The following is a 72,089-nucleotide window of genomic DNA, read 5'->3' as shown; positions in this document are numbered from 1 at the left end:
CTGGACAACATAGTGAATGCCCCCTAGAGAACTTGGAAATATAGAGAATAAAAGTTTACTTCAGCTAACAGTAACAGAAGACTAGATAAGTCATTCCACCACTCCAGCAAAAGGTATCTTCCTTTTTTTAGACATTAAACAAACTTTTTAATTGACAAAGAAAAATGGTATATGTTTATCATGCACAACATGTTGTTTTGAAATATGTACACTTTATAGAATCAACTTCCTTTTAATAAATAACAAAATGTAAAGAATTGCTAGGTTAAGAGTATTGAAAAGAATCAAGAGATTTTAGCTCTCTGTATGGCACCTCTTTCTCTAGAAGCATTTGTTATCAAAAAGTAGCTATTCATGGATTGAGTCACAATTGTGACAACATGCCAGAGCTATAGGGGAACTGATTAAAGGAATCCTTGTTTCTAGTGCTCCTGAAAAGGAAACGAAAAAACTTTTCCAGAGGAAGATAATACTATCTTTTCCCTTAAAATATTTTTCAGATAACTTCATCACTTGTGTCTTCAGTCAGTAACATAGTATGATATACTACTGGAATATTTTCAGTAATTATAGCAGAATGGGCAGGGAAGGAGTATGGAGAAGCACACATCAGATTTAAAGTCTTCCTCTTAGACGTGAAACACATCACTTCCACTCACACTACATCACCTAAGGTAAATCTCATAACCGCACTTGAGCTTGATAGATTTAGGAAACACAATTTCTCCAATAAAATAGAAACCCAGAAACTGATAAGCGGTCATGCAATTTTTCAGGGCCTGCCAAATATTTATTTTCCTCTTCCTTCTCAATGCAAATCACACTCAACCTCTCCCCAAAGGACATATCTAAAATTTCTATCCAATCACTGTTCTCAAAGTTCAGGATCTCCGAGTGACGCAGAGCAGCCTCTACATTGGGTCTAGACCTGACTTTTGATCTGGAGATTTGATAACTAGAGACAAAGTATCTGCTCTTTACATTCCGAAAAGGCAATGGGAAGGGATAATACCTGTACACTATCTTCTCCGGAAAGAGCAGCAATAGGAAAATCACTAGTAAATAACAGTTCCAAAGTTGTGCAGAGCATATTTGCTAAGGGGCTCGTATTCAGGGTGAGATGTGCTGTCCTCTCTGGCATGACCTTCCCAGCCCATTGTTCTCTGTGCCCCTTTGCTCAGCTCTCTGAGGGGTCCTCCTGTTGTCCATTATCGTCCTTGACCACAGCTTGAGAGAGCATAGAAGAAAATGTCTTCCTTGGGAGCTGAGCAGCTTTCTTAGCCAGCTGCCTTCTAGTAGAAGTATGGGTGCCTATATGGCTTTTTAAGTGTCACCTACAGCCTCTTTTAGTCCAAGTGATGGCCCTTTACACACCAAATTCTCTCAAAAATCTAGATAGTTTATTGCCTATTTTATTCCAGTCAATTTCCTTGTTCCATGTCCCACACCTAATATACGTGCATGTGTATCGTGTTTATGAGACAGAGATAGGAGAATTACATATTTAGTCTCTTTTTCTTCAGCCATTTTATCAACTAAAAGAATTTACTGGGAAAACCTTAATCGCTTCAGAAATTTTAACAATGAATATAACAACCATGCTCTTATTTGAACCTCATCTTAATGCTAAGATTTAATGAGCCTCCACATTTATTTTTATTTTATTTATTTAAACTCCTCCCTTTTTTCTTAGTCTAGCTGAGGGTTTCTCTATTGTTTCAAAAAATGAACTCTTATTTTTGTTGATTTTTTTCTGTAGTTTTTCTAGTCTTTATTTCTGCCTGATCTTTATTATTTCCTTCCTTCTGCTAACTTTGGATTTAGTCTGTTCTTCTTTTCCTAGTTCCTTGAGATGTAAAGTTAGGTTGTATTCCAAAAATTCCTCTAGGCTTCTGAGTCAGTGGATGATGAAGCGAAAAAAAAAAAAAATTCTTCAATTTTGTCTTTTAATGATTAGGTTTGAGAAACAGTTCTCTTTTCAATCCTACAAGTACTTGAATTTACATTACACTATTCTTTTCCATTCTTGCTTGCAAATCAGCCAGTTTTTTTCTGATTTTGTCTCTCTTAAGATCTCTGTATCCACTTCACAGATGAAGAAAAATAACTATCCAGGCCGGGCGCAGTGGCTCATGCCTGTAGTCCCAGCACTTTGGGAGGTCAAGGCGGGCAGATCACTTGAGGTCATGAGTTGGAGACCAGCCTAACCAACATGGGAAGACCCCTGTCTCTACTAAAAATTAAAATAAATTAGCTGGGTGAGGTGATGGGCACCTATAATCCCAGCTACTCAGAAGGCTGAGGCATGAGAATCACTTGAACCTGGAAGGCGGAGGTTGCAGTGAGCTGAGATTGCCCCACTCCATTCCAGCCTGGGCGACACAGTGAGACTCCATCTCAAAAAAAAAAAAAAAAGAGACCAGGCCCGGTGGCTCACCCCTGTAATCTCAGCACTTTGGGAGGCCAAGGCAGGTAGATCACCTGAGGCCAGGAGTTCGAGACCAGCCTGGCCAACATGGTGAAACCCCATCTCTACTAAAAATACAAAAATTAGCCAGGTGTGTTGGCACATGCCTGTAATCCCAGCTACTCAGGAGGCTGAGGCAGGAGAATCATTTGAAACCCAGAGGCAGAGGCTGCAGTAAGCTGAGATCGCATCTGTGCACTCCAGTCTGGGCGATACAGTGAGACCGTGACTCAAAAAAAAAAAAAAAAAGAAAGAAAGAAAGAAAGAAAGAAAAGAAAAGAAAGAAAGACAAAGAAGAAAAAGAACTCTCCAGCCACTCCAGAAGGCCCCCAGAGTGTCCAGGACCAACCACAGCTCTCTCCCTCCATGAGGAATTACTCTTACAGCTTTTAGAGGACTCACTTCCTTACATTATTTCTATATTGTTTTGTTATCCTAATTTACATCCCTAGATACTTTAGTTTAGCCTTCTCATTTCTTAATATTGATATCTTTAACTTCCTTTCAATCTATCTTTTTTCTTCTCTTCTAACTCATTTGTTGGAAGAGCCTACTCATGTGAGCTGTAGTTTCCCATTGCTTGGCTTTTGCTAAGTGAGTTCTCATGCTTCAGGGCAACATGTTGCCTTTGTCTGCATATTGGCAGCTGGATCCAGAGTCTTGATCAGAATCAGTTTGATCCCTTTGGCAAGGTTAGAGTGGTGGTGTGTTCATTCATCATGAAGCACATTATGTCTTTCTCTTTCTTGATGTTAGCAGGCTTTGATGCTCAATGCCTAGGATGCTTTAATTTACTGGAGTTTACAAATGGTAATATTTTAATTCTGTCATTTTGTCTTCACTTATTGGCTGTAATAATTTTGTAAAACAACACTTCCGCTCATCTACTACTTCATTACCCAGGGATAGGGGCTATATAGAAAAGGCAGGATAAATGATTGATATTCTCTTGTTGATAGCCATTATGGATCCTCAGGTTTAAACATATTTGATAGTTTTTAACCCATTGAAAGCTGTATCTTTATTAAGGCTCAAATTCTCCTACCCTTGGTAAATACAAGCCTCTTTGAATTGACTCTTGTGTCCTTTTGACACAAACCTAGTAGCTTTTTATAGCTTCTTTGCTATCTAGTATGTCAAAATGTTCCAGTTGCATTGTGTATGCTTCCTGTCCACAGTCAATTTTCCAAGAACCCCTCTTTTTAAAAAATGGAAATGATCTTTGAGACCATAGTCTGGATGCTGTGAATGTGTATTCATAGTGGACTGGTCATTGTTTCTTGACCTCTTTATGGATAGAGCTAGAAATTGCACACACAAACACACACACACACTCCTTTTTCTTTTCCTAAACATGTCTTTGCAGCATGCACCTTCTTTTCTCTTTGTTAGATCATGGGATTCATCACAATACGTTTTTACTGCTTCTTTTTATTTTCCCAAATTTTAGAAGAAAGATTGGTTAGTTAGCTTTACTAACTTTTTTTTCAAGCTCACAGAATTTTCTCTTCTCTTGTTTTTATGAGATTTTAAAAATAGCACCTTGTTTTGGGAGTTTTTTCTTGTTTTCCTGCCTCACTATAATCTTGACCTATTTTTTCCTGTGGGATTTTTTTCTAGATACTAACTTTTGACTTGAAATTGCACTGTCAAGAAAATAACTTACACGAAGTATGATTTTATAAGCAAAGATGCTCATTACTGTGTTATTTAACTAGAAAAAGTTTAAATGATTTTGTTATTATATCTAAAAAGGGGGAAATTGTTAATTTGTGTTCAACACCAGAGAAATAATTAGACAAATTATTGCTGGTATTAAAGCCTTACCTGGGAAAAATTTGGAATTATTTATCCCTGTGTCAAATCTTAAGGACATGGCTCATTGGATCAAACAAGGAAACCACCCACGTTGCTATATAAACATAAATTAGTATTACTGAATAGTAGTTTGGGAAAAATATTTTCTAATAAAGGATTAATGTTGCAGGTTACCTAGTACCTAGTTCTTCCTTACCTCCTACTATTGGCATGGAAATATTAGATCTCCTTGAAATAGACTGGTTGCTATTTATCTTAACCTTTAACATATCAGACCCAGATTTCTTTATACTGACAGTTCAACAAGTGAAATTAAATAATTAAGTTGACTTAATCTGATTAACATTTTTTTCTTTCCACATATCTTCAATAGCTTTACTTTAATGAGCTCTCTTTAGAAGCCCCCTGACATTTCTGGTGTCAGACATTACTGACAACTGAATATATCATGAGTAGGTCTCATAGGGAAAATGTAGAAACTGTTCTTCCCTTCTTTCAGGCTTTGGGGAAAGAGTAAAAAATAATAAATTCTGACATACTAAACAAGACAGCATATAAAATAGAATATTCACAAATCATTTGGTCACATTATTTTTTAAATCTCATATAGTCAAGACAAATTTTAAACTAAGAAGTACTAGTTGGGATTTGCAGGGATTGTGGCGAACGGGAGGCAGGACTAGATTGCAGCTCTGGACAGAGCAGCATGTGGAGGTTTGTAATGTGAATTTTAGCTCCAGATCAACTGCAAGAACAAACCAGTAATCCTGAGAGGACCCACAGACCCTCTGAAGGAAGATGACTGCTCGTGCAGGACCTGGAAGACACCCCAATACTTTGAGTACCCCAACTACAGAAGTGGGAAAGGGAGACCCTCCTCTCCTGAAAACACACCCCTGCTGGAGAAGCTGAACTCTGTTTGTGGGAGAAGTTTCTGACTTTACCTGGTACTGAGTCAAGTTAAAAAGCCAAGCCCAGGGAAATATAGGAGTAGAGGAAGCAGCAGAAAGGCCCTGGGAGCTTGCTGGATCCCCGAGCAGCCCATTCCTGCCTGGTACCACAGGGATCCATCGGGAGGGTGGCCAGGGGAGCAGGGGGTAAAACTCCACAGGGAGAAGGAATTCTCTAGCTGGCCTTTGTAACAATTTGAACTGGGTAAGAAGCCTCCTGGCCAGAACTTGAGGGAGGGTGTGAATCTGGCATGCAGACTTCACAGGAAGGGGAAGAACTAAAGCCCCTTTCTTTCGCAGCTGGGAGGCAGAAAGCCTCAGGAAAGTTTTCAAGCTCTTCCTTGCCCTCCACCTGGAAGCAGACTGTTGGGGGAGGCACGGTGGGAGTAAGACCAGCCCTTATGTCTTTGCATGGGAGCTGGGTGAGGCCTGTGACTGCCAGCTTTCCCCCACTTCCCTGATAATCTGTATGACTTAGCAGAGGCAGCCATAATCCTCCTAGGTACACAACTCCAGTGACCTGGGAATCTCACCCACATCTCCCACAGCAGCTGCAGCAAGACCTACCCAAGGGGAGTCTGAGCTCAGACACACCTAGCCCCACCCCCACCTGATGGTCCTTCCCTATCCACCCCGGTAGCAGAAGACAAAGGGCATTTAATCTTGGGAGTTCTAGGGCCCTGCCCACCATTGGTGCCTCTCCACACTACTACAGCTGATGCTCTCTGGAAAGCACCACCTCCTGGCAGGAGGCCAACCAGCACAAAAATAGAGCATTAAACCACCAAAGCTAAGGACTCTCACGGAGTCCATTGTATCCTCTGCCACCTCCACCAGAATGGGTGCTCATATCCATGGTTGAGAGACCCATAGACAGTTCAAATCACAGGACTCTGTGCAGACAACACCCAGTACCAGCCCAGAGCCAGTTAGACTCGCTGGGTGGCTAGACTCAGAAAAGAGACAACAATTATTGCAGTTTGACTGACAGGAAGCCACATCCATAGGAAAAGGGGGAGAGTACTACATCAAGGGAACACTCTGTTGGGGGGGAAAAAAAACCTGAACAACAGCCTTCAGCCCTAGACTTTCCCACTGACAGAGTCTACCCAAATGAGAAGGAACCAGAAAACCAACCCTTGTAATATGACAAAATAAAGCTCTTCAACATCCCCAAAAAATCACACTAGTTCACCAGCAATGAATCCAAACGAAGATGAATTTCCTGATTTATCTGAAAAAGAATTCAGGAGGTTAGTTATTAAGCTAATCATGGAGGCACCAGAGAAAGGAAAACCCAATGCAAGGAAATCCAAAAAATGATACAATAAATTAAGGGAGAAATACTTGAGAAAATAGCTAGTTTAAAGAAAAAAACAATCAAAACTTCAAGAAACATTGGACACACTTCTAGAAATGCAAAATGCTCTAGAAAGTGTCAGCAATAGAATTGAACAAGTAGAAGAAAGAAATTCAGAGCTCAAAGACAAGGACTTCGAATTAACCCAATCCAACAAAGACAAAGAAAAAAGAATGAGAAAATATGAACAAAGCCTCCAAGAAGATTGGGATTATGGTAAATGACCAAACCTAAGAACAATCGGTGCTCCTGAGGAAGAAGGCAATTCTAAAAGCTTGGAAAACATATTTGGTGAATAAACGAGGAAAACTTCCCCAGCCTGGTTAGAAACCTAGACATGCAAATACAAGAAGCATGAAGAACACCTGGGAAATACATCGCAAAAAGATCTTCACCGCTAGGCACATTGTCATCAGGTTACACAAAGTTAAAACGAAGGAAAGAATCTTAAGAGCTGTGAGACAGAAGCACCAGGTAACCTATGAAGAAAACCTATCAGATTAATGGCAGATTTCTCAGCAGAAACCCTACAGGCTAGAAGGGATTGGGCCCTATCTTCAGCCTCCTTAAACAAAACAATTGTCAGCCAAGAATTCTGTATCAGCAAAATTAAGTATCATGTATGAAGGAAAGATACAGTTGTTTTCAAACAAATACTAACAGAATTCACCACTATCAAGCCACCACTACAAGAACTGCTAAAAGGAGCTCTAAATCTTGAAACAAATCCTGGAAACACATCAAAATGGAACCTCAATAAAGCATAAATCACACAGAACCTATAAGACAAAAATATAAGTTAAAAAGCAAAAACAAAAAAATTCAAAATTCGCAAACAACAAAGAGCATGTTGAATGCAACTGTACCTCACAATTCAATAGTAACATTGATTATAAATGGCCTAAATGCTCCACTTAAAACATGTAGAACCAGTTGGTGTGGTGGCTCATGCCTGTAATCCCAGCACTTTGGGAGGTCAAGGTGGGTGGATCGCCTCAGGTCGGGAGTTCAAGATCAGCCTGGTCAACATGGTGAAAGCCCTTCTCTACTAAAAATATAGAAATTAGCCAGGCATGGTGGCAGGTGCCTGTAATCCCAGTTACTCAGGAGGCTGAAGCAGGAGAATTGCTTGAACCCGGGAGGCAGAGGTTGCAGTGAGCCAAGACCACACCATTGCACTCCAGTCTGGGCAACAAGAGCGAAACTCTATCTCAAAAAAAAAAAAAAAAGATACAGAACCACAGTGGATAAGAACTCACCAACGAACTATCTGCAGCCTTCAGGAGACTCACCTAACACATAAGGATTCACACAAACTTAAAGTAAAGGGGTGGAAAAAGGCATTTCATGCAAATGGACACCCAAAGTGTTCAGGGGTAGATATTCTTATATCAGACAAAACAAACTTTAAAACAACAGCCATTAAAAGAGACAAAGAGAGATAATATAATGGTAAAGGCCTTATCCAACAGGAAAATATCACAATCCTAAACATATATACATCTAACACTGGAGCTCCTAAATTTATGAAATAATTACTAATATACTTAAGAAATGAGATAGACAGCAACACAGTAATAGTGGAGTACTTCAGTTCTCCACTGACAGCAACAGATGGCTCATCAAGCCAGAAAGTCAACAAAGAAACAATGGATTTAACTATACCTTTGAACAAATGGACTTAACAGATATATATAGAGCATTTCATCCAACAACTGCAGAATACACATTCTATTCAGCAGGGCATGGAACTCTCTCCAAGATAGACCATGTGATAGGCCACAAAACAAGCCTCAATAAATTTAAGAAAATTGAAATTATATCAAGCACTCTCTCAGACCACAGTGGAAAAAAAAAAAACAGAAACAACTGCAAAAGGGACCTTCAAAACCATGCAAATACATGGAAATTAAATAACCTGGTCCTGAATGAGCATTGGGTCAAAAACAAAATCAAGAAAGAAATAAAAAATTCTTTAACTGAATGACAATAATGACATAGCCTATCAAAACCTCTGGGATACAGATAAGAGGAAAGTTCACAGCCCTAAAGGCCTACATCAAAAGGTCTGAAAGAGCACAAACAGACAATCTAAGGTCGCACCTCAAGGAACTAGAGAAACAAGAACAAACCAAACCCAAACCCAATACAAGAAAAAAATAACCAAGATCAGAGCAGAACTAAGTGAAATTGAAACAAAAAAATATGAAAGATAAATTTAAAGCCTGGTTCTTTGAAAAGATAAATAAAATTGATAGATCATTAGCAAGATTGACCAACACAAGAAGAGAGAAAATCCAAATAACCTCACTAAGAAACAAAACAGGAGATACTACAACTGACACCACAGAAATACAAACGATCATTCAAGGATACTATGAACACCTGTATACGCACAAACTAGAAAACCTGGAAAAGATGGATAACTTCCTGTAAAAACACAACCTTCCTAGCTTAAATCAGGAAGAATTAGATATCCTGAACAGACAATAACAAGCAGTGAGATTGAAATGCTAATTTAAAAATTACCAACAACAAAAAAAAGTCCAGGACCAGACAGATTCACAGCAGAATTCTATCAGACATTCAAAGAAGAATTGGTACCAATCCTTTTGACACTATTCCACAAGAAAGAGGAAAAAAAAACCCTCTCTAATTCATTCTATGATGTCAGCGTCACCCTAGTACCAAAACGAGGAAAGAACATAACCAAAAAAGAAAACCAGAGACCAATATCCTTGATGAACATTTACGCTAAAATCCTTAACAAAATACTAGCTAAGTGAATCCAACAACATATCAAAAAGATAATCCACCATGATCAAGTGGGCTTCATACCAGGGATGCAGGGATGGTTCAAAAATACACAAGTCAATAAGTGTGATACACCATATAAGCAGAATTAAAAACAAAAACCACATGATTAACTCAATAAGATGCAGAAAAAGCATTCAACAAAATCCAGGATCCCTTTATGATTAAAACTCTCAGCAAAATTGGCCTAGAAGGGACATACTTTAATATAATAAAAGCCATCTATGGCAAACTACAGCCAATATAATACTGAATGGGGAAAAGTTGAAAGCATTGTCTCTGAGAATGGGAACAACACAAGGAGACCCACTCTCACCACTCCTCTTCAACATAGTATGGAAGTCCCAGCCAGAGCAATCAGACAAGAGAAAGAAATTAAGGACATCCAAATCGGTAAAGAGGAAGTCAAAATGTCATTGTTTGCTGACAATATGATCATTTACCTTGAAAACCTGAAAGACTCCTCCAGAAAGCTCCTAGAACTGATAAAAGAATTCAGCAATGTTTCCAGATACAAGATTAATGTACACAAATCAGTAGCTCTTTTGTACACCAACAGAGATCAAGTGGAGAATCAAATCAAGAACTCAAACCCTTTTACAATAGCTGCAAAAAAAAAAAAAAAAAAAAAACCTTAGGAATATACTAAACAAGGAGGCTAAATACCTCTACAAGGAAAACTACAAAACACTGCTGAAAGAAATAATAGATGACATGAACAAATGGAAACACATCCCATGCTCAAGGATGGTTAGAATTAATATTGTGAAAATGATTATACTGCCAAAAGCAATCTACAACTTCAGTACAATCCCCATCAAAATACAACCATCACTCTTCACAAAATTAGAGAAAAAAATTCTAAAATTCATATGGAACCAAAAAAGAGCCTGCATAGCTAAAGCAAGACTAAGCAAAAAGAACAAATCTGGAGGCATCACACTACCTGATTTCAAACTATACTATAGGTCATAGTCACCAAAACAGCATGGTACTGGTATAAAAACAGGCACATAGACCAATGGAGCAGAATAGAGAACCCAGGAATAAACCCAAGTACTTACAGCCAACTGATCTTTGACAAAGCAAACAAAATCATAAAGTGGGGAAAGGGCACCCTTTTTAACAAATGGTGCTGGGATAATTGGCTAACCACATGTAGGAGAATGAAACTGGATCCTCATCTCTCACCTTATACAAAAATCAACTCAAGATGGATTAAGGACTTAAATCTAAAACCTGAAACCATAAAAATTCTAGAAAATAACTTTAGAAAAACCCTTCTAGACATTGGCTTAGGCAATGATTTCATGACCAAGAACCCAAAAGCAAATGCAATAAAAGCAAACAAATAGCTGGGACCTGATTAAACTAAAGAGCTTTTGCACAGCAAAAGGAACAGTCAGCAGAGTAAACAGACAACCCACAGAGTGGGAGAAAATCTTCACAATGCATACATCTGACAAAGGACTAATATCCAGAATCTACAACAAGCTCAAACAAATCAGTAAGAAAAAAAACAATCCCACCAAAAAGTGGACTAAGGACATGAATAGAGAATTCTCAAAAGAAGATGTGCAAATGGCTGACAAACATTTGAATAAATACTCAACAGCACTAATGATCAGGGAAACGCAAATCAAAACCACATTGCAATACCACATCACTCCTGAAAGAATGGCCATAATCAAAAAATCAATAAACTAGATGTTGGCATGGATGCAGTAAACAGGGAACACTTCTCCACTGCTGGTGGGAATGTCAACTAGTATAGCCACTATGGAAAGCGGTGTGGAGATTTCCTAAAGATCTAAAAGTAGAACTACCATTGGATCCAGCAATCCCACTACTGGGTATCTACTCAGAGGAAAAGAAGTCATCATTCGAAAAAGATACTTGCACACACGTTTATAGCAGCACAATTTACAATTGCAAAATCGCGGAACCAACCCAAATGCCCATCAATCAATGAGTGGATAAAGAAACTGCAGTATATATATAATATATAATATATATATTATATATATGATATAATGCTATGCAGCCATAAAAAGAAATTAACAGCATTTGCAGTGACCTGGATGAGACTGGATACTGTTACCCTAAGTGAAGTAACTCAGGAATGGAAAACCAAACATGGTATGTTTTTACGGATATGTGAGAACTAAGCCATGAGGATGCAAAGGTATAAGAATGATACAATGGACTTTGGGGACTTGGGGGAAAGAGTGGGAGGGGGACAAGGGATAAAAGACTACAAATATGGTGCAGTGCATACTGCTTCAGTGATGGGTGCACAAAAATCTCACAAATAACCACTAAAGAACTGACTCATGTAACCAAATACCACCTGTACCCCAATAAAGTATAGAGAAAGAAAAATTTTTTAAACAAAGAAGTACTAGTGGAAGTGTTTATTAAGCTAGATAAGAAAACAATAATGCAAATAGATTTGGGGATATAAATGTTCATGCCATGACTTCAGAAATAGAAGTTGTAAAGTAAAAACCTCTATTCATTTCTGGGAAGCCTATTACCACTACTGTCCTGGTATATAGATTGGCAAACATCTTTATTCTCAGACCTAAAGTGTTTAGAATATAAGGGACAATGATTACTAAATCAAGCATCCAAAGAATCCAAGTGTATCTTATTGAGTGAATGAGAGTTTTAAAACACATCCATTTTAAGGAGGAAATGGGAATTGAATCAAAATAGAGAGAAACAAGCTCTTATTGCATGAGGACAGAGCTCCATAATTATTCTCTGAACTTTTTTTCTTAACTGAAATTGATGAGCTCACCAAATATTATCACTGCCAAGAATATTTTCTTATGTAATTGGAAAGAAGATCTGAGGCTGAGAAATGAAAAAAAAGTTATTTTCTAGAATCTATTTCTAGAAACATTTTTGATAACCCAAAGGAAAAGTAGCAGATTGGACTTTTTGCTTTAGACTCCTTATTTCTTCTTTAAGAGAATTACATTTACTCCAAGGAATCCAGCAGAGCAAACAAGATTCCACACCTCTGTGTAGTTTAGGTTACATGGAATTTTTTTTTTTAATGGAGTCTCACTCTGTCGCCAAGCTGGAGCACAGGACTGATATCAGCACTAGGATTTCACATTGTTATTAATATGACAAGCTTCCTATATTCCAGTCTTACCTGCTGGGCCCTGGCAAGGAGGACCCCTGGATGTTTTTGTTTGTTTGTTTTTGTTTTTGTTTTTGTTTTTTTTGAGATAGAGTCTCGCTCTGTCACCCAGGCTGGAGTTCCAGTGGCGCTATCGCAGCTCACTGCAACCTCTGTCTCCCGGGTTCAAGCAGTTCTCCTGCCTCAGCCTTCCGAGTAGCTGGGACTGTAGGTGCGCATCACCACGCCCAGCTAATTTTTGTATTTTTAGTAGAGATGGGGTTTCACCATGCTGGCCAGGATAGTCTTGATCTCTTGACCTGGTGATCCACCTGCCTCAGCCTCCCGAAGTGCTGGGATTATAGGCGTGAGCCACTGTGTCCGGCCTATTATTTTGGTGCTGTGCTAAGACCTACAGTAGGCAAGCTTGGTACATCTCAACTAAGATATTGTATTGCTGATATTGTTTGGCTGTGTCCTGCCCAAATCTCATCTTGAATTGTAGTTCCCATAATCCCCAACATTTTGTGGGAGGGACCTGGTGGGAAGTGATTCGATCATAGGAGCGGTTTCACCCATGCTGTTCTTGTGATAGTGAGTGAGTTCTCACGAGATCTGATAAGCACCTGGCATTTCCCCTGCTTATACTTCTTCCTGCCACATTGTGAAGGAGGTGCTTTGCTTCTCCTTCGCCTTCTGCCTTGATTGTAAGTTTCCTGAGGCCTCCCCAGCTGTGGTGAACTGTGAGTCAATTAAACCTCTTTCCTTTATAAATTACCCACTCTCGAGTATTTCTTCATAGCAGCATGAGAATGGACTAGTACAATGGCTGACCCCTTTTATGATGGAAAGGGCTATAGATTTTTATAAATTGTGAACTTAAGCCTTCAGAAAGGAAAAAATCTAGAGAAAAACTCACATTATCAACCTAAATAAGAAGAGTTGTTAGTTGATGTAGATATTAGAGATGTTCTGTGGAATGATTCATAATATTAAAACATTTTTTACCATTTCATTGGACTCCCTAAATTGGAGAAGTAGAAAGATTCTTTAATGAAAAGATCATTAAATTTAGGAAATGGGGCCAAGGATGGAAAATTAGGTTCATCTGCTATGACAGACCAAATAAACTGGAAGTGGATGACGTGACAGCTCTTTGGGGAAAGCTTATGGGGCTATGTTCCCATTAGCTGGGAAAGAGTATTGGCATGGGCCTGCCATGATGGGAGGAAAGAGTGGGAACTGGTGAGACCAAGGTCTGCCCTCCCTCTGTGCCTTTGGCCATGAAGATTAACCAACAAGAATGCAAACTGTTCTCTCCAGGAAAATGGCTGGAGTTTTGTAAGACTCCTGATCCATGAGGGTTCTACTGGGACGCAGAAAGGCATAATATCAGGAAGTATGCAGAAGTTTTCAAGAAAACAAGTTTTCAAGTTCATGTATTCCTCCTCTCCTTCTTCTCCCTGTGCCAGTGCATAATCTTAGAGGAACAAATATCATTGATATGTAGTTGAAGCAGATGCCTATTGATTTACCATGGGCTTATGCCCCAATAAACTCATCATTAAGTTGAAAATACTGTACATCAAAAGTGCATTCAGTACATTTAACCTACCAAACATCACAGCTTAGCCCAGCCTTCCTTAAACGTGCCCAGAACACTTACATTAGCCTACACTTGGGCAAAATCATCTCACACAAATTCTATTTTATAATGAAGTATTGAATATCTCATGTAATTTACTGAATACTGTACTGAAAGTGAAAAACAGAATGGTTGTGTGTTTGCTTGAAGTACCATTCCTGCTAAATGCATATCTGTTTCACACCATCATAAAGTGGGAAAGTCATTAAGTCAAACCAGTGTAAGTCTGGGGCTATCTGTATTTAAAAGAATGAATGGGGGCTCTGAAGAAGGGAAATTACAGGACTGTCTCTGGGATGCGCCTCCAGTTAGAGGGTGGATAGAGCAGGAGATTCCAAAAAGGGAGCCTGAGGAAAAGTTGCCAATTACATAGAAGGAAATCAAGGAGAGGAGTATAAAAAACCAACTCAGAAGAAGTGATGTAGAGAAATAAAGTTAGAGTGGAAGGAAGGGCAAAGTCAGAAGACCGACTCTAGTTCCTTCAGATACAAGGTACAAAAGATCGTTAATATTTGTGCAGAAATGGTTCCAGTTGAAAGAGAGAGAAGTAAGCTGAAGGTGGAGATCTAATCAGTGTTTGTGAGAAGGCCAAAAAGATATGGGATTCAGAGCCCAAATGAAAGAGTAGAGGCATTGCACTTTTTTAATTTTAATTTTAATTTTGAGTTCAGGATACATGTGCCAGATGTGCAGGTTTGTCACATAGGTAAACATGGGCATTGCACTTTTATAAAAATGATCTTTCTCCCTCTAGAGAGAAGGACATAGATTTAAATGCAGGTAGATTTCTGGACTTGGAAGTGTAAAGATGAAGAGACTCCTCGCTGATGATTGCTACATTTAAATGAAATAGGAGGCAAAATCAAGAGTAGGGATGAAAGTATAGGAAGGAGAAATGAGAAGTTTAAGGAGAAAGGAAAAGGCAGAAAATAGTTCACTTAAAGAGTGAGAAAAACAACTTACAAGACAAATGCAGGCAAGGTGAGCTGTCAGTCAGGGTTGGGTGGCCCCTTGGAGTTTTATACGATTTCTTTAAAGGGAAGCCACGAGTCTGCCTGGCTGCATCACTCTCCTCCCGCAATGTTCAGCTGTCTGTCTGTAAGCACTGAAACGTGCGTGGATGGTTGAGTCATCACAGACTGGGGTTTTACCAGGCCAAAAAACATGACAGAAGGAGAGAAAATAAGGTTTTAAATTTTAATAATAAGTTATTAAATGTCTAATAGAACAGGAGGTCAGTAGACCACAGTGGTGAGGAAAAGAAGAGAATGATTGCTGTGAGCCATGTCTGTATGCTCATCAGACCAGCTCTACACTTGCTGTGTGCCCCACTGAGTCCCCCATGGAACACCACAAAAAACTCCATTGCGCCCTGGTTTATGGTGGGGTTCAGCCAATGGGGAAACTTTTGGGAGATTAAAGGGAGGAAGGCCTGATATCTTATTCCCCAGGTTGCATCAAATTGTTCCCTGGCTACAGGTCATTAAATGCTCAAGGCAGCTGATGTGATTTGGCTCTGTGCCCCCACCAAATCTCATCTTGAATTATAGTTCCCATAATTCCCACATATTGTGGGAGGGACCTGGTGGGAGAGAATTGAAACGTGGGGGCAGTTTCCCCCATACTGTTCTCATGGTAGTGAATAAGTCTCACAAAATCTGATGGTTTTATAAGGGGTTTCCTCTTTTGCTTGGCTGTCATTTCTTTCTTGTCTGCCACTATGTAAAAGGCACCTTTTACCTTCTGCCATGATTAGGAGGCCTTCCCAATCATGTAGAACTGTGGTTCCATTAAACCTCTTTCTCTTTATAAATGACCCAGTCCAGTCTTGGGTATGTCTTTATCAGCAGCATGAAAACGGACTAATACAGCAGCCAATTCTACATGGATCTCTTACTCTAGGTTTTGATGACAACTCCCTAATGCCTCCCTTGACGTGATCACTCTTACTAGTTCCAGGTTCCTGCACTATTCCTCGTAGTTTCTCTATAGTCTACTTGTATGGTGTAAATGCTCCTTTTTTAAACCCCACTTTGAATATTCCTACTTTGAGTGTGCCATCTGTTTCCTAGCTGGGACTCTGACTGATACCATGATAGAATCAATCAGATGGTATAAGCATGAAATTTTGCAAAAGAAAAAGAGAGAGAGAGCCTAATCATTCAGAAATGGTGATGAGAACTAAGAAGAGGAAAAAATGTTCCAATTGAAAGGCTTCAGGGAAAGTTGTATGCTGAGATACCAGCCAGGTTTCTGTTAGAGGCCCTGATTGGAAGAAATAGTTTAAAAAGATTTGAGGATGGAGGGGGAAATGGGCGGAAATGAAGGAAGGTTTTTAGATTATTTGACCCTGCAGAAACAGACCACAGAGCTATTCCACTGGACGCACCCTTCTTCATACAAGGGAAGAATGACCATGAAGTCTCTGCAGAGACCATCAGGGCTGCCTCCTCCTATTTTGAAGGGTGGGAAAGAGTTTCTATTTCAATAAGTCAGACTGTGGTCACCTGGAACCTTGAGGGAGGGGCTGCCGGAAGTCTTGGAGCACAACCCCCACCCTGCCTCCTGGCAGAGCTGAGGAGGCAGGATAGCAGCCCCAGTGGGTCCTGTGGGTTGAGAAGGCAGAGCATCAAACCACAAGAGTATTCTCCATCTAAAGATGCAGTGGGGGCTGGGCAGAGTGGCTCACACCTGTAATCTCAGCACGTTGGGAGGCTGAGGTGGGGGATCACCTGATGTCAGGAGTTTGAGACCAGCCTGACCAACATGGTGAAACCCCATCTCTACTAAAAATACAAAAAATTAGCTGGGCGTGGTGGCAGGCGCCTGTAATCCCAGCTACTTATGAGGCTGAGGCAGGAGAATCACTTGAACCCAGGAGGAGGTTGCAGTGAGCCAAGATCACACCACTACACTCCAGTCCGGCTGACAGTGTGAGACTCCATCTCAAAAAAAAAAAAAAAAAAAGATGTAGTGGATTTTGCCTTGCTAGGTTTTTGACTTCCTTGGGACTTATCACCACCTACTTCACTATCTCTTTTTGAATGGAAATATCTAACCCTATGCCTTCTCCACAATCATATTTTGGAAACACAAAACATATCCAGGTTCACGGTTTCATATCTGGAGATGAATTTTGCTTCAGGATGAACTGTACCTCAAGTCTCACCTATCTCTGATTTCAATGATATTTAGGTGAGACTTTGGATTTCAGACTTTAGAGTTAATGCTGGAACAAGTTCAGACTTTGGGGTTGTTGGGATGGAATGAATGTACTCTGCATGCAAAAATGACATGAATTAGAGGGGGGAGCCAGGGGCCTAATGTATGCACTAAATGTTTTTCAAAATGTATGTGTTCAAAATAATGTTTTTAAAATGTATATGTTGAAGTCCTAATCCCCAATGTGATGGTATATGAAGGTAAGGCCTTTGGGAGTTAATTGGGCTTAGATAGGGTCATGAGGGTGAAGCCTCATGATGGTGTTAGTGTCCATGTAAGAGGAAGAAGCTGGAGCTCGCTCTCGCTCCACCATGTGAGGATACAGCAAGAAAGCAACCGTGAGCAAGCCAGGAAGGGAGCCCTCGCCAGGGACCAAATCTGCCAGCACCTTCATCTCAGACTTCTCAAACTCTAGAACTTGCGAGAAATAAGTGTCTGCTATTTCAGAGACCCAGTCAATGGTTTGTTATAGCAACTTGAGCTGGCTGAGACAAAGAGGAGTTGGCCAGTCACAGAGCAGGAATTCCAGAAGGCACGGTGATGGGGTTTGAGGTGACGGGGAAGGCTGTGGGATTGGGACCCATTAGGGGTAAACAGAGAGGAACATAAATGGAAGTTCAAGTGGTGGCAAACGTTCTCAGAGGTTTGGACTCCTGGGGATAACCAAAGCAGACTGTGAATTGAGGCATACTATAGGTAGTCATGATTATGTCTTAAAGGCAGATTGGCTTTGGGCTCTAGCATTCCATTATGCTCCCAGACATTTCTATGGTTGATATTGCTACTGGTTGCTCAGGTCATAAGCAGTTATTCTGGCAGACAACAGAGCAGGACCACTCCTGAAGGCTTTGGTCAGTGTTCTAGTTACAAACAAGGGACTAATGCAAAGATAATTTGGCAAATGATGAAAGCTTATTAAGATGGAAGAGACTAGGGTGTATTTTAAAAGCTGTTGGGAAAGAGATCAAGGCAAACAAGGGGTTGAGGACACAGAAGAAAGAGAAGGTAATGACTGAGAAGTCCCCGAGCCAGCTGGACAGGATGGAATCCTGAACATCAGTGATGAGACGGGTCTCTTCCATTCTGACAAGAGGTAGGTAAAATTGATCAGTATAGTAGAGGTTTGAATCTGGACAGGTGGTTGTATGCATGTGGAGTAATTCTATAGACTATTACGCAACACTGGGGTGCCATTTCACATTGCTTTAATGTCTCCACATTAAATTTAATCTGGCTTGGCATCCAAATGGCAGATTGATACAAAGTCCATTTTTAAACTCTTGGGGATTCTCCCACTTCCCATTAGATATTCAAAGAAGAGGAATATCTTCCATGTCCCAGAGGTGACTTCCTCCAAATGTACACTCCTAAGGAGGGAAAAATCTTGATGTCGCTGAGCTCCCACAGGTACTAGTGCCCCTTCTTTCTCTGATTTTGCAACCTGCCCTCCCAATCACAACAAAATAGGCTGTCACCACCTGCCGGCTCAGACCAGTCAGGTTCCTTGATGGCTCCTGTCTTCACCTCCTCGTCTACGTGGTACCTGCATCAGGCTCCCTAGCCACAGAGCTAGGCACAGTGCTCGGCATGACTGTGCTAGAACATGCATTTCACCTGCCCATAACAAAATCCACACCCACCTCACCCTTTCTCCTGGAATTTAGGGATAACCACGGAGTTCACTGCTTTTCATTTCAACCCCTGAAACACCAACTTTTTCTCTCTAAAAGTAAACATGCTTGCCCAAGACAGGACCCTGGACTTTTGAGACACAGAGAAATTTATTTCTCTTCTCTAAGAAAAAATAAGATTTAGACCCTAAAAACATAAGAGCTTTTATCCCCTCTCTGAGAAGGGGTTGAAGTGAAAAAATTTCCATCATTCCCCATGGATGAGTAAACCAGCTCTCCACATACCCAACAGCCAAAAAGAACGCTTTTTAGCCGAAGGAGGAAAGAAACTGATATCACTATCTTCAGCAGGTCACCCCCACTACTTGTCTTAATTCAAGTAGCCACATTACCAGTGGGTGAAGTTGAACCTAGATCACTGGTATGTAAAGTCCAAGAGGCTATGGGCTAAGTTTGTACACCTGAGACAGGCAGCTCACATACCTGTGTGTCTTGTATATGTGTGTAATGAATGATGGCGACTCTGCCCCATGGAAAGAAGTGTCTGAGCCAGAGACAGCCAGGGATTGTATCAGATTTCCAGGGGACCAGGTCATTTAGAGAGGGGACATGGAGGTAGGGAGGCCCATGCCCAGCTCTGGGGACAAAGGAGACAGTACTGGGGCAGCTGGTCTGCCTGTGCTTCAACAGTGACACCATGTGGCAGCAATGGCTTACAGGGATGGTAGACAACCTTTAAACTTCTGGTTTCCTCTGTGCAAGGTGATTGACACTTCAACTGGGATAGCCTGAGATTCTTGACCTGTCATGCGGGGTGTGTGTGTGTGTGTGTGTGTGTGTGTGGTGCACGCATGCATAAGTGCTTCAGCTACGAAAATTGATAGAAGTAAAATGAAATGCCAGGGGTAAGAAAACAAAAAGATCTTGGAAGATCGTAAGAGGAGGTCCCATACCTTTGATTTGGAGAATAATAGAGATTTAACTGTTTTGTACCCCCGGTGGAACAGGTCATACTGGCTGCAGCTCTAAGACGGAGATTCCTTCACAACACCCATTTACACTCAGTAGCCCCACTGGAGTTACGGAGGGATTCCTAAGTCAGAATCAGGACATACACCACAGAGGAAAAGGTGTGGATTTTGACATGAGGTAGACTTGGGTTTAAATCTCACTTCTTCTATTGATTAATTGTGTGACTTAGGGCATGTTCTCTTAACAACATGAGCCTCGGTTTCTATATCTACCAATGGAGATGAGATATAGGATCAATGTCATAATTACAGTCATCAGGTGTTACCATGGTGAGAAATTTCACTTCCTTTCTCCTCTTCTCAGGATATGTTCAATTGTTGATTTGGCTGTCAGCATAAAAGTTTACAGCCAAGGTTACAACTGGCTTCATCCCTGAATGTTTATAACAATGACAAATTCAGAATAAATTACATGAAAGGGAAATAAATCAATATGATGAATTCAGATTCAGAAATACTATGCAGGCATTAAAAATAAAGCATTCAGCACATTCCAATGACATTAGAAAGAACTGAGAGAATATTAAGTGAAAAAGGCAGCACATCAAGCCTTACATCATGTGTAATTTAACCAGGATCATATTTACATATATTCATATAGTATTCATATCCAAATATTTACCTTATATATGGAATTCAAAGGGCATTGAAATAGGTGCTTAAAGGAGATAGAAAAATCTTAATAACTCCACTCGGTGCAGTGGCTCACGCCTGTAATCCCAGCACTTTGGGAGGCCAAGGCAGGCAGATCACCTGAGGTCAGGAGTTTGAGACCAGCTTGGCCAACATGGTAAAACCCCGTCTCTAATAAAAATACAAAAATTAGCCAGGCACAGTGGCATGCCCCTGTAGTTCCAGCTACTCAGGAGGCTGAGGTTGCAGAATCACTTGGACCCGGGAGGCGGAGGTTGCAGTGAAACGAGATCATGCCACTGCACTCCAGCCTGGGCGACAGAACAAGACTACATCTCAGAAAAATAAAAAAAAAAACAAAAACTCTTAGTAACTCATCTCTCTAGTTCATGGGATTCTAATTTGGGAGGAGAAATATCTTCTGATTTTATAGTCATAAAGTAAAGCTTTTTAAAAATGAAACAAAATAGAGGCACTGCTTTATGGCTTTTCTGTGTAATTGCCGCTACTGTCCTGTGAGATTGCGGCTTCATTTTCTCTTTCTTATGTCTCCACGCTTTAGATAAATGTACAGAGAAAGAGGTTGGGTCTGTGAAAGAAGGAGGGAAGGTGAGGGAGGACATAGTCTTTCAACCTCTTGGCCACGTTCTAGTTGTTCTTGGCCATGTACTAGGGGATGCCACCCTGAGTCTGAAACTTGCAAAGTTCTATTTCTTCCCTCGAATTTTATTTACTGAGGACTCTGAATGATGCCAAATCTGAGAGGGCTAAGACTCATCTCCTTCCATGGCAAGTAAGCTGTTATGTTGGTAATAGCTAAATACATGTATTTATTTAAAATAGTAGTAATAATAAAACATGATCTGCCTTTCTCAGAACTTTCTTCTTCTGTCCTCAAAGTAACCTTTTTGTAGTTCTAGATGAACATATGTGCCCCTCTCTCCAAGCACCTGTTTGGTGTCCTCTAACATTTCTGATGGTAAGCTGGCAGTGAGGCAAGCAGTTACTTTAGGAAAATTAATCTACTGCCGTTAATTCACTTTTTTGTTCACTGGCGAACACTTCCTAAATCTCTTCTTTGTGCCAGGCACGATGCTATGGAATGAGGATCCAAACATGAATAGTTGGAGTTCACAGACTGCTGCAGACCACTTGACCATTAACTTGATGAATAATGTGGCAGAGGTCCATGCAGAATACTGTGGGACCCCAGAGGGCAAGCAAGGCTCTGCACAGGAAATACAGAAACGTGGCGGGGAAGGTGCTTACATGAGTATGGAAGAAGGCTTTGAAGCCTCTCCCACGTTTGGGCAACTCTGTTTTGTGAGCTACGGATCCCCAGAGCAGACGCTGGAATCTCTCACATTTCACACCCCCATCGCAGCTATAACAGGCACAGGGCAAGGGCTCCTCCAATCAGACGCACCTGCTCAAGAGGCTGGTTTGGAGAATTTGGAGGAGGGTCTGACAAGGTGCACTCCAGGAAAGGGTGGCAGAGGACGCCACACGCAGCAGCCATCATTGGGCTAGTGATCCTAAGCACTCACACTAAGCGGCCGAAGCTGGGGGGCTTTATGGGACAGACACACCCCACCTCCATTATGCTCTTGTGAAATTCTCAGAAACCCCAAGAACTGTGAACTATCCTTAGATAAGCTCCTTTTCTTCTTAAAGCAAAAATAAAATAAAATAAAAATGCTTTCTTAGTGTTATGGTAAAAACATTTGATTTTTTTACTTTTTAATGCCAGATTTCAGGGTCCTCAAATAAATATTTCCACCTAGAGATTAAGAAAGAGGTAAAATGACATTATTAGACTGAAAAACTCAGTTCAGTTTACATCAAATACATATTTTAACCTCTTTAAATCAATGGCTATCCAACTTTGTAAAGGGCAGAGGACTTTTTAGTTGATATTTGATGAAATCTATAAACCACGTGCACTAATAGGTAAACAGGTAACAGCAGATTTCCTGGTTGCTCTGGGACTGATGCAGGTGTGGCCTCCATTCTCCATTTCAAGGCGACTCTGTGACTCTGCACAATACAGTTAAACATTGCTTCATTAACTGAATGGCTCACAATATTTTCACCACCCAGGGTTCTTTGGTATTCTTTCCCAAAGTTTCTAATACTTCCTCCTAAGGCATCAAAAGTGAATTAACTGATCTAGACTTTCTACATATAATGTACTTTAATCTTCTCAAAATTCTTATTAGATTGATACCAGCGTATCCATTTGTAGACTTTTTTTTTGTCCACTTGCAAACACTGCCATCTTTGGGCTTTACTCAAGATATGAGCATCTTGAAGCTGTTGTCAAGGATGCAAAAGCAGCCTGAGCAGGTGCTGGGCAAGGTCCTCAAATGGTTGCCTGTTCTGATCTGTTGGACGGGAGTGGAACCAATGCATTCTTGGTCCGTTCTGGAAGGTCTTGGATCAAACCAGATCTACAGCTCAGGTGGATATAATTGGCAGGCAGCTCCTCTCCACCAAATATACAAGGCAGAAGGACTCACAGATGCCGCAACGCCTGAGCCACGCTGGCCTGCTGCACCCTCCAATTCCTAACAATGCTTAAAACATTTGGTATTCTTGCAGGCAGACTGTCCAACTGACATAATCCAAGCCACTAAGTTATCTGAAATTATCTTGTAGCCACATTAACAAAAATAAAAGAAACAGGTCAAAGTAATTTTAATAATCTGTTTTATTTAACCCCATATAGCCAATATATTTTCAACATGTAATTGATATAAAAACATGATTAATGCCATATTTTGTATCTTTTTAAATACTACTTCTTGGAAGCCTGGAGGGCATGTCACACTCACAATACATCGCTCAGTCAGCCACACTTCAAGGACTTAAGGGACACCTGGGGCTGATGACTACTGAATTAGATGGTGCAATCAGGGGTTCTGATTCACCTGCCTTTGAATTGTTATTTATTTATAATACCCCATGAAATGATAGTAAGACAGAAATGAAGACAGATTGTATTACTCAAAACATTTGCCTTTTACCATAACAGGGTAAACAATGCTTCCAAACTGGCCCATGTTTGAATCAGTGCATAGGAATACCTATAGTGCTATGATTTTGATATTTTTCCACAAAAATATACAGAAAATACAGTTTTCTTAATATAAAATGATAGAATTCTTCTAATGCTAACTAATTTTTCTTTTTAGTAAGTATTCAAGTGTATGATAGAACATATTGATTTATTTAATTTTACATAAGTTCTCTCAATTGTCAGTCTTTAATATTCTGTCTAGCCTTGAAAGCATCATAGTAAATGCAACTGTACTTCAAAAAATTGAGAAATCAATAAATATGTTCTGCAAGTTCTTACTGTCAGATTCAATTAATGAATTATTGTCCTGGAACTTATAAAGTTTATATCCAGGTTTTATAGGAAGTCAGTGTAAAAACATTTAAAAGTTTTCCATTTTATTATTTTCCTAAATTAGAAATGACCGTAATCCACCTCTGAGCTTCATCCAAGGGCTCCCTTCTGCATGAAGCCATCCTTCTGCAGGCTCTGAAGTATTGTAGAAATCATCCTTTTTTTATTTTTATTTGACCCCACTTGTCATTTCAGAATCAGTAGTTCTGCTTCCATAGTCTCCCCAACTATTTCTGCAAATTACAATGAGGTGTCTCATATGCATTTCTGAACAAGAGCTCTCCTTTAACTTGTTCAACATACTTCTTTTTTTTCTTATATTCAGATAGAAGATAAAAATGTCTTACAGCTATTTTCATGATGCCTGCAAAACACTAAGTAGGTATGCTGCCACTGTGCCAGGTGCCCTCTTCTACTGTTGCTGTTACCTTCAAGTGACTCTTTCCTGAGATGAGACACTGGACCAAAGCCACATTGCACTGATGACACCTCTATTGTGATGGGAAAAAAAATTACTCCTTTTTTTTTGCCGTATGTCCCCCTCCTTCCTACCAAAAGACACATGGTATATTAAAAAAAAAAACTACTTAATTTTTTTAATTGCCATCCTCTTCCCATTCTAAGAGTGAATGTTTGGTGGAAACATTTTTGAAGTGTGGGGTATATGGGAAATACCTTCATGGGCATTTTTATTATACAAAGTAGTATCCAGAGTCTGGTATAGAAAGAGGGGTTTAGAATAAAGAAGAGTCAAATTACTTTGCAAGGTATTAGGAAAGGTTGCCTTGCTGGTGGTCAGGATGGCATTTTGGAGAAAGGATTTATGTGGGTCAACTGATTTATCTACTATTTGTCAGAAGCCAATCAAAGACTGAAAGAAGACTTGTTAGGGGTTGGACCTGGAAAGAGAAGAACTGAAGAGGTTCTAATGACACTCAGGAAGTGGGGAAGGGTGATGATGATGCCATAGATACTGTACGAGGTTTCAAAATAGGGGCTATAACATTAGAATCCTCATTAGGAATTTTGCAAAAAGCCAGAAAGAAGGAAACATGTATCCAAAACCGGAAAACATTTCTAGGAGATAGCGTGTTGTTGCTTCTGGCTGCTTTTAACAGATTAGATAGACAAACCTTCTTAGATATGACACCAAAGCAAAATAAAAGAAAAAAAAAACAGAAAAAATTTTTTAAACTTTTGGCCTTAAAGGATACCCTCAAGAAAGTGAAAATACAACCCATGGAATGGGATAAAATATTTGCAAATACTCTACTAAGGGTCTAGTACCCAGAATACGGAAATATAAAAAGCTATTACAATTCAACAAGGAAAAGGCAAACAACCCATTTATAAAATGAGCAAAGGACTTGAATAGACATAGCTCCAAAGAAGATATACAACTAACCAAGAGGTACATGAAAGGATGAGCAAGATCCTTAGTCATTAAGGAAATACACAGGAAAACCATACTCAGATACCACTTCACACCCACTGGGATGGCTGTTACCAAGAGTAATTCAGGAATAAGTGTTGGTGAGAATGTGGAGAAATTGAAAGCCTCATGCATTTCTGGTGAAAATGTAAAATGGTGCAGCCATTTTAGAAAACGGTCTGGTCTGTGCACAGTAGCTCATGGCTGTAATCCCAGCACTTTGGGAGGCCGAAGCAGATGGATCACCTGAGGTCAGGAGTTCAAGACCAGCCTGGCCAAAATGGTGAAACCCTATCTCTACTAAAAATATAAAAATTAGCCGAGCATGGTGGTAGGCACCTGTAATCCCAGCTACTTGAGAGGCTGAGGCAGGAGAATCACTTGAACCTGGGAGGCGGAGGTTGCAGTAAGCTGAGATCATGCCATTGCACTCCAGCCTGGGCAACAAGAGCGAGACTCCATCTCAAAAAAAAAAAAAGAAAAGAAAAGAAAAGGAAAGCAAAAAGAAAACAGTCTGGCAATTCCTTAGATGGTTAGATATAGAGTTGTCATGTGACTCAGCAATTCTACTCTTAGATAAAATAAATAGATAGATAGATAGATAGATAGATAGATAGATAATGGATAAATAGATGATAGTATATATGTATTTTATATGTATATATATATATAGAGAGAGAGAGAGACATGGAGATATCTATATATATCTCTCTACCTAAGAGTGGATATCTGTATCTATCTCTCTCTCTATATATAGATATATACACACATATATACACACACACATATATCCAAGAGATATGATATGTACAAAATATTGTACATAAATGTTCACGGCAGCATATTCATAAGGGGAAAAACATGGAAACAACTCAAATGTGTATCAGCTGATGAATGAAAAAAATGTGATATATCCATTCAATGGAATATTATTCAGCAATAAAGAGGAATGAGGTGTTTATACATCCTACAACATGGATGAACCTTGAAAACATGCTAAATAAAAGAAGTCGAACACAAAAGAAAACATATTGTATGCCTCTATTGATATGAAATGTTCAGAATAGGGAAACCCATATGGACAGAAATTGGATTCGTGGTTGATTAGGTCTGGCGAGGCTGGGGAAGAAGGACAGTAACTGTTCATGGGTACAGGACACTTTTTTTAGAAATAAAAATGTTCAAAAACTTATTTTGGTGATGTCGGAATGTATAAAGACCCAGAGATATAAAGAGAAAATCGAAATTTGTCAGTCAAGAATTGAAACATTTCTCGTTCTCGAAAGTTTGATTTAGCTGTGTTTAGCATTATTTTTTTCAAGTTCTCTTGTTCCACTGAGTCTTGTGATTACCTATCAGATTATTAAAAAGAGAAGGGAAGCGGCAATATGTATCACTGTTGTAGATGTCTACAACTCTGGCCAGGACCAAAAATAAGATTGAACTGATCATTGGCCATGGATGCCAAAGATGGTTCCATAAGTAGAAGAGAAAACATACAGGAGCAGGGATCAGATAGCAGGCCTACATATAGTTTTTATGGCCAGGATTTTTATAATACATAGGGAGGATTTTACTATATGGGTCAAGAGAACGGAGAATCTGAGAATTTGGAGGTCTTAAAAAGACCTCCAAATGTATCTCATGAAATGGACATTCTTTTAAAACTATTTTTCAATTGACAAATAAAAATTGTATATATTTATGGTATACACTGTGAAGTTTTGAAATATATTCACATTGTGGAATGGCTAAATTGAGCAAATGAACATATGCATTACCTCACATACTTGTTTTTTATGATGAGAACACATAAAATCTACTTTGTGATTTTCAAGTATACCATAAAATAGAACATTCTTCATCCTATATTTTACACAGGAAACTGACTAACTGGGTCTCTCTAGTTATGAGGCTTCACGCTGTGAATCTATACTGGTGCAAACATTCAAAGAGAGGATAGGATTTCTGTCAGCAATGCGTTTCAGAATTTCCATCACAGACCCTTCGTTTCTTCCTGTCTCTAAACTCTTAAGAGTGTTAGGCCTAACCAAGATTTTTAACGTTGTTGTTGTAGGAATTCAACTAGGAGGCCAGGAATTTTTACAATTCAGTTAGATGGAGAGATTCTCTTTCATTTTATTCTGCATACAAAACTGGCTATTGTGAGGAGGCGAGAGGAAGGAGAGCCTTAACAGCTGCAAAAAATAGAAAGTAGCAGGGAGAGCATAACAGATCCATGGCATCAGCGAGAGGGCGTGATGGGGTAGCCAGTCGGGATGTGAAGGGCAGAATGGGGAGTTGCCTGCAGCCTCTACAGTCTGTATGACATGAGGTGTGTGTGTGTGTGTGTGTGTGTGTGTGTGTGTGTTTGTCTGTGTGCATGCGCGCACACACACGCGCATGTATTTGAGTGTGTGAATAGGTGCTGGGGACAGATGCTGAAATTATAGGTGACGAGGTGGGAACACGGGTTTTATAAAAGGGAACAGACTAAGTGACTTTCTTCCTGGCAAAGATGGCTGTCCATGTATGAGCAATAGTAAGCTCCTAAAAACCCTCAAATAATACATTTCATCACCACAAGTTGATTTGATTTAATATATAGTTGGATGTGTTTCTATAATATTTATGAATTTGTTCATTGATTTATTTCTTTATTCCCTCATTCCATCAAGAGTTATTGAATGCCTAATCAGTCAGTGCTAGATACCCTGTAACGGTGGTATTAGTGGAGGACAACATGGGCATGGTACCTCCCTTTGTGAAAAGTAAAGAAATGAATCATGTGTTTCCATAATTATTACATTCATAATAAATCCTAAAATGAAAACATACACAGTGTTATGAGAGCATATATTATGAATATGTGATTTATTTTATGGGATTAACAAGGGATTCCTTATAAAATTTATGTTTAAAGTAGGACTGAAAGATAAGAGTTAGCTAGGAGAAAAGGCAAGGGTGGGGAGAGTGTTCAAGACAAAGAGAAAATCATATTTGAAAGAATCTGCATATGAGTCAGAATAGGGCTTAGCTGCCATAGTTAGAAACACAGAAAAGAGGCCGGGCGCGGTGGCTCAAGCCTGTAATCCCAGCACTTTGGGAGGCCGAGACGGGCGGATCACGAGGTCAGGAGATCGAGACCATCCTGGCTAACACGGTGAAACCCCGTCTCTACTAAAAATACAAAAAACTAGCCGGGCGAGGTGGCGGGCGCCTGTAGTCCCAGCTACTCGGGAGGCTGAGGCAGGAGAATGGCGTGAACCCGGGAGGCGGAGCTTTCAGTGAGCTGAGATCCGGCCACTGCACTCCAGCCTGGGCGACAGAGCGAGACTCCGTCTCAAAAAAAAAAAAAAAAAAGAAACACAGAAAAGAGAAGGGACACAGGTTGTGAGTTGCAGTCCTAGAGATTTGAAGGTGCCACATCAGTAAGAATTTTTAAGGATTTTTCAACTTACGGGAATAGAAAGCTGCTGAAGGGATTTAACCAAGGAAGTGACATAAAGGCTTGCATTATAAAGAGTAACTGTCAATGAAGAATGAAGAATACACTGAAGGGAGAAAGAATGTGTTAAAAGGTATCGAGAAAGTCCAGACAGGATATGATGGTATTGGACAATGTGACAAAAGTGAAATTGGAAAGATGTGAACAGATCGGGGAGTTATTAGAAGTAAAGTTGATGAACTTAGTAACTTCTCACAAGTGGAGAGTGGGGTGAAAGGAAAGTTTCAATTGTAAATGCCACTCCCAGAAGCTTTCTTTTTCTATGCAGGATGTAGTGTTCATGGAAACTTACCACTCCAATGAGAAAAAAGCCTGATAAATTACAATTATCACATTGTTATATGCATAAGAGAGGGAGACCCATTTCCAGTTGAGCTAACATATTCCAGAAATTCTTCCCTCTAAAGATCTGTGTTAATTCTGTGCATAAACTGAGGATTGGCCGGAATCCAGGAAGACATCTCATGGTGGAAAAAACTCAGCAAAGGTTTGGCAGTTAACAAGGTCTGGGTTGACCAATTAGGGACATGGGGAGCCTCAAACACACGGACGACAGGGCATTTGCTGAGCTGTGGGCTGTGTGGAAGGCAACACAGACCTGGAGTCCCTCTCAATATATTTTCCAGCATTTGAACTATGTGAGAGGCTACAGAACTAAGCTGAAAACCTCCAATAAAGTCTGGGAGGTCAACCCCTAAAATTGGAGTGAAGCCAGAAGTAGGCTGGGTCTTGCCAAAACTGCAATCCAGCTTCACCCCACCTCAATTCTGGGTTTTTTTTTTTTTCTTTTCTTTTCTTTTTTTTTTTTTTTTAAGAGATAGGGCCTTGGTCTGTCAGCCAAGTACAGTGGTGCAATAATAATAGTTCACTGCAGCCTTGAATTCCTGGGATCAAGCAATTCTCCCACTTCAGCCTTCAGGTGTCTAAAACTATAGGTACATCAACCACACCCAGCTTTTTATTTATTTTTTGTAGAGACAGGGTCTCACTATGTTGCCTAGGGTAGTCTCAAACTCCTGGTCTCAAGCAATTCTCCTGCCTCAGCCTCCTGGCCAACCACCTCAATTCTTACCGGGATGAAGTGATCAAGCTTCTACTCTACCTAACAGAGGAAAGGAGAATCTTCTCCTGTAGGATAGAATGTCATCTGGGGCCTCTGAACTTGTTTTATAAACAATGTTAAGCATACAACAAAAAATTAACAGACACGTTAAAAGACAAGACTATGTGAGTGATAATCAAGAAAAAAAGACACCAAACAGATTCACACATGGTCTAGATATTAGAGTTAGTAGATTCGAAGCTGAGAAGAGTGTATGGAAGTACAGACAGAAGTGGGAGGCACCAGATTTGTTGACTCAGGTCAGCCAGGCAAGGACGAGCAGGAAGAGAGCAGAGGTTGATGGATTCCTGTGCCTAGAGGTCCAGTTGAGGAAGGGAAGCTGGTTACAGGGTCTGACACTGGTAAGTAGAAGGAGAACCAGGGTTGTGGTTCCCCTACATATCAGTTGCTGTGATGACAAAGCAAAAACGAATTTTTGGAAGGAGGAAGGGACCCCTGCAAAGAGGTCAAGTCAGGTGGGGAAAGAGACAGTTGTAAAGTGTGGGCAGCTGGCGGGCAGCAGAGACCTGCTCACTTCAGCATCCAAGCTGAGCTGTGTAAGGTTGTCATGTTACATCAACACACTTTGGTGGATGGTTGAATTAAAAATATCGAGTATAAACCCACCCAAAGTTCAACAATCACCAGAGCATAACACTCTACTTCAATGTTACTTTAGCTATTTTCTTGACCTGAACTGACATTTATTTTAATCACATTACAAGTCTCTTTCTCATCAGTCACAACTTACTCCTTCAGAACTAATAATATTTCACTGTTTGACTCTCATAGAAGTTACATGAAGTGAAATGTTAAAGGCGCTGATACAAGATTATCATCAATGGGACAACTTTGAGCGAACTTTTTTAAATTTTTACTTTAAGTTCTGGGATACATGTGCAGATCGTGCAGATTTGTTACATAGATATACATGTGTTACGGCAGTTTGCTGCAAGTATCAACCTGTCATCTAGGTTTTAAGCCCCGCATTCATTAGGCATTTGTCCGAACGCTCTCTCTCTCCTTGCCACCCACCCCCTGACAGACTCTGATGTGTGATGTTCCCCTCCCTGTGTCCATGTGTTCTCATTGTTCAACTCCTACTTATGAGTGAGAACATGTGGTGTTTGGTTTTCTGTTCCTGTGTTAGTTTGCTGAGAATGATGGCTTCCAGCTTCATCCATGTCCCTGCAAAAGACACGAACTCATCCTTTTTTATGGCTGCATAGTATTCCAAGGTGTATATGTGCCACATTTTCTTTATCCAGTCTGTCATTGATGGGCATTTGGGTTGATTCCAAGTCTTTGCTATTGTAAATAGTGTTATGTGTGTGCATGTGTCTTTATAGTAAAATGATTTATAATCCTGTGCATATATCCCCAGTAATGGGATTGCTGGGTCAAATGGTATTTCTTATTCTAGATCCTTGAGGAATTACCACACTGTCTTCCACAATGGTTGAACTAATTTACACTCCCATCAACAGTGTAAAATCATTTGTAATTTCTCCACAGCCTCACCAGCATCTGTTGTTTCCTGACTTTTTAATAATTGCCATTCTAACTGCCATGAGATGGTGTCTCATTGTGGTTTTGATTTGCATTTCTCTAATGACCAGTGATGATGAGTTTTGTTTTATGTTTGTTGGCCACATAAATGTCTTCTTTTGAGAAGTGGCTGTTCATATCTTTTTCCCAATTTTTGATGGGGTTGTTTTTTTCTTGTAAATTTCTTTAAGTTCCTTATAGATTCTGGATACTAGCCCTTTGTCAGATGGATAGATTGCAAAAATTTTCTCCCATTCTGTAGGCTGCCTGTTCATGCTGATGATAGTTTCTTTTGCTGTGCAGAAGCTCTTTAGTTTGATTAGATCCCATTTGTCTATTTTGGCTTCTGTTGAAATTGCTTTTGGTGTTTTATTCATAAAGTCTTTGCTCTTGCCTATGTCCTGAATGGTATTGCCTAGGTTTTCTTCTAGGTTTGTATGGTTTGGGGTTTTACATTTAAGTCTTTAATCTTTCTTGAGAGGATTTTTGTATAAGGAAGGGGTCCAGAAACCAGTTTCTGTTTTCTGTACATGGCTAGCCAGTTTTCCCAGCGCCATTTATTAAATAGGGAATCCTTTCCCCATTTGAACAAGCTATTTTTAAACTTCCACTTCATGTTTCTGAAAAATATAATATGTGTCTTAATAGATAATTGCTGCTTTAGTAACATTACCTTTTACATGAACGCTCAGCAGACTTTTTCCGTAAAGGGACAGCTATTAAACATGTTGGCTTTAGGAGCTGCGTATTCTTTTTAAAGTAGTCCATTTAAAATGCAAAACCCAATTCTTTGTTTGCAGGCAATACACAAACAGGCTGTGGGTCAGATTTGCTCTGTGAGGCATAGTTTGACCAATCTCACCCTGAAATATTTATGGTGTGATATGTGCTTTATTTATCTCTTTGAAATGTGTATTAATATCATTTAATAAAATAACTAGTTCTAAAACAAAAAATAAAATATGTTAACAATAATGTCTACTCTATATATGTATGCATTGCACTTTACATACATTATTTCACTTAAATTCTCAACAATCTCCTGGAGTGGCTATTACTAATCTCATTTTACAGGCGAGGAGATGGCATTGGAGAGATGATATAGTTCTTAAAGGTCACACAGCCAGCAGATATAGAGCCCTGTTCCCCACATCTTCTCCTCACTCCACTATGCTGCCTCTCTAAAAGGTAAACCAGCCGGGCACTCAGGGAACACAAGGAATGGCAACTCATTACTATCTGTTGAGAGCTCAGAATCAACTGATGCCAACAAGGAGAGTAGTCATTCACGTCACCTGCCACTAAAGAGAAACTCGAGGCTGTTGTTGCACTGGGTAACAAGCCTGATTCCAAGGTTTGTCACTGATTGTGTTATGGGATCTTTAGGGTGTCGCTTTTCAGGCTAGAAACCTCTGTGTCCAGTGGTGCCTTTGCCTCAGTTCTTGTCCTGCATCCAGGGTAAGAATGAGGTACACAGACAAGTAGAGAGTAAGCAAGACAAAGAGAAGCTTTACTGAGTGTCAGGACAGCTCAGAGGAGACCGTCAGGGGCCAGCTCCTCTCTGTAGGCAGGTCATCTCATGCAGCGTTCAGCTCTCAGCAGAGAGGAGGCCCAGGAGAGGGTGGCTCCTCTCTGCAGGCAGGTCTTCCCTGTGGTCTCTGCAGCTCTCAGCAGAGACGAGGTCCAGGAGAGGGTGGCTCCTCTCTGAAGGCAGGTCACCGTAGACATCTCAGCTCTAAGCAGAAAGGGTAGCTCCGCTCTGCAGACATCTCTCCATCCATCCTCTCTGTCCTCTGCCCTGCTCTGGCTGAGCCCAGGAGTTTTATGAACCTCAGAGGGGAGGAAGTGCATGCCAATTGGTCCATGGTCAGCCACGGGTGGCCCAGAAGAGGGATCAGAGGTCCCCACTCCAGTCCACTAGGACAGGCAACCTGGCCACTAGCCTTCAGGCCCTCCCTGGCCTGAAGGTGGGGCCTTACTAGGACCCACCCCTTTTCACCCAGGAATCTGTCTGCCTCCTGCTGCCATTCATGGCCCTGGGCTTGCTGGATTTTGCTCCAACATTGGAGCAGGTACCTATAGCAGGGAGAAGTCAGAGAGCAGGGGCAGGCACTACCAAGCATGTGAGAGCAGGGAGGCCTTCCTGGGCTCCCAAGAGTGCAGGGATGGTGGAGGCAGGCTCCTGCCTGTTCCTGGGTCTGCAGCCACGTAGCTGTGGTTTGGGCAGCTGCCTACTCCCAGCCTACCAAAAGCACAGGGAAGCTCAGATCCACAGCCATGGTTTGGGAGACTGCAGTGCCACCCAGGGAACTCCTGCCCCAACTTGGAAGGAGTGGTGCTCCCAGCAGCTCCACAGAGCATGCAGCCCCAGCCATGCCTCTCTGCTGCAGCTGGTGTGATGGCAGCGGCAAGCTACCTGGAATATGGCTGCTGCCATCAATTGCATGTTTAACATTGGTCTCCTCCACCCAGGATGACAAGCACCACATCATTCATTTCCAAGCTCATTGTCAATGGAAACACATCCTTCACTTATTCAGCAAATGGGCTGCCTTGATCTCTCCCAGATGCAGGCATGTGACAGGCACATGCGAGGGTGCAGTCCCTACCCTCACAGAGTTGGTAGACTAGTGGCTTCCTGAACTTAGTATTCTCACTATGTAATTCTTTGAGAAAATATTTCATTCAGAAATCAATGAAATATTAATATTGGCTGAGGTCTGTTGAATGTTATGTGCTCAAAAATATACTTAACCACCTCACATCATTAGAACGGCTACTATTTTTGTAAAAGGCAGAAAATAACAAGTGTTGGCAATGATGTGAAGAAACTGGAACTCTATGCATTGTTGGTGGTAACATAAAATAGTGCAACCACTATGGACAACAACATGGCAGTTTTTCAAAAAATTATAAATCAAATTACCATATGCCCTATCAATGCCACTTCTGGGTATAATTAAAAGAATCCAAAGCATAGACTCAAAGAGATATTTGAACACACATGTTTATAGCGGCATTATTTATAATAGCCAAAAAGTGGAAGCAATCCATCTTTCGATGGGTGAATTAATAAATAAAATGTGATACACAAATACCATGGAATATTATTTAGCCTTAAAAAGGAAGAAAATCCTAATACGACCTACAACATGGATGAATCTTGGGGAAATTATCCAATTACACACACACACACGCACACAAATACTATATGGTAGGTACTTATTAAGGCACCTAAAGTAGTCAAATTCATAGACACAGAGAGAAGAATAGTGGTTGCCAGGGGCTTGGAGAAGAGAAGGCTGTGGAGTAATTGTTCAATGGGTGCGGAGTTTCAGTTTTGCAAGATGAAAAGAGTTTTGGAGATGGATAGCAGTGAGGGTTGCACGACCATGTCAATGCATAGAACGCCAATGAACTACATACACTTAAAAATGGGTAAGATGGGCTGGACGTGGTGGCGCACACCTATAATCTCAACACTTTGGGAGGCTGACGTGGGTGGATTACCTGAGATCAGGAGTTTGAGACCAGCCTGACCAACATGGTGAAACCCTGTCTCTACTAAAAATATAAAAAAATTAGCCAGGCATACTGCCAGGTTTCTGTAATCCCAGCTACTTGGGAGGCTGAGGCAGGAGAATTGCTTGAATCTGGGAGGCGGAGGTTGAAGTGAGCCAAGATTGCGCCACTGCACTCCAGCCTGGGTGGCAGAGTGAGACTCCGTCTCAACAACAAAAAAAAAGAGTAAGATAGTTAATGTTATGTCATGTATTTTACCACAATAAAAAAGTTAGTTGATGAATTGTATGCTTTAAATGGGTAAATTATATTGTATGTGAATTATATCTCAATAAAGCTATTAAATATGTATATATATATACACACACACACAAAAAACCTGCACTGAAAACACTATAAAACTTCTAAAGCTCCCAATAAAGCTGAAAATGATGAAATATTATTAAGCCACCTAATTAGAAAAATAATCTCCCTCTATTAGTCAATGATTCACTTTCAACTATTTGGTAACATTTATTAAGTGCTTTTATTTAACGGGGAAAAACAGCTGAATGGAATGGTGATACCTGTTATTGTTGTTAGTGTCTCGTATATATGAAATCATCCTGGGGGCCTTGCCACCCACTAACAGGTGCTTCCCTATTTAAGGTTCTTTACTTGAAACAGATATCCAAAAATACAGAGACACTTCTTTGTTTTTCTGCTTGATTGTAATCATTTTGAAGAAAAATCTCTTATAGAGAAAAACAGCCAAGTTCAATATTAAACATTAAGGAATGAAATAAAGAATTCCTAAATAACGAGTTTTAAAGAAATTATTGCTATAGATTTTAGCTTACTGCTGAAATAATTTCTCATAAATTTCAGGCCCTGTCTTTCTTACAGATTCTTTCATTTTTCCTTCCTTTTTCAATATCCACGGAATAATCATTATCATGATATAGTATATACATGCAGTAGAGGAAGCCGACCATAACTGTCTATTTTTAATTCAGAAAGGAGTAATTTCACACTTCCTTTTGGAAAAAAAAAGAGGCAAAGAGTGAGAACAACAGAACATAAAACTACTCAGTGTTACTTGAAATTTCCTGATAATTCAAAAGCAGTACTTTTTTTTTTAAAAGAGGTACTTTATCTCCTTTTTGACGTTTTATCCCTTTATTCTATCAAAAAGAATTATTGATTTTCAGTTTTAAATTCATGTATATTTAGCACATTCCAATGTGGTCTTTTCTAACAGCTCTAAATAATTATGAAGATATTAAGAAAGCTCTCTACGGTATCAAAAACTAAGACAACATTCAACCTAAAACCAGAATCTGTAAGTAATTACTGATAAAGTACAGAAATTATATTGAAAACTGTACAGATTTTAGTATACAGTACAGGCCAGGCATAGTGGCTCACGCCCGTAATCCTAGCGGGAGACCAACGTGGATGGATTGCCTGAGCTCAGGAGTTTGAGTCCAGCCTGGGCAACAGGGTGAGGCTCCACCTCTACTAAAAACACAAAAAATTAGCCAGGCATGGTGATGGGTGCCTGTAGGCCCACCTACTCAGGAGGCTGAGGTATGAGAATCACTTGAACCCAGGAGATGGAGGTTATAGTGAGTCAAGATTGTGCCACTTTACTTCAGCCTGGGCAACAGAGCAAGACTCTGTCTCCAAATAATAATAATAATAATACAACCAGCTCTGATTGACTAAACTGAATCCACTCCTAAAAATTTTTATCTCCCATGATCTGCTCCTGAATTTAGAGACCCAGATCTGGTACCAACCAGAACTAAATCCCCTGGAAGTTCTGCCTGTAATGTGTGCATATAGAATGCAAGCAGGTTAAGGGAGCTAGCTTATTCTGGAGCAAATAATTTGTATGAGTAAAGCTAGGGTGGAAACAGGATAAAAGGGTATTTAGAAAATATAGGAAGATTGATGACTCGTGACGTAGAAAAAAGAAACTACAAAAAAAGAAAAAAAATACAAGAAAACCCCTGCATACTGACAATTTTTTTACATAGTTTGTCAGATCATAAAACCAAGAAAGTGCCTTATGAGAAGATAAAAACATAGTGAAAAAGTAGTGTCAGAGGTAAAAACATGCTAGAAACGGACAGGATGGCCACTAAGCACATCAACTCAGACTCACACTAGACTTAAGGTGAGAATTTCATCTGAATATCAACAAACAGAGAGTGATGCAGAGAACAATCCGCTTGTTTGTATCTACAATCATTGGGTCTAATCAGATCTTGATATATTAAAATAGATAAGTAAGAGTCTCATGAAATCATACTGCAGAGCAAGAGAAAGTGAACATCCAAACCTTGAATTCTGGGGAAGCGCATTCTCCTGGAAGCACACTCCCGAAGGCTTCAGAAGAAACTTTTTGAGTAATCAGCACAGCTGGATAGAGTTCAAGAAGATACAGTCGCTAAGAAAGTGGAGCAGAAAATAATGCAAGAAAAGTCTGGCGTAATAAAGAAAAAGGATGACAGCTTCAAGATCAAGAAATGAACAAAGCAAAATCTGTGTTTGCTCTATACCTAGAGAAAGAAAAATATATATGTAAATTCTTAATTAATGAATACATACTTGCCTTCAAGATGCAAAGGAAGGAATTCTTACACCAGAGGCTTTGTGGCAACTTCAGAGGAAGTACTAATACATTAGCTTCAGAGCTAAATCAAAACTACTCCAGCAAATTGTCACCCAATAAGATGCCACAACCTTCGCAGGAAACTGTACCTTTAATGGCCTATGATTAGACAATTTCAGCGACATAGGCCATTGAAATGACGCAGACTATGACACCGGTAGGAAAACTCCATTACATAGGTGAGCTCAAAATAACCAACAAGCCTATAAGGGATGCCTACACCATGAAAGCATGTATCTAAAACCACAATAACAAAACAACACCCAACAAATTGAGGAACTTACATCTGAACAGAAATAAGAGAACAACGAAAGATTTAAAGTAAATGTCCTTTAGACTGTGAAGACATAAAGGAAACTCAAATAATAAATAAGAACAGGAAGTTATAAAACAAAAGCAGATTTTCATGGAAAAGTACCGCTTAGAGATCCTAACATTTCTTTTAAAAAATAATTGTTTATGATTCAAACAGACACTTGTACACCAAAGCTCATAGCAGGATTCTTCACAATAGCCAAAAAGTGAAAACACAAATGTCCATTAACAGATCCATGGATGACAAAAATGGAGTATATACACAAAATGGAATATTATTTAGCTACAAAAAATGAAATTCTGACACATGCTACAACCTAAAGGAACTTTGAAGACATTTTACTTTGTGAAATAAGCATAGACAAGAAAGGACAAATATTGTATGATGCCACTTATATGAGATACCTGAAACAAGCATAGAGACAGGAAGTAGAATTGAAGTTACCAGAGGCTGGGAGAGTTGGGGAGAAGGAATTATTGTTTAATGGGACAGAGCTTCTGCTTAGGGTAAAAAGTGCCAGAACTAGATCGTGGTAATAGCTGCACACCATTGTGAAGGTACTTAATGCCCCTGAACTGTACACTTAAAAATTATTCAAATGGTAAATGTTATGTTATACATATTTTACCACAATAAAAAAGGCAAAAAAAAAAAAAAACCTATCTGTTTAAAATTTAAACTACAAATATAAAAACTCAACAAATGAAGAGTTGGCTGGACCTAAGAAGTGAATTGGCTATCTGGAAAATCAAACTAAGGAAGTATTCAAGTACACAGTTCACAGAATTAAAGAGAAGGAAAGAGTGAGGGGAAAAGTTAACAGACATAAAACAGATGACTTTAGAATTTCAATATCCATCTATCAATGACATCTAAAGGAAAGACTAGAGAGAATGTAGAAGAAGCAGTATTCAAAGTACTATAAGCAGATATTCTCAAGAATTATGACAAGACCTCAGTTTTCAGTTGGAACAGGCCCACTGAGTATGATCAGGAGAAACAGAAGAAAAACCAAACCTAATCTGGGAAATAATTATGATAGAACTTCACCCTATCAGGGAAAAAATAAAATCAGAAAAGCTACTGTATTAATTCAGTCTCACACTGCTATAAAGAAATGCCCAAGATGGGGTAATTTATAAAGAAAATAGGTTTAATTGACTCACAGTTCCATATGACTGGGGAGGCCTCAGGACACTTACAACCATGGTGGAAGGGGAAGCAGGCATGTCTTACATGGCAGCAGGCAAGAGAGAAGAGTTCATGAAGAAGGAACTGTCAAACACCTATAAAACCGTCAGATCTTGTGAGAACTCACTCACTACCACAAGGAGGGAAATCGACCCCATGATCCAATTACTTCCCTCCAGGTCCCTCCCTCCACACATGGGGATTATGGGGATTACAATTCAAATTAGATTTGGGTGGGGACACACAGCCAGACCATATCAGCTACCAAAAAGAAAGGGTTTCTTGTCTGGGTCCTTGAGAAAGAAAATTCCAAAATAAGGATTTAAATATTTATTATTTTGTTTTTTTAATTTGATGCTACCCTTTTAATATAAAGAATGTGAAAATATTAAAATCCACCACAGTAAACTTTTTTAGAACTATTTCCCAAACTTATAGAGGTGTAAGTAATAAAAATTATAAATATTTAAGCTGTACAATGTGATGTTTTGATGTATGTATATATGTGGAATGATTAAATCAAGCTAATTAACATGTCCATCACCTCACATTTTTATAAGAACACTTAAAATATATTCTCTTAGTAATTTTCATGTGTACCACACATTATTATTAACTATTGTTAACATAATAACAATGTATTGTAGACATCCAGAATTTATTCCTTCTGTCTAATAAACTTGGTACCCTTTGAACAATATCTCCCCATCATCCAACCCCCCCAGCCCCTCATAACCACCATTCCACTCTCCACTTCTCTGAGTTCAACTTGTAGATAATGTATATGAGTGAGATTATGTAACATTTTTCTGTTCCTGGCATATTTCACTTAGTATAGTGTCCTCCAGGTTTACGCATATTGCTGCAAATGACAGGATTTTCTTCTTTTTTAAAGCTGAATAATATTTCATTATATATGTGTGTGTGTGTGTATACATGTTATATACTTATCACTTTTCACATATAGGTAGAGGGTGATATATACATAATCACATTTTATTTATCCATTCATCTGTCAATAGACACAGGCTGATTCCATACTTTCAATATTGTGAATAATGCCACAATATACATACATGGGAATATATATAGCTCTTCAACAGGCTGATTTCATTTCCTTTGGATATACATGAAATAGTGGAATTGCTGAATCACACAATAGTTCCATTTTCTATTTTGTGGGGGGGAAACTCCATACTGTTTTTTCATAACGGCTTTACTAATTTACATTCCCACCAACAGTGTACAAGGGTTCTATTTTCCCCACATCTTCACCAACACTCGCCATATTTTGTCTTTTTGATAATAGCTATTCTAATAGATGTGAAATGATATCTCATTGAGTTTTGATTTGAATTTATCTGATGATTAGTGATGTTTAGCATTTTTTCAAATACCTATTGGTCATTTGTATCTCTTCTTTTGAGAAATGTCTATTCAGATCTTTTGCCCACTTTTTAAATTGCGTTATCTTTTCTTGCTATTGAGTTGTCTGAGTTCCTTATATATTTTGGATATTAATCCTTTGTCAGATATATAGTTTGCAAATATTTTTCCCATTCCATATGTTGTCTCTTCATTCTCTTGATTGTTTCCTTTGCTGTGCAGGCTTTTTAATTTGATGTCATCCCATTTGTCTATTTTTGCTTTTTTCACTTATGCTTTTGAGTACTTTTGGGGTCATATACAAAAATCATTGCCCAGATCAGTATCATAGAGTTTTTCCTCTATGTTTTCTTCTAGTAGTTTTATAGTTTCAGGTCTTACATTTAAGTCTTTAATCCATTTTGAAATGATTTTTACATATGGTATTTGATAAGGGTCTAATTTCACTCTTCTGTATGTGGATTTTCAGTTTTCCTAAAACCATTTATTGAAGAGATACCCTTCCCCATTGTGTGTTCTTGGCACTGTTGTTGAGAATCAATTGACTTGTACACTAAATCTACAAAATGTTCATCAAAGAAACTTTAAAAGACACAAACAAATGGAAAGACATCCCTTGTTCATGGATTGAAAGACTTAATACTGTAAAATGTTCATGCTACCCAAAGGAATCTGCAGATTCAATGCAATCTCTATCGCAATTCCAAAGGCATTTTTTATTTGAATAGAAAAAAGTTCTAAAATTTGTATAAAACCACAAAAGACTCTGAATAGCCAAAGCAATCTTGAGTAAGAAAAAAACGCTAGGGACATCACACCATCTGATTTCAAAATAGACTACAAAGCTATAGTAATCAAAGAGTATGGTACTGGCATAAAAACAGACAAATAGACCAATAGAACTAGTTAGAGAGCTGAAATGAGGCTGAAAAAATAGGGCTATTCAGGTCTTCACATACAGTTTTAAGAAAAACCTACTGTATCCTGTAAGTCATTGAGAGCCTAAATTGGTTAGAATGTTTTCAGCTTCCAGTAGCAGAAGCCTCAACTAAGAGTGGTTTAAACAAGGTAAGTTGCTCAGAAATAGGGCAATTCAGTGCCACGAGGACGTCATTGAACAAGATAGCCTTATGTTTTTTCAGTCTGCCATCTTCAGCATGTCAGCACACTCTTTTATGACCCACTAGGGTAGCAGCAGCTCTCAAGTTAAGCAGACATGATGTGTCCATCAAATAAAAAGAAGTATTTTCTCTTAAGCCTATTTATTAGAGCTGCATATTTCCCAGGAGCCCCTTGAGAACTATCCTCCGGAGTATTTGGCCAGAGTTGGTCACATGCCCATGAATCGACCAATCCCTGGACAGGAGAAAAATGATGGTAAGACCATGACTAGCCCGATCATGATACAACCCCATGGAGCCAGGGCAGGAAAGCTCTTTAGTGTGTAGATACACAAAGAATTTACACTAAGACTAAATCTAAACTGGTGATTAAAATTATCAGATGTATGATCTAGAAAGATCCTCTGGTGTTACGGAGATTGGGTTAAAAGCATGAGGTACACAGGTGATAAAGAAAAAAAAGCCAGTGAAATGAGGGAGCCATGAGGAAGACTGAACCTATATAACAGCATGGGAAATAAAGAAGAAAAGACTGATATCAGAGAAAATGAGAAAGTAGAATCAACAATATCATGTGAGAAATTGACATGGGAAAGAAAAGGAAATTAAATGCTATAATTGGACTTCCAGGATTCTTTGAACTTCTGCTGCTCATTTTTTATTTCTTACGTTAGACCTGATTAATTTTTATCCTTTTTTCTGTAACATGTATACAAAAATGTAGGGATACAAATTTTGTGATGTATGGTTTTAACTGTATCACACAAGTTTTTACATGTAGTATATTTATTACCAGTTTTAGGTGATTTCTAATTTCCATTAAAATGTCTTTTATAATTCATGTTATTTAAAGCTGCATATTTACATTTTCAAGTGTGTAATACTTTTTAATTATCTTTTATTACTAGTTTTTACTGAGTTGTATTCTGTATAATAACATTTCTTAAGTCATTTTGAGATTTATGGTGTAGTATGCTGTTCCTTTTCATAAATGAAAGGCTTAAATGTATATTTGAAAAAAATGTATATTCTCTGATTGCTGTGTGCAGAGTTCTATTTATATCCATTAGTTCAAGATTGTTAATTGATTGCACTGTTTAAATATTTTATATCCTCCCTAATTTTTCCTTCCTCTATCAATTACAATGAGAAGTGTTTTAAAATATTCCACTAAAACAATTGTTTTGTGAATGTCTTTGTTTTCCCAATTTTTCCTGTATATGTGTTGGGCTATGTTACGTACATAGTGTGGAGTTATTATACATTTTTGGTGAATTGAAAACTTTATTATTATGTTTCATACCTCTTTATTCCTGAGAGCCTGTGTCATGTGATAGTCTAATCTGTTTTAATTAATATTTGCCTAATAAATATTTTTCTGCATTCTTATTTTTCAAACTTTGTCCCCTATTCTAGGTGCAATTCCTGAAAATAACAACATAGAGATGCATTTCTTTTTCAATCTTATGTGCCATTTTTTGCCTTTGAACAGGTATAAATAAATTTAGAATGTTTTCACCAAAATAAACTTTTTTGAAATTTTAAACCTGAGACAGAATTACCTGGGTTCCCTAAATTTTTGTCATTCTTTGCTCTAGACTTGCACTGTGCAGTATAATAGCCACTGGTCACATAAGGCATTTGAAATGTAACTACTTAGAATTAAAATGTTCTTTCAAAATAGAATAAAATAAAGATGTTCTTTAAGCATAAAAATACACATTAGATTTTAAAGGCGTAGTACAAAAACAAAAGAATAGAAAATATCTCATTAATATTTCCAGGCTAATTACATATTGAAATAATATTTTGGATATACTGGGTTAAATGAAATATTGTTAAATTAAATTCATCCAGCTATTAGAAAAATCAGGATTACAGATATGCCAACATTTGTTGCTCACATCATTTTCCTATCAGACAGCATGGTTCTAGACAATCTTGACACCCAACTACATTCTTGCCTGTGGGTTCTCATGATAGAAAACAAATTAGATAGAGAATAAATTTGTATCATTACAATAAATCCTTCTTTTGTTGTTTAATATGGTTCAAGTAATTTTTATTACTTGCCATTTAAAGAGTCATAGCCAATATATTCACTGAAAAAGCATTTTTAGCATATCATTTCATCATATATTGATGCTGAATTTCTTACTATACAGGATCCTGAGATATGAGTTTTCTCCATAACTGAATCTAACAGATAATGACAAATCAAATTAAAACATCTCAATAACATTTTTGCTAGATTCTGAAGCACAAAATTTTTGAAGTGAATCAATTTGTAGATGATTGATTACTAAGTTAACTTTCTCTTAAATTCAAGTTCTTATAGGAATTCTCCTAAATGTTCCTAAGAAAAGAGGCTGAGAAACATAGTCTGTGATTCTGGGAACTGATACCTAGTAAGTTCCACCCCAAACTCACTTTCCTGGAGATTCAGAGTGGACATTCATATGACAGATTTGCGTTGTCTTGAAGAGAAAATAAATGTTATCTTGATTGAATTCTCCAAGGTTCTAGAACTCATTTGACCTTAGAAATCTCTTTTATGTTTTAAGAATAACAACCAAAATCTCAAATAAACTTGGAAAATGTATCATGCTTAAATATTTTTAAGACTTCAATCATCAAGTAACAAAGAAAACATTTTTAAAGATGTTCTTAACTTTCTTTTCAATGTAGTTAAGTCAGATCTTTTGAACAATAAATATTCAGCGGTTGATGTACGCTCTCATTATGTTATTGGCTGAAATTGTCAGTAAGTCACTTAATCTTATCAGTAGTTGTTCAAAAGGTTTGTAGCTGAACTAATGAAAAAAATGATGTGTTATCTTTTATATAAGAAAACAGAGAAAATAACTCACTATTTGGACAGGAAAAATACTGTTTTCTACCAGTAGTGATGGAGATAAGCAAATTCATCTACCCTCCCTTTGCCCATGTGACAAGTGACAGACTTTGCTTTTACAGCTGGCAAAGGTTGGAGACAGGCAAAATTTACAGAAGCAGGGATAGAAATAAAACCATCATTTTTTGAATTTTCGATTTTGTAAGTGTTGTTTCATAATTGAAGGCTGGCTGGGCATGGTGGCTTATGGCTGTAATCCCAGCACTTTAGGAGGCTGAGACTGGAGGATCACTTGAGGTCAAGACTTCAAGACCAGCCTCGCCAACATAGTAAAACCCCACCTCTACTAGAAATACAAAATTAGCCAGGCGTGATGGCACATGCCTGTAATATGAGCTACTTGGGAGAGTGAAGCAGGGGAATCACTTGAACCCGGGTGCTGGAGGTTGCAGTGAGCCAAGATCATGCCACTGTACTCCAGCCTGGGCAAGAAGAGCGAAAAATTATGTCCCGTAGATGGATAAATAAATAAATAAAAATAATTGAAGGCTTTAGAAAATATCTCTATATTTCATGTCTAAGTGTTGTGCTCCAGCTTGCCTATTTTTTAATTTCTAATACACCAACGTACAACATATCTGCAGAACATTTCAAAAATCAATATAATTACAATTGAGATCTAAATCCATATTTATATGATTAAGTGCTAATGCTTCTTTTTAATTTTTGTCTTCCATTTCCTGTTTTAAACATTTATTGCTGTGCTTAGAGCATTTGGATGCCCACATATCTGATGGGTGTCCCCAGTGTGACACTAATTCCAGTATATAGGACCAAATTAAGACTTGCTTATATTCAGTTTTGTTCAAAAGAAAAACGTTTCACTTTGAAATTATTTTAGAATGTTATCAAATGTAATATTTTTAAAAACATTATTTTTTAATTTTAAATACATCTTGTTAGATCAATTTGGCAAATGCTGAATTCTTTAGGATGGATAGGCAGCATTATAAAATAATAAAGAACATATATCAAATTGGATCAACTGAACCTACTCTGGTTTTATCAGCCTAATCTCACACTACTTTCTGTTTCTAACATGGCAATTAGGAAGGATAACTACTATTTTCAAAGAGTTTTACTCACTTTATCATCATTAATTTACTAAGCAACTCTATGAGGTAGTTATTTCCATTCAGATAACAAACTTGACACTGAAAGGGTTTTAACACCTCCTCCTTGAAACATAAATAGAGTGACGAGGTCAGCATGGTTGCGGGTCTGTTTGCTCTATCTTTCCCACTTTTTATGTGCTAAACTTGTATTATCACTGTCTGACCTTTTGCTCTGAACCATAGTTGACCCAACCAAATACCACAGGGCCTACGTCCTACTTGACAACATATTTTTCTATAGAATAGGCATGTAATTTCGGGGCCAAAATCCAGAAGATGAGGGAAACCCTAAGTGCTAAGTGCAGCATTTGGACCACTTTTCCTTTAGAAGCATCTGAAAATTTTGGAGATTGTAAATGAGAGGCTCAAATTGAGCAGAGCTCTCATGAGACTCAAAAGGCAAAAGAATAATGACAATAAACAATCCAAAAAGGAAGTTAAAAAAATTCCATTTACAATTGCATCCAAAGGAAGAAATACCTAGGTATAAATTTAATCAAGAAAGTAAAAGACTTGTATATATAAAGCTTCAAAACATTACTGAAAGAAATTAAAGACCTGAATAAATGGAAAAGCATCTAATGTTCATGGATTAGAAGACAATATTGTTAAGAAGTCTATACTACCCAAAGCAATCCACAGATTCAATGTGATGCCTATCAAAATTCCCAGTGGTCTTTTTTGCACAAATAGAAAATATGATTTTCAAATTCAGATGGAATTGCAAGGGGCTTCAAATAGCTAAAACATTCTTGGAAAAAAACACAAAGTTGGAGGGCCCACATTTCTCAATTTCAATAGATTCTTAGCTATGACATCAAAAGCACAAGCAACAAAAGAAGAAAACAGATAAATTGGATTTCTTTAACACTTAAAACTTTTGTGCATAAAAGGACAGTAAAAAGAATGTGAAAAGACATGCAAACCATGTATCTGATTAGGGTTTAGTACTCAGGATATATTAAAAATGCCTACAACTCAACAACATTCCCAGTGACCCCAATCTGCTACTATTCTCACTCTTTTTAAATACCTTACTCTTAACTGTGCATTGTGCCTACTGACATGTGCATAATCAGTATAATATGTCAAGAGTGATGGGATGTGTGGCTTCCATTAAAGACGTTCATGTTGCTGGTATTCTCTCTCTATTGCCCTCTTGGTTTGCATGCTTTGATGAAAAAAGATGCCATTCTGGAGGGGCCTATATGGCAAGAAAGTGAGGTCAGCCTTTATCCAACAATCAGTGAGAAACTGAATCCTGCCAAAAACCACAGGAGCAAGCTTGGAAGTATACAATATCGCTCCCCAGTGGAGCCCTGAAATAATTACAGCCCTGGCTGATACCTTCATTGAAGACCACAAGAGACCATGAACCGAAGTCCTCAGCTAAAACATGCCCAAATTCCTGACCTGCAGAAAGAGTGAGTTAATCAATGTTGTTGCTTAAGCCACTAAGTTTTGTGGTAATTTGTAATTTGTTAGGCAGCAATGGATAGCTAATACAATAGATTCATTCAAAACCCAGTAGAATTTTATTTCTTGAAATTGACAGTTTGATTCTAAAATATAAATAGTGATCCACTGGGCCAAGTATAGTCAAGACAGTTTTAAAGAACAACAAAGCTGGATAATTTATACCTCCAGATATTAAGACCTATTATAAAAATACAGAAGTATAATGGAATTGGTACAAGGATAGACAAACTGACTTATGAAACAGAACAACAAGTCAAAAAATAGAGCCACACATATGCAGTGCCCTGCTTTATGACATAGGTGACTTTGCAATGTAGAGGAAGAATGGATGATTTTTTAAATAAATTATTACTGGGTCAGTTGGACATACACATGAAAAAAATATAATTTGACATCTATCTCCATGTGGGCTGCAGATATAAATGTGAAAGGTAGAACAATGACCTCTTAGGCAAAAATATTAGAGAATATCTTAATGACCTCAGTGTAGACAAAAATTTCTTAAACAGACACAAAAAGTGCTAAAGTGCTAACGTAAAAGAAATAAAAATTTTTAATGTAAAGAACCTTGGTTCAAAAAAGCACAATTAAGAGAGTTAAAGGCAACCCAGATAGGGGGAGAAAATATTTGGTATGCATATTCAACACAGGACTGAAGGACTCATATCTAGAATGAATTTTTTTAAACACACAAATTAATTTGAAAAAAGTTAAACCAATCTTTAAAACGAAGGGCAGGAAGCAAAAGGTTCGAATGGTATTTCACAAAAGATGACATGTCAGTGGCCAAATGTGCTCAACTGTATTAGTTGTCAGGGAAATATAATTTGCAACCAAAATAAGATCACTAGATATCACTACAATCTGCCTACACGGCCAAAACAAACAAACAAAAAGGTTGACGAGGATGTGGAGCAACTGGAATGTCCATCTGCTGCTGGTGGAAGTATAAGTTACTAAAATCATTTTGGAAAACTTATTAGCATCATCTAATAAATTAAACGTGCATATCCCATGACCCAGAAATTCCACTTCCAGGCATTTACTCAATATGAAAAGCACCTGTGTGTTCATCAAAAGACACATATAAGAATTGATAGCAGTACTACTCATGATAGCCAAAAATTGAAAATTACCCAAATGCTAATCAATAGAATGAATTTTAAAGAACATTTTTATATTTGCACGGTGGAATACTGTTCAAAAATACTAACAAACAGGCTGGGCGTGGTGGCTCACACCTGTAACCCCAGCACTTTGGGAGGTCGAGGTGGGTGGATCACTTGAGGTCAGGAGTTCAAGACCAGCCTGGCCAACATGGTGAAACCCTGTCTCTACTAAAAATACAAAAATTGGCCGGGTGTGGTGGCATGTGCCTGTAATCCCAGGTACTCGGGAGGCTGAGGCAGGAGAATCATGTGAGCCTGGGAGGCGGAGGTTGCCATGAGCTGAGATGGTGCCACTGCATTCCAGTGACATCTAAGTGACAGAGCTAAACTCTGTCAAAAATATATATATTAATAAACAGATTTCAAAAATGAGTAAATATGGAGCTACTGGGAATGGTCGGAAGGAGGAGGTGGGTAATGATGGAGAGGGCTGCTTGTAAAGCCCTGGGTAATATTTGTAAAGCTCTGGTAATGTTCTGGTGTGATGGTTAATATTGAGTGTCAGCTTGATTGGATTGAAGGATGCAAAGTATTGTTCCTGGGTGTGTCTGTGAGGGTGTCACCAAAGAAGATTAATATTTGAGTCAGTGAACTGGGAGAGGCAGACCCACCCTCAATCTGGGTGGGCACCATCCAATCAGCTGCTAACATGACCAGAATAAAGCAGCCAAAAGAAGGCAGAAGACCTTGCTGAGTCTTCTGGCTTTCATCTTTCTCCCATGCTGGATGCTTCCTGCCCTTGAACATCAGACTCCAAGTTCTTCAGCTTTTGGACTCTTAGACTTATACCAGTGGTTTGCCAGGTACTCTCAGGCCTTCAGCCACAGACTGAAGGCTGCACTATTGGCTTCCCTACTGTTGAGATTTTGGGACTCAGACTGGCTTCCTTGCTCCTCAGCTTGGAGACGGCCCATTGTGGGACTTCACCTTATGACTGTGTGAGTCAATCTGCCTAATAAACTCCCTTCATATGTACATACATTTATGCTATTAGTTCTGTCCCTCTAGAGAACCCTGACTAATACACCTGGCTAGTAGTTACACAGGTATGGTTACAGTGTGGCAACTCATTGAACAACTCATGTATTTTATGATTTGTTGCTCCTCTTCATGTTATACTTCAATAAAAAAGTGAAGAAAACGTTGTTTAAACAAAGAAAAAAATAGAAAACCTGATACCTGAGTCCAAATCATGGCCATATTTAAAGATTCTTGCCTCCTTCTTGACATTTTGCTTACTTCCTATTATATTCCAGTATTCCCCAGATCTTGGCCCCCAGTTTTACCTCCTATGTTGAGATTTCCAGTTGTAGCCATTTTCACTTAGCCCTTAGCCTTTCTCCTGGTCCACTTACTACAATCGTTTCCCTCCTGATAGCCAAAAACTGAAAATTACCCAAGTGCTAATCAATAGAATAACAAGGAATTACCCTGTTCCATGCAGGCCCAAATCTCCCAGTGGCATGGGACAACCTGGCTGGCCCTTTCCTCAAGGTGGAATCAGACACACTGACACCTTTCTGACTTACAAACCTCGTATCTGTCTATCTCCTTCAGGAGACCATAAGCTCCCCTTCAAAAGAAGCCACGTTTTGCACATGTTCACATTTAACAGAATTCTTGGCCCAGAGCCTGGCATGCGACAGACATTCAGCAAATGAGCAATGACGTTGCCTTGACAATGCATTTGCTGGAAAGGACACCAGTGTCAAAGAAACAGAAGGGATGGCAGGAACGTGGCCGGGGGACACTTTCACGCCTCTTGTTCTTAACACAAGGAATTTTATTACATCTACCTGGAAGAATTTAATGTTTTGTTTTTGTTTCCTTTGATTTTGCGCTATACTTGACTTCAAGTAACGCTCTGCTAAGTTCTAACTATGGTACTCTTTGCTATAATTATCTGATTACCAGAGAGATTAATAAGCCTCTTCAGCTTGCCTCATAAATCGCAAATTTCTACAAGTGGGAGGTTTTCAAAAAATAGGCAAACTCACATTGCTTAGTCACTCTATTGTCTACTTGAATCAGTTTTAGAATCTAACAGCACTTCATGTTCACAGGCATATAAAAGTATTGACTTTCTTTGAGATGCACATTACGTTCTAATGACCAAAAGTGATAAATATTATATTGAATGAAAGTAAGACAAGCTCAATATTTCAAAAGACTATAAATCTTCATATTCTCCCAAACAAAAATGCACTGTTATTTTATTACTAGAGAACAATTTGAAAGATTTAAACGACTAAAGGAACTAAGTAATATTATGTCTGGTAAAAGAACCTGGATATTAACATACCCAGCAGATGTTTTGGCTTGTAAGAGTTGATATTAAGGAAACATTGAGTGGGTGCCAGATTCAGTTTATGAACCAGGAGGAGAGACCATAACAGGATGCCCCATGTGAGAACTAGGTTGGGAATTCTAGGGAGGCTTCCAAGGACAGTAACCACAGATTGTTTGCCTGAGAAAGCAGACAAAGATATAGGCATTTTGGAGCACAGGAAATAGTGACTGGTGTCATTCAATGAATTTTACTGTGCAAATTCTTTTTCAATAATCCAGGCTGCATGACATCTTACCACCTACCACCTGAACCACTCAAAAGTTGAATTTAGCTTGGAGCCTCGATCCTATTTCACCCCACAACTTCCTTCCCTACCCTTACGTCTTTGGCATTAGTGAAGAAAACCCTATAAAAGTATGCACTGGGGCCTTCCTGAACCAATTACGTCTCATTACAACTGGTGCCAACACAGTGCCAAGGTTGTGCTTGGTCACTTCCCTCAACAGTTTCCTTCAGGGGGCTTTCCAAAATTCATAACTAATTTTGCAGAAAGATGGCCATATTATTATCTTTATTTTATGAAAAATGGTAAAATATAAAACATCAGAACGACACCAGAGAAGAGCAGCCTCACTTTTCTTAATCCCAATTCAAAAAAAAGTTGTCTGGGAAGAATTCTCACTTGCAATCATACACACGTTTGAGGAAAGAAAGACTACTGTGTGGTTGGTCATTCTACTATAACAACAACAAAAAAATTTAAGTAGGAAAAGGAATTGGATCTCTCCCAAAAGAGAAAAAGCATGTTTTCCCAGAGAAGACTAAAAATAGATTTGTTCCACAGTACATGTAAAATTTGGTGGATAGAATTAAGCATACCTCTTCAACCATCTCTGAGTTTAGAACTTATTGAGAGAGAAATAAAGACAACAGATAGACATGGGTTAAGCTACCTGTGTTATCGCTAATGCTGAACTGAAAGGAAGAGCTCAGATCTACAGTGGGTATCTATCTGCCTTATACTTGTTTCTATGTCTAGATATTGAGATTATACACCTGATGGAGAGTTTGAATCTTCAAAGCAGAAACATCCAAAATAACTGCCTTGCACCAACAAACCCCACAGTGAGGCAGAGAGAAATGTTTCATGCAGTGCCATTATCACTCAAGGAACAATGTTCAGGTGTAAAGACATTTACAAATAAATAAAATATGTCATTTAATGAATATTTAATTTAATAAAATCTATACTTTCATAAACAAAAAACATCTCTTATGTGTGAAGCACTGTTCTAAAGTGCTTAGCAAACATCAATGAACCAATCAAAGACTCCCTGTCCTGTGGAACTGACTTTCTAAAGGTAAACATACATTGATATATATGAAAGAGAAAGACCAAAACAAACAGAGAAAGAACATACTAGAGCCAAGGATTGCTAGGGCATTGATATGGTTTGGCTCTGTGTCCCCACCGAAATCTCATCTCCAACTGTAATCTCCACATGTGGAGGGAGGGGTTCGTGGGAGGTGATTGGATCATGGGGGTCGTTTCCCCCATGCTGTTCTCGTGATAGCAAGGGCGTTCTCACGAGATCTGATGGTTTAAAAAGTGGCAGTTTTTCCTGTACTCTCTCTCTCTCTCTCTCCTGCCTCGATGTAAGACATGCCTAGCTTCCTCTTTGCCTTCCTTCATGATTCCTGAAGCCTCCCCAGCCACGCAGAACTGTGAGTCTATTAAACCTCCTTTCTTTATAAATTACCCAGTCTCAGGTAGTATCTTCATAGCAGTGCGAAAACGGGCTAATACCGGAGTAAAGATGAAATTAATAGAGTAAAATAAACATGTAAAAAGCAAGAGAATTATGAGCTAGCAATGGAAAGTAATAAATAAAGCATGGGAAGAGAAAAGTTGGAGGATTTTACATATGTTAGACCACTGGGAAAGGGAAACATTCAGTCAAGGGAACCAAGGAGCATAATTTCAAAAAGGAGTAGAAGAACCTTTGTGTTGTATCATGGTTCAACTATAGAAGTACATCCATTAGGAGATACATATTGACATTTATTGAAAGGAATTGGCTTACGCACTTGCAGGAGCTGGCTAGGCAAGCCCAGAATCAATAGGGAAGGCTGGCAGGGAAGGCACTGGCTGGAGCTCCAGTCGACAGGTACAATTCCTTTTTTCTCAGGGAAGCCTCAGCTCTCCTCCTAAAGCTTTTCAACGGATTGAGTCAGGCCCACCCAGATTATCTGGGATAATACCTCCTTACTTAGAGTAACTAATAATAAACTTTAATTACATCTATGAAATGCTTCCACAGCAACACTTAGATTTATATTTGATTGAGTAGCTCAGATCTATAGCCTGGCAATGTTGACCTGCAAAACTGTCCATCACAGGTATGAAAATCAAAAAAGAGGATTTTCCTTCATCAACGACCATGAGAGAAAGTGAGACAGCCTTGGGAATGAAACAACGACACTCACTCCTCAGCGAAGTGAAATTCCAGGCTGAGTAGTATATGTCTACTGGGTCAAATGAAAATCTACTTGTCATATTTAGTGGGTTAGAAGTAATTACAAAACAGGAACCATAAACCCACAAATCTACCATTAACTTTATATAAACATAGTGGCTAGAGGCCAGTAGCATTTCTTCTATAGCCATGTAGCCTCTACTTGCTGTTCCCAGATCATATCTTGGGTTTCTTGCCTTCCTTCCTTTGCTGTGCTCTTTCTTTTGCTAAGAATTATCTTTCTATGTCTGTCCCTATCCTGCCCACACACTGCAACCACCTTAACCTATCTTAATTCCTGCAGGACCTACCACTTTCTAATTCTAACAGTATTCCTTGTGTGCATCCTATCCCCTCTAGTAGACTGTAAGCTCTCTGAAGAGAAGCACCCATTCTTATATCTCAAGGAATATATTGCACATAGCTGAGAACCAAAATATATTTGATGAATAAATGAATAACTGAAAGAATTATATAAGTGATCCATTGTAAACAATGACTAACATTTCAGCACAGAAATTCAAAAAGCCTCTAAATAATTCATAGTAAGTCTCTTTACAACTGAAGAATTACATTTAAACTATTTTTAGGTTTGCAAAATGTCTTGCCTTCTTATGCAATATTGATGTTTCAACTGAATGACACAATTAATTTTTGACCAATCAAAGAAAAAGACTATAAAGTAAAAGTGCTATGGAATTAACTCAAAATAATGACTTCCTTAACTCAGGAATTGAAACCCAAATATACTATATTCTCACTCATAAGTAGGAGCTAAGCTATGAGGATGCAAAGACATAAGAATAACACAGTGGACTTTGGGGACTCAGGGGGAAAGGGGTGAGGGATAAAAGATTATAAATTGGGTGCAGTATATACTGCTCGGATGATGGGTGCACCAAAATCTCACAGATCACCACTAAAGAACTTACTCATATGCCGGGTGCGGTGGCTCAAGCCTGTAATCCCAGCACTTTGGGAGGCCGAGACGGGTGGATCACGAGGTCAGGAGATCGAGACCATCCTGCCTAACACGGTGAAACCCCGTCTCTACTAAAAATACAAAAAACTAGCCGGGCGAGGTGGCGGGCGCCTGTAGTCCCAGCTACTCCGGAGGCTGAGGCAGGAGAATGGCGGGAACCTGGGAGGCGGAGCTTGCAGTGAGCTGAGATCCGGCCACTGCACTCCAGCCCGGGCGACAGAGCGAGACTCCGTCTCAAAAAAAAAAAAAAAAAAAAAAAACTTACTCATGTAACCAAACACCACCTGTTCCCCAATAACCTATGAAAATAAAAAAAATTAAAAATTAAAAATGACTTCTTGTATACCTTTTTAAGAAATAAATATAACATTTTAAAGGAAAACTTGGTAGCTTTTAACCATGTTATTGGTACATTACTAATATCCAGATAAATAACATGATTTGTCATTAGCTACCACTAAATCCATATTACATTTACTTTTTGTCAAGTGTGCTTTCCAAATGGACATCAGTGGGCAACTGTATTGCAAATAGAACAAGTTTAATTTGATTTTTCAAGAGAAAGGCACTTTATATTTGGTATACTTTAGAAAAAGAAGAAAGATACCAGACGCCCTTCCATAGTGGCTGCCCTATGGGACTCCATATGGCCTGAAACTCTCACTCTTCAACTCATTGTTGGGCCATATATACACAGCCATTGAATATTTTTACTGTTTTTTTGTAAAAGTAATACATGCCCATTGTAGAAAATTTGGAAAACACATCACAAAGAAGAAGAGTCCATTTACCTCTCATGATCAATTTTCTTTCTGTCTCACCCCTAATTTTACCCTCAGCCACAGTACAAGACTTCTTTTTACCCAAACACTGTTCTATCCCTTGTGAAAATGTTAACCATCAGGTCAAGCAAATCTCGCCTGACTGCTTGAGAAATTGACAGGAGTAACCAGTACTGCTCCTAGCAACTGTAACGCTTAACTCCAGGACTCTGAACCCACCCCAAAGTCTCTCTATCTTTCCTCTGCAGGCTCTTCCAGCAGGTAGAAAGCAGCTCAGCTCCACACTAGAGACATTTCTAGACTTAAATCCAGATTTTATTCACTCAGATTATATTAAATTCAATTTATATCCATACATAACTCTTCATTAAGGGAAAAAAAAAAATAGAAAGTTCCAAAATGTAGACAATCAATGGGAAGCCTGTGGGCCTGGCTGCTTAGAAGGATGGGCACGTCTGAGTTGGGCAGGGGGGAGGGAGGAAGGTGCAGTACAGGCAGCCCCAGCATTGGGAGGGAGCTGGGACCAGAATGCCAAAATTAAACTGTCCAGGCAGGGAGGGAGGCTGCATGGGCAAGCACAGACTGAACAGCTGTGAGACTCAGCTTCATTATTTTGCCTGGGAATGGCCCTAAATGCCCTCATGCCTATATCTGGACATTCCTATATTTTAGAACACAGAAATGGAATCTTAAAAAACAAAAAAGATGCACCTGGGCAGATGGCCTTTTAGAACGTGTCTCCTAGGGGAGTTTCTTTTACTCACTGGGTCAGCAATTGGACTCAGCTCTGAGAAAAATGTGGGCATCTGAAGTTAACACCAGATTGAAAGTAATTGCTCCCCTGGGCCCCCACAGATTCTCAAAATGACTATGAGGCTACATACCTCAAAATGGGGGAAACAAAAAGAGCAGATTTAAAAAATCAAACACTCCTTTTTTCCATATAACCCAGCATAGTTATAGGTGCCAGGATTAAAGACTGGGACATCTTTTGGGATCATTATTCTGCTTACCACAGACGCGTTTAACTCATTGGTTCGCTGCACAAGAGCTAAAACTTTAGAAGGATTTTACAGAAATGCTGAACCCATAGGTATCCCAAAGTTTGTCTTTAAACTGAATAAGTAACAACACTGGCAACTGACATTTAATGAGCATTTAATATGTGCCGGCCACCATTCTAAGCACTCCACATCTATTATCTCTTTTAACCCTCAAAGAACTGTATGAGGAGCTATGTCATAGTTTTTTGTTCAAATACATATATATACGGTTATGATTGATGATGTATTAATCCATTCAAAAGGTGTATGAATCACAATAGATTTTTATTATGTACTTTCTCAATCAATAGATATTATGCTATGAGGTAGGAACATACATTTTTACTGACATTTGAACTTGTCTTTGAAATTTTCTATATGGGACATTTCTTTTTTCTATTTAAAATGTATTATTTAATATACGATACGTGAAAATATATGTAACACATATGTAACTGATGAAGTAACACTATAAACTTATAACTGAAAATCTAGAACATTGCCGATTGTATACGCATCTTTATATGTGGTCTTTCCTTATATTATTACCTGGCATCTCCCTGTTCCTACACCCACTCAGAGGTAATCATTACTCTTGTTTATTATTTCTGTTTTAAAATACATCATAATGATATCATTATAGACTAAGTTTTTGTTTTCCTCCAAAATTCATATGTTGAAACATAATCGCCAATGTGATGGTTTTCTCAGGTAGGGCCTTTGGGAGGTGACTCAGTCACGAGGGAAGGACCTTCATGAATGGGATGAGGGCCCTGATAAAAGAGATAACTGAGAGCTCTCTTGTCCCTTTTGCCATGTGAGGTTGCAGCAAAAAGATGGCCATCTATGAGCCAGGGAGTGGACCTTCACCAGACGTGACCAAGTCCACAGCTTGAATCTTGGATTTCCCTGCCTCCAGAATTGTGAGAAATAATTTTGTTTGTTTGTTAGCCATGCAGTTTATGGAAGTTTGTTATACCAGCCTGAAAGGACTAAGACAAACACATAATAAATATAATGTTTAATTTTGCTTGTCTTGAAGATTTATGAAAATGATGGCATAGTAAAGATCCTGTAGTATAGCTTACCTTTTCTTCACTCTATGATTTCTCTACGATTCATTGAAGTTATTAAATGTAGCTATATTTCGTTTGTTTGCCATGTAGTATTTTACTGTATAAAATGTAAAACAGTTTATCTTTTTTCTAATCACTAAGCATTTAGGTTTACTTTGTTTTTTGATACTGCAAACAATGTTGTAAAGAGAATTCGTATACACATCTGACACATGAGAAAGAGTTTCTCTAGTATGTACTCTAAGGATGGAATTTCTGTCAAAGAGGTTGCATCAGTTCATTCTCACACTGCTGTGAAGAACTACCTGAGACTGGGTAACTTATGGAAAGAAAAGGTTTAATTGACTCACAGTTACACAGGCTTAACAGGAAGCATGACTGGGAGACCTCAGGAAACTTACAATCATGGCAGAAGGCAAAGGAGAAGCAAGCAACTTTTTTCCGTGGCAGCAGGATAGACAGGTAGAGAGAGAGTGAAGGGAGAAGTGCCACAAACTTTCAAACCACAGGATCTTGTGAGAACTCATTCACTACCATGAGAACAGCAAAGGGAACATCCGCCCCCATGATCCAATCACCTCCCACCAGGCTCCTCCTCCAATTCAACATGAGATTAGGGTGGGGACACAAATCCAAACCAGATCATTCTACTCCTGGCCCCTTCCAAATCTCACATCCTTGTCACTTTGCAAAAAATTTTCCCTTCTCAACACCTTCTTAACTCATTTCAACACTAACTCAAAAGTTCAAGTTCAAAATCTCATCTGAGATAAGGTAAGTCCTTTCCATCTATGAGCCTATAAAATTAAGAACAAGCTAGTTTTTTCCAATATACAATAGGGGTAAAGACATGGGGTAAATGCTCCTGTTCCAAATGGGAGAAAATGACCAAAACAAAGGGGCTACAGGCTCCATGCAAATCTGAAACCCAGCGGGGTAGTCATTAAATCCTAAAGCTCCAAAACAATCTCCTTTGATTCCAGGTCTCACATCCACAGCATGCTGATGCAAGAGGTGAGCTCCCAAGGACTTAGGCAGCTCTCCCCTTGTGACTTTTCAGGGTGAAGCCCCCACAGCTGCTTTCATGGGCTGGCTTTGAGTGTCTGAGGCTTTTCCAGGTGTGCAGTGTGAGTGGTTGGTGGATCTACCATTCTGGGGTCTGGAGAACGATGGCCCTCTTCTCACAGCTCTGCTAGGCAGTGCCTCAGTGGAAACTCTGTGTGGGGACTCCAACCCCACATGTCCCTCTGCACTGCCCTAGTAGAAGTTCTCCATGAGGGCTTTTTCCCTGCAGCAGACTTCTGGATGGACATCCAGGCATTTCCTCTGAAATCAATCTAGGCAGGGGCTCCCAAACCTCAGTTCTTGCTTCTGCACACTGACAGTCCCAACACCATGTGGAAGCCACCAAGGCTTGGGGCTTGCACCCTCTGAAGCCACAGCCCAAGCTATACCTTGACCCCTTTAAGCCACAGCTAGAGCTAGAATGGCTGGGATGCAGGGCACCATGTCCTAAGGCTGCACAGAGCATCTGGGACCTGGGCCTGGCCCATGAAACCATTTTTGTCACCTAGGCCTCCAGGTTTGTAACGGGAGGGGCTGCTGTGAAGTTCTCTGAAATGCCCTGGATACATTTTCCCCATTGTCTCAGCTATTAACATTCAGCTCTCCTTTACTCATGCAAATTCCTCCAGCAGGCTTGAATTTTTCCCCAGAAAAAAAGGGTTTTTCTTTTCTACCACACAGTCAGGCTGCAAATTTTTCAAACTTTTACACTCTGTTTCTCTTTTAAATATAAGTTCTCTTTACTTATCCAAATGAGCATAGGCTTTTACTAGCAGCCAGGCTACATCTTCAATGCTTTGCTGCTTAGAAATTTCTTCCACCAGATACCCTAAATCATCTCTCTTAAATTCAGAGTTCCAGAGATCTCTAGAGCAGGGGTAGAGTGCAGCCAATCTCTTTGCTAAAGCATAGCAAGCATGACCTTTGTTCCAGTTCCCAATTAAGTTCCTCATCTCCGAGAGCTCCTCAGCTTGGACTTCACTGTCTATATCACTGTCAGTATTTTGGTCACAACTATTCCACAAGTATCTAGGAAGTTCTAAACTTTTCTACATATTCCTGTCTTCTTCTGAGCCCTCCAAACTGTTCCAACCTCTGCCCATTACCCAGTTCCAAAATCACTTCCACATTTTCAGGTATCTTTATAGCAATACCCCACTCCCAGTACCAACCTTCTGTATTAGTCCTTTCTAACACTGCTAGAAAGAACTACCTGAGACTGAGTAATTTATGAAGAAAAGAGGTTTAATTGACTCACAGTTCTGCAGGCTTAACAGGAAGAAGGACTGGGAGGCCCCAAGAAACTTACAATCACGGCAGAAGGTGAAAGGGAAGTAAGGAGTTTCTTTACATGGTGGCAGGAGAAAGAGTGTGAAGGGGGAAGTGTCACATGCTTTTTCACTATCACGAGAACAACAAGGAGGACATCTGCCCCCATGATCAAATCACCTCCCACCAGGCTCCTCCTCCAATTTGATATGAGATTTGATTGGGACACAAATCTAAACCATATCAGAGGTTATGTGACCATTGAACTTTACCAGCTAGTACCAAATTGCATTCTAAGGTATTGTTGTAGGCTGGCTGTGGTGGCTCACACCTTTAATCTCAGCACTTCAGGAGACTGAGATAGGAGGGTTGCTTGAACTCAGGAGTCCAAGACCAGCCTAGGCAACATAGTGAGACCTCATCTCTATAAAAAATAAACAAAATTAGCCAGGCATCATGGTGCATGCCTGTGGTCCCAGCTACTTTGGAGGCTGAGGTGGAAGGATCACTTGAGCCTGGGAGAATGAGGCTGCAGTGAACTGAGATCATACCACTGCACTCAAGACTGGGTGATAGAGTGAGACCCTATCTCAAACAAACAAAAAACATTGTTGCAATGTACATTTTTTATACCAGTACAAAATCTGTGCAAAAACCTCCCATGATTCTACCTCTTTGCCAACATTTAATTTTAACAGACTTCTTTTCTTTTTCCAGTTTAGTGAACATAAAATGGTATCTCATTGTTGCCTTAACTGACATTTCCTAATTCTAATAAGATTAAGCATCTTTTTATAACTGTATTGAACATTTGTATTTCCATTTATGTACGATGTCTATTAATGTGATTTGTTACGATAGTAAGCTTTCTAATAGATTAATGAGTTTATTTCTCCATTTATTTATATCTTTCGTAGTGTCTCCTAATACAGCAAATAATTTTGAGGGAAGTGGAGAATGATGATCAAATAGGACTCTCCAGAGATCATCACCCCTACAGGAACACCAAATTGAACAACTATTCACACAAGAAAGCATGTTCATAGGAACCAAAAGTCAGGTGAGTGATCACAGTACCTAGTTTTAACATTATATCTGGGATCTAATTAAACTAAAGAGCTTCTGTACAGCAAAAGAAACTACCATCAGAGTGAACAGGCAACCTACAGAATGGGAGAACATTTTTGCAATCTACTCATCAGACAAAGGGCTAATATCCAGAACCTATAAAGAACTCAAACAAATTTACAAGAAAAAAACAAACAACCCCATCAAAAAGTGGGGAAAGGATATGAACAGACATTTCTCAAAAGAAGACGTGCATACAGCCAACAGACACATGAAAAAATGCTCCTTATCACTGGCCATCAGAGAAATGCAAATCAAAACCACAATGAGATACCATCTCACACCAGTTAGAATGGCAATCATTAAAAAGTCAGGAAACAACAGGTGCTGGAGAGGATGTGGAGAAATAGGAACACTTTTACAGTGTTGGTGGGATTGTAAACTAGTTCAACCATTGTGGAAAACAGTGTGGCGATTCCTCAAGGATCTAGAACTAGAAATACCAGTTGACCCAGCCATCCCATTACTGGGTATATATCCAAAGGATTATAAATCATGCTGCTATAAACACACATGCACACGTATGTTTATTGCAGCACTATTCACAGTAGCAAAGACTTGGAATCAACCCAAATGTCCATCAGTGACAGACTGGATTAAGAAAATATGGCACATATACACCGTGGAATACTATGCAGCCATAAAAAAGGATGAGTTTGCGTCCTTTGTAGGGACATGGATGCAGCTGGAAACCATCATTCTCAGCAAACTATCGCAAGAACAGAAAACCAAACACCTCATGTTCTTACTCATAGGTGGGAATTGAACAATGAGATCACTTGGACTCAGGAAGGGGAACATCACACACTGGGGCCTATTACGGGGAGGGGGGAGTGGGGGAGGGATGGCATTGGGAGTTATACCTGATGTAAATGACGAGTTGATGAGTGCTGACAAGTTGACGGGTGCAGCACACCAACATGGCACAAGTATACATATGTAACAAACCTGCACATTGTGCACATGTACCCTAGAACTTAAAGTATAATAAAACAAAAAAAAAGAAAAAATGAAAGAAGAAAGAAGGAGAGAAAGAAAGAAAAGAAAGGAGGGAGGGAGGGAGGGAAGGAAGGAAGGAAGGAAGGAAGAGAAAGAAAGAAATGGGTGAGGGAGGGAGAAAAGGAGAGAGGGTGGGTGGGAGGGAAGGAAGGAAGGAGTAGGGAAGGAGGGAAGGAAGGAAGTGAGGGAGGGAAGTAGAGAGGGTGGGGAGGGAGGGAAGGAAGGAGACAGGGACGGAGGAAGGGAGAAAGGAAAGAAGGTAGGAAGAAGAAAGAAAGAAAGAAGGAAAGAGAGAAAGAGAGAAAGAAAAGAAAGAAAGAAAGAAAGACCGAAAGGAGAAGAGAGGAGGAAAAAAGAAGGGGAAATACGGGGCATGAAAACAGAGAAGATGAGAGAAAGGAGAAGACGGGAGAGGAGAAGGAGAGAGGCAGGTGAAGGGAGGGGACAGTAGAGGTAGAAATGAAAAGAGAGGAGAGAAGGGAAGAGAAAGAAAGGAGGAAAGAGAGGAGAAAGGAAGAGGAAAAGAAGAGAAAGAGGATGAAAGGGGATGAGAGGGAAAAGGAGAGAGAGGAAAGAAGAGAGGGAAGAAGAGAGGAGACAAAAGAGGGAAGATGAGAGAGAGGAGGCAGGAGGTGGAGAGGAAAAGAGAGAAGAGAAGGAAAAGGAGGGAAAGAGAGGAGGTCGGAAGAGGAAAAGAGAGGGAACAGGATAGAAGGAGAGGAGAGGGGAGTAGAGGGGAGAGGAGGGGAGGAGAGGAGAGGTTGGGGGACAGAAAAAAAACCATTATATCAAGGAAAGAAACACTAAAAGGGTAGGTATAACAGTCTTGAACTGACAACATCACTCTTCCCTCATTCCCCAGCAGCAGCCATCAGGTGCACAGAGAATCTATGTGGTTGGGGGAGAAAGACCAAAGTGATTTTGGAACTTTGCATTGGAACCCAGTGCTGCTGTGTTACAATAGAAAGCATACACAGGAGAGAATTTGACCAGCACTCACTAAGGGAGCATTTAGTCCGGCCCTAACCAGAGAGGAATAGTCCGACCCAGCAGTCAGAGTCTGAGTTCCCGCTAGCTCCACCACTGTGGGATAAAGCACTCTGGCATTCCAAACAAACCTGAAGGGCAGTCTAGACCTCAAAACCTGGGTATAGAAGGAATATATCTCAACACAATAAAAGCCATATATGACAAACCCACAGTTGGTATCATATTGAGTTGGGGAAAGAATGAAAGCCATTCCTCTAGGATCTGGGACATGACAAGGATGCCTACTTTCATCACTGTTATTCAGTACTGGAAGTCCTAGCTAGAGAGATCAGACAAGAGAAAGAAATAAAAGGGATCCAAATTGGAGACAAAGAAGTAAAATTATCCTTGTTTGCTAATGATATAACCTTATACTTAGAAAAACCTAGAGACTCCACCAAAATCTATTCAAACTGATAAACAAATTCAGTAAAGTTGCAGAATACAAAATCGATATATAAAAATCAGTAGAATTTATATATGGCAACAGCAGATAATCTGAAAAAAGGCAAAAAAGTGATCCAATTTATAATACCTACAAATTAAATATCTAGGAATAAACTTAACCAAAGAAGTAAAAGATTTCTGCAACAAAAACTATCAAACATTGATGAAAGTAATTGAAGAGGACACACACACAAAAGGATATTCTACTTTCATGGGCTGAAAAGATCAACATTGCTAAAATGTCCACAGCCACCAAAGAAATCTACAGATTCAATGCAGTTCTACCAAAATACCAATGACAGTCTTCACAGAAATAGAAAAAGTAATCCTAAAATATACATGGGACCACTAAAGCCATCCTGAGCAAAAAGAACAAGACTGGAGGAATCACATGATTTGACTTCAAATTATACTACAAAGCTACAGTAACTAAAACAACATGGTACTGGCATAAAAACAGACACATAGACCAATAGAACAGAATAGAGAATCCAGAAATAAATACATACATCTACAGTGAACCAATTTTCAACAAAGGTGACAAGAATATACATTGGGGAAAGGACAGTTATTTCAATAAATGGTGCTGGGAAAACTGGATATCCATAGGCAGAAAAATGAAACTAGACCCTATACCTCACCATATACAAAAATAAAATAAAAATGGAGTGAAGACTTAAATCTAAGACCTCAAACTATGAAACTACCACAAACAAACATTGGGGAAACTCTCCAGGACATTGGTCTGGGTGACCATTTCTTGAGTAATACTCCAAAAGCACAGACAATCAAAACAAAAATAGGTAAATAGGATCACATCAAATTAAAAAGCTACTGCACAGCAAAGGAAACATTTCATCAACAAAATGAAGAGACAACCCACAGAATGGGAGAGAAATATTTACAAACTGTCCATCTGAGAAGGGATTAACCAAAATATGTAAGGAGCTCAAAGAACTCAACAGGAAAAAAATCTAATAATCCTATTAAACAATGGGCAAAAGATCTGAATAGACACTTCCAAAAAGAAGACATATAAATGTCAAACAGGCATATGAAAAGGTGCTCAATATCACTTATCACCAGAAAGATGCAAATCAAAACTGCAGTGAGATATCATCTCACCCCAGTTAAAATGGCTTATACCCAAAAGTCAGGCAATAATGAATACCGGAGAGAATGTTAAGGGAAATACTTGTACATTCTTGATGGGAATGCAATTAGTACAATCATTAGAGAGAACAGTATGGAGATTCCTCAAAAAAGTAAAACTAGAACTACCATATGACCCACTGCTAGGTATATACCCCAAAGAAAGGAAATCGGTATATCAAAGAGATATCTGCACTCTGAAGTTTATTGCAGCACTATTCACAATAGCCAAGATTTGGAATCAACTTAAGTATTCATCAACAGATGAATAAAGAAAATGTGGTACTTATATACAATGGAGTACTAGTAAGCCATAAAAAAGAAAGAGATGCTATCATTCGCAACAAAATGGATAAAACTGAAGGTCATCATGTTAAGTTAAATAAGCCAGGCACAGAAAGACAAATATCACATGTTTTCACCTATTTGTGGGAGCTAAAAATTAAAACAAGTGAACCCATGAAGGTAGAAAGTGCAATGATGGTTACCAGAGGCTGAGAATGGTAGTGAGAAGGGAGCAGGAAATGGAGATGGTTAATGGGTACAAAAATATAGTTAGATACAATGAATAAGATCTAATATTTGCTGGCACAACAGGGTGACTACAGTCAACAATAATTTGTTGTACTTTTTAGAATAACTGAGAGAGTACAATCAGAATGTTTGTAACAAAAAGGAATGATCATTGGTTGAGGGGGATATCCCCATTACCCTGATGTGTTTATACACATTGTATGCCTGTATAAAAATATCTCATGTACCTTATAAATATACTTACCACAAAGATTAAAAATAAATTTAATTTAAAAATCCAACAGAAAAACATAATAATTTTGTCCATACAGCTCATGCACATATTTTGTTAGATTTATGTCAACATACCTTACATTTTTATTCCTTTAAAAAGATATCTTTTTTGTAATATTAATCTTTTCATTTTAAAATAATTATAGATTCACATGCCATTATAAGAAATAATATAAAGAAATGTACACATGCTTCATTCAGTTTCCCCAAGGGTAACATCTTACAGAATCATTGTGCAATATGACAACCAGGAAATTGACCTTGATAGTCTTCCCCTGTCATATTCAGATTTCACCAGTTATTTCACACGTTTGTGCACATGTGTGTGTTTGTGAGTATTCAGATCTATGTAATTTTACAACGTGTGGCTTCATGTAACCACCACATCTGAGATACAAAACAATTCCATCACCACAAGAATCCCTTAGGCTGTCCTTTTGCATACACATCGGACTTGCTTCCTCCCCATCCCCCAAGCCTTGCCTATGCCCTGGCAACCACTGTCTGTTCTCCATCTCTATAATGTGGTCATGTCAATCTGAATGCAATCATACCTTATGTAAACTTTATGGATTAGCTTTTTGACTCAGCATAATTCCCTTGAGATCCATCCAAGTCGTTGCATGTATCAAGTTTCTTTTTCTTGTTGAATAGTGATCCGTGATACGGAAGTACATATGTTTACCCATTCACTCATTGAAGGGCATTTTAGTTGTTTCCAGTTGGAACCATGATGAATAAAACGGCTGTGGACATCCATGCACATGTTTTTGTGTAAATAGAAATTTTCTTTTTTTTTTTTTGAGACGGAGTCTCGCTCTGTCACCCAGGCTGGAGTGCTGTGGCCGGATCTCAGCTCACTGCAAGCTCCATCTCCTGGGTTCACGCCATTCTCCTGCCTCAGCCTCCCGGGTAGCTGGGACTACAGGAGCCGCCACGTCACCCGGCTAGTTTTTTGTAGTTTTTAGTAGAGACGGGGTTTCACCATGTTAGCCAGGATGGTCTCGATCTCCTGACCTCATGATCCGCCCGTCTCGGCCTCCCAAAGTGCTGGGATTACAGGCTTGAGCCACCGCGCCCGGCCAGAAATTTTCATTTCTCTAGGGTAAATGCCTGAGAGTGTAATTGTTAGTTTGCATTGTAAGTGCACGCTTACTTTTATAAGAAACAGCCAAACGATCTTCCAGAGTATGTCTGTGCCATTTAATATTCCATTTGTAAGATCAACCTAACTATCATGTGTTATTGTATTTACATATTACTGGTCATTTTTTGAATAACTTCATTGATTTTTTAAAATTTTACTCTTTATTTTGCTAAACATTTTATATTCTGTATCTAATAATGTGATTATTATAAGCTCATATTTCATTGATCTTAATCTGTAGAAATACTGGAGGCTATAACTGAGGATTTTTTTGCTCAGAGAGGATTTATGTTTTGTGTCTGCAGCAAACCGGAGGTATTACCTGCCTAAGACCCTTTGAGCTCCTTTGCAGTGTCACCTGGTCTAAGACTTCAATTCTGCTCTTCCAAATTGCATTTATTTCACATCTTACTCTTCCAATTAAATAAAGATATATTTAAGATAAAGGTAAGCAGAAGTAAAGAGGAAGGAGTGTAGCAAAGGAGCACGGAAGTCCTGAGTGGCTTGGACCTATGGCATAGCACTGACAAAAGAGAGAGACCCAGGTAAGTGCCCCGAAAATTCACACTGCTCCCTGCATTGGAAGACGCAGAATAAGAAAACAAATAGTATAGGAATCAAAGGAAGTTTCCAAAGGCAAACTGGGTTCTTTCAAATTTGGCCTGGAAAAAGTCCTTTCTAGAAGCTTGCTGACATTTGCAAGTCTCCTTTCCAATGTTATTTATAGTACTAAAATAACAAGACATTGTTTTGCTAAAATCTCAGCCAGTCTAAACTGAATCATGTCAGTTCAACAGTGCCTTGGCTACTTTAAACAATAAAGGTTATAGGTAATATTGTCCCAAGACCAACGGAAACTAGAACATTCTCCACTTACGGAGTTGGTAACACAAATTTTCCATTGTCTTACAAAATCACAATATCATTATCACACCTAAAAAACATAACATAATGCATGCTTCATAGTAGTCTGTAGTAAGGGTATTTTATAGTTGTAGAATAGTCTTCTACTGAGGATCATTTGGGTTAGTTCCAGTCTGGCTTTTGAAAGTCATTATCAGACCTTTCATAATGAACTACCTCCTAAAAGAATATAGAAGTTTAATTTTGGCTTAGAGCTACACATTCAAGTCCTTCTGCAAGTAACCAGCTCCGGATTTGGGCAGGAGGGATACAGGAGGTATGTTTATTGAGAGTGTTTCTGAAATGTGGTAATATGTTTTGGTTCCTGAGGTGAAGTCAATGGAGATAGACAAAATGTGACATAAAACATGTCATTTACAAAACATAAGCAAACCCAGCCTCTGGTCACCCCAAAAGAAAATCTAATTTAGATTGCCTCCTGCTGATTTTTGAAAGAACAAATCTTGGAATTTTCTCAATTTCCGTACATTCTAACATTTATTGGCCTCTATTTCTATGAGTTCTTTTTAATCAAATGAAGCTTTTGAATATCTGAGTCAGTGTTAGGTCAAGTGGCAGATTTTTATATTCACCATTTGCTCAGTGAAATGGAACTTTTAAAAGACAGTCAATAAATCACTCTGTCACTTGAAAAGTGAACTAGAAAAAAGATAATGGGAGTGGTAAGACAAATTATAAAATGCCAAATATATTCACTGCAATTCATTCATAAAACAGAAGAGAACCGATTTCAATCTTTGAGGCATAATTCCAATATAACCTTTCTTTTCTTGCAGTCAAGGAGCTCAGAGAACCAAACTCAGCTCCGATATCTCTAAATATAGAAAAGTCAGTTTAACTTAGGAACATGGGGATGTAAAATGATGGTAGCATTTTTTAAGCTGTTGAAGTCCCAGTTTCTACATGTACAGTCTGCTCCTAATATAAAAAATGAATAATGAGTAGCAAAGCTATATTGTCAGCTCTCATTTACCCAAAGCAGGGTCTCCTTCCTCTGCCTGCCCTGCCCTCCAATATAATCAGAGCAGTAGATTAGCTCAGGAAAAGCACAGGCCAGAGTCAGGCAGAGGAGGTTTCCAGTCCTGGCCTTGACACTTTTTGGCCACCTGGTTTTTAATAATTTGCCTGCTGAATCTTATTTATTTGTGACGTCATTAAAAGGTGGATCATAATACCTATTTTCTGAGGTTGTTTTGAGAATTAACTTGAGTGGTTCTTGAACTTTGCTGAACATTAATATCACCTGGGAAGCTTTTCAAAATCCAGATGCTGGAGCCTAACCCTAGGCCAATTAAATTAGAATCTCTAGGTGGGAACCCGAGTGTCAGTTTTGTTTTGTTTTCTTGACTTCCCAGGTGATGCCAAGGTGCTGCCAAGCTTTAAAACCCTGTTGAGTTAGCACTGTCTGTGTAAAGATTCCTGCGCAGACTTTCAGTAAGTGGTAGTTATAAGTATTCTATCCTATCCAATTTTACTGTGTCTTTTCGTCTGCCCTTTCTTTCCATTTTCTTATCTGCAGGTCTCCAGACAGACTGTTAAAGTGAGTACAAATTGACTTTAGAGCCTCCCTCCTCCCAGTTTCATCTTGTTTTTCCCTTAGGATCCTCCTTTCTTACCTCCCTGCCTCCCATCTATTCGCTTAATAAAATACCATTCTAATACCCCTAAAGTTAAAGATGCCAAGATAGGGTAGAGACAACTCAAAGTAGAATTTCACAATCAAAGAGTGAAGCAGCCTGGAGATCAAGGTGTCGTCCCACTGCCTCTCAATAAGACCCTTCATCACCACTGACTATATGAGGCTGACAATGGGGGTACAATTTTGATTTGCCATTTCCAGCTCTAATTACTGTGTGGCACAATATGGCTGTGTTGATTACTTTTTTAAACCTTTATGCATTTTTATTCCAATCACTGTTTGTCCAGTTAAGTAAAAATTGTCCTCGATAATTATAAACCAGCATCATCATGGATGCCATGGCATGTAGCCAAACACACACAGCACGCATCTGACTTGAAGAGCACCCATCTTCAGGGCTGCCAGACTGAGATGTGTTTGCTTTTAACTGAAATGAAAATATAAGTTAATTAAGATGAGATAAGTGATGAGTCTGTCCTTAGACAGGGAAATATTGCTTTAGGAAAGCAAGTGGTAATATTGCCACAGGCATAAGCCACCACATTTTTATCCTGATATGCACTATAAGTGTGTGTCAACCATTCCCAGCAGATTTCTGACACAAAGATGAATAATTTTCTGCAAGACTTGTTAAATCAAACTTAGGATTGAAAACTGACAGATGAAAAATTGAACCTTCCAAGTAAGCCAACCATTTGAACTGAACAATGAAATTTCAATCTCTGTCCTTTTAAAAAGTCTCTAAATTCTATTGGTTTATATCTCAGATTAATACAACGAATTGACAAACAAGTGTCAATGTTGTTTAACCATTTCTGACTTCATGATAATAAGGTTTGGAGGGAAGGGGGCAGAATTAAGCGTTCCCCTTTGTATGTTTGTTTGGAGTTCAACCGCTTCCAAGAGTAGTCTACATTTATATCAATTATTTCTGAACTCCCTTTCACTTCTCAATTCCCTGCAATAAGTGAATATTATTTTTAAAAACTGAATTTTAACTCAATGTCTAAAGTACCTTTGTTTTGATCACCTCTTCTTCAGCCCATTGTTGAGGAAGGGATTCCTACCCTAGGATTATGACCAAACACACACCATCCAGCACTGGACAGATGAGATTTAGAGCAGTGTATTAGCTACATGTACTCACAACCTGGGAGAAAAGGACGCCACACAATGCAGGGCCACGCAGGGATTGCACTCTGGAACTGAGTGAACAATCGGGGGCTATGGGAGGCAAAGGGAGGTGGCCCCTAACTTGCAGCAGAGGGTGTAACTGTTTGTCTGAATAAATTTGCAGTCTGGCAGGAAACTGAAGTCCAGAACTCAGGGACTAGTAGCCACTGTGCATAGTCCCCATGATCAAGAAGGGTTGTTTGACTAGGGGGCCTCATCCATGGGAGCAGAGAAGTAGTGGAACTCACAATTAGGCCACTTGAGGCCCTCCCAGTTTTCCCCAAATGTCAAGGCACCTATAACGCTAGTCCTCAACTTTAGGCCTTATACCACCACATTATGTAATGAGGATAGTCCAGTCACTAGATGGGATAATGAGAGGGTTGGATAACCAGTGGTTTGGCAGCCAAACCAAACAGATGCTTCCTTGTTTAATTGTGTGTCTTTCCCATTAAGTCATAAACTCTATATGGATAAGCATTACATCTGTCTCATATTCCACCATCTCCCTAGCTCCTCATGGAGCACAGTACACAGAAAATGGTGGATAAATATTTAATCAATTAATTAAAAACATTTTTTATCAGTTCTCTGAGATCCACTTGCACATAAACCTTTGAGTCAATGGTTCTAAGGCCTTAATTAAGCTTCTTATTGACAGAGAAACATGTTATTAACTTCACAACCTTATCATCTTCAATTTTGCAATACACCCTAATCCTGTCCTACTTCCTAGGGCTCTCATTAAAACATATGCCAAGTTGCGATCCGTTAATATTGTTCTATATATGTTTATTGACTGTGTACAGGCTGCGAAACTAGGACCTTGGCAGAAATCAAGAACAAAAGGACCAACCTCTAGCCAGTTGAAAAATGACAGTGATCTTGGTGGACAGTACTCACCACCATGGGCCCTTTCCTTCAACACTCACTGCAAATGTTATGAGCATTATGTTGATTGTGCTGCTCTCTTCAACGTGTATAATTTGGGAAAATGAGTCAAGCTTTTTGCTTCCCCCTTACTCCCTCTTTACAATTCAAAGCCAAAGCCCACTCTCAAACAGCATTTCTTAAATGTTGACTCAAGAACAAAACAGACCGAGAGACAATTGTTTAAAGTCAATTTAGAAATATCTACCCAAAGAAGAGAAATAATGAATGCCAATGTCCAGATGGCTTCTGTGATTAATAAGTTGGATTCAATCATGTCGAAAATACATAAGCTCCCTTTCTATATATTGAAATGTTCAATTATTTTGGCTGACTATAATTCCAATTAGTAAAGTAGACATGGCACAGCAGCCACTTGATTGTAGTGAGAAGAAAATTATCTAAAATTAACTATTTTAACTGAGATTAGAAAGTATTGCATTCTTCACACTTTTCTTCCTAATAATCCTGAATAGAAAGAAATCAGAAGACTTGAATCTAAATTTGGGTGCTCCATTTTATAAGATATTTGGGCTTGGAGTTTACTTAATCCCTCCAAGCTGAAATTTCCTCATCCATGTAAAATGGGGATAATAATAATTGCCTTGCTAATCATTCTGTAAAATAAATGAGATAGTATTCATGGAAACAGTTTGAAAAGTACAAAATGTTATGAACAAATGTAAGATACTATTAGAACAAAAATTCTTTGATGTTTTTGTTCCATGCTTTTCCCCTGGATCATCCAGTTATTTTTCTGCCAAAGGGTGGAATAAAAACTAAAATGTTGTGATTATGACTGAAGCTGCTCTCTGTGATTTCATCATTCACACACAGGCAGCCCAGAGTTTAATCCCAGGTCCAAATCCAGACTCCAAAACCAATTCATTTACAGAGAAAAGATTGAGTATGGCTTCTAGAACAATTGCCTGGATTCGATTCTTGTTCTGCTAATTGATATGGTTTGGCTCTGTGTCCCCATCCAAGTCTCATCTTGAATTGTAATAATCCCCATGTGTCAAGGGTGGGACCAGGTTGAGGTAACAGAAACATGGGGGCAGTTTCCCCCATGCTGTTCCTATGATAGTAAGTTCTATTGAGATCTGATGGTTT

Source organism: Trachypithecus francoisi, unplaced genomic scaffold, assembly GCF_009764315.1.
Source record: "Trachypithecus francoisi isolate TF-2019V2 unplaced genomic scaffold, Tfra_2.0 Lachesis_group18, whole genome shotgun sequence".
Taxonomy (NCBI): Eukaryota; Metazoa; Chordata; class Mammalia; order Primates; family Cercopithecidae; genus Trachypithecus; species Trachypithecus francoisi.
The sequence above is the reverse complement of the archived record's forward strand: the minus strand, read 5'-3'. Positions refer to the sequence as shown.